Here is a 72089-nt window from a genome sequence, read left to right as displayed (position 1 = left end):
TCTTTTACATGTCTCAGTTTTAGCTTTTTGTAGACTGGTTGGCGGTTGGTGTTCAACCCTTCATCGGGGGACATGCCACCCTCATTGGAATCAGAGTTTGCTTGATCCCCCTCCTCATCACTCTCTGGTTCCCCCTGATCTTTTTTGGAGGAGCCAGTAAGGGGGGGTCCTCATGACCTGGAGCAGCCTGACGGGCTTGAGCTCGAGTGAGGACAGGAAAAGCCAATTTTTTATTCCCTTGTTTCTGAGAGGGACCTTTGCAGCCAGTTTGAGGATTTTTTGAGATGGGACCTTGAAGGTCTCCTATGAGGGCTCTTTGTAGAATCTGAGTCTCTAGACTGAGGTATTTTAGCTTCTTTTGAAGCCCTAAAACATCTTAAAGATTGGTGATCTGAGTCTGAAGTTCTTTTTTTAGTATGAAGTAATCGCTGGATGGACTAGGGGGCCAGCAATACAGGCTGAGGATTAGGCTGAGGATTAGGGAGAAAGGGGGACAAATAAGGAGGAGGGTGGAAATTGAAGGGCTCAATGGTAAGATAGGCACCGGGCCCGGGACTATAGAGGTCTTGTTCATATTTAAAGGTTTCCTCATCCAATTCTGCCTCCAAGGCAGGATCGAGGGGTTCATCTGGCAACTCCTTATACAAAATGGGGTAAATACCTTTTGGTCTAACAGGGGGTTGAGCAGTAGCTCCTTTTCTAGAATCTAATGTAATTTGGGGAGAAAGAGGGGAAGGCAGGGAGTCCTTAGGGACCAGGGCATTGATAATCGATGACGGCTGAGACTGACGATTCACCAGCAACTTAGTTTCACTCTTGCGAGCCTACTATGGGGAGTTTTCTAAAAAATCTTCAGTGAGGGCTAGGAGGCGAGCACCCTCTCCACCCTTTTCTTCCTGCTCAAGGAGGTCTCTGATGATTTCCAAATAACTAAAAAAGGACTCAGGAACACTTTCTCCTTGTTTTATCAAAGCATTGATATCTTTGCCTATGTTATTCAAAGTTAAAGGGAGTACTTCAGGACCACACAATACCAGCCATGGAAATCTCTAGTCCACAAAACAAAACAAAACAAAATTTATTAAATCCTTTTGCTTAACTCTTATCCCTCTCTCCTTAAGAGACCCCTTCATCTCTTGAATAAAAAATGTCTCTTTGGACAGAACCTTCCCCATGGTGAAAGGGACAACAACTTTATGCCCAGGCTTACCTATCAATGTCAGCGACACTCGAGAGAATTGGCGGGGAACCGTCTCACTGTCTATGCAGTACCTCTTGACTCTGTTGTCCAGAGGGTGGTCGTACCTCATGCCCCACGTTGGGTACCACTTCACCTGTCAAGCAGGTCCGGTTATTCGAGGGTCTCGAGGGGACCTTCTCCTAAGAAGAAAATGGGGGGAGAGAGGGAAGGAGACCAAGTGCAAGAACGACACAAAAGCAGTCTGAGTAGCATCAAGGTCTCTCTGTATTCAGCAAGGCTCAAGGCTGAAATGCACAAGCAAAAGGGGAAGTATGGGTACTTCTCAGCAGGAGGGGTGGGGCAGTGGAAATGCACAAACAAAAGGGGAAGAACAAGTACTTCTCAGGAGGAGGGGTGGGGCAGTGGAAATGCCCAAGCAAAAGGGGAAGTACATGTACTTCTCGGCAGGAGCTGTGAGGCAGTGGAAATGCACAAGCAAAAGGGGAAGTACAAGAACTTCTCAGCAGGAGCAGTGAGGAGGTGGAAATTTTTATTTTGACAGCTACACAGGGAAGCATGAACTTGCTGGTATCAGGGTACATCTTGAGGTCAGGACATCTGGCGATGACTTAGGGCTGGAACATTCTGTGGTTGTTCTCAGAACGGTGCATCTGTGGCCCACTTTTGACCCCCTTTTCTGCTCAGGGGCAGGGGGGGGGGGGAGGACCAGTTCAGAGATCAAGACAATAGCTCCCAACAGTATCAGCTTTTGTACATGGTGTGCATCCACCTTCTTGATTTTTTTCCAAGAGGCAGTGCAGTCTTCTCTACACTGTCAGTTTAAGAGTCTGTCTTTGGTAATCTGGTTCTCTCCTTGTACTTAACAAGCATCATTAACCCTGTGGGTTCAGGCAGCTGATTCATTTCCAACATGTGTAAGGGTCTCCTAAAGATCAGTAGGGAAAACAGAGAAAGCAACTGACAAGACACTTGACAAGACACTCCTCCACAAGTGCGTACAAATGGCCAACAGGGATGTTGCCAATATCACTAAACAGCAAGGAAATGCAGGCACAGAATACACTGAGATAATGTGGGGATATAAAATGGAGCAGTGGCTGTGGAAAACAGTGCAGAGATCCACAAACAAAAATAAGCAAACAAAGCAGGCTAGAATGTCCATGAGATCCAAAGGAACTCCAACCAGATTCGCACAAAGACATCTGAATTCCCATGTGCATTTCAACCCTTTCAAAACCGCTCAGGTAAGGAACGACTCACGTTTGAACAAACAGAGAGACAAAGAAAGCACAGTACACACGTGATTGGACATTTCTCTGCCTCAGAAATAAAAGAGGCGCCGGAATTTAGAACAACATACATGAGGGTGGAATACTTTCTCTAAGACAAATGATATAGTCACAGAGTAACCAACGTTACGCCATGCTTTCTCAGTGGAAGAATGCAGAGTTGTAACCCAATATGTTTAAAGCTTCAATTATGTCAGATAAATAAATTGTAGAAATCTACTGGGAACATGATACCGACCCTAACAATTTAATCCTGGACACATCTGAATTTGTTGAAGAGGTAGGTCCTATGCTGTGCTCTTAATACAAAAGTAAACTAAGGAAAACTTTTTTTAAAAGACATAACTATGGGAGATACTTAGATAGTTAATACAGTAAATTTGTTGATATCACATTAAATTACACACAATGAAATGTACAGTTCTTTGTATATCAGTCATTCCTCAAATAAGGTCTATCACCTGTTATCTATCTGTCTATCTATCTATCTATCTATCTATCTATCTATCTATCTATCTATCTATTTATCTATCTATCTATCCATGCATGTGTGCATTAGTTAGACATATGCACAGATTATTTAGCAGTACAAACATCAGTGTGTGCTACTTATACCTTCCATTCCTGTTTATTAAGTTCAGGGATGAAGTGACAAAGATGCCCTTAGGGCCTGAGTGCCAACAACCAGCTCAGTCTGAAGTTGGAGTCCTCTGCTCTATTCACCAAACCATTCTGCTACTGCACAATTACCTGAGCTACATTTCTGTCTGGAAATGGGCCCTTTCATCTCCAACTACCTCCCCTTCTGTGGTTACCACACAGGCAAACAGCTGTCCTGGTTCAAAAAGTACCTTCCTTTGCACAATCCTCCTTAAACTGCTGAGTCTGGTGTGGAGAAAACAGATTAAGTGCAGCTCACATAAAAAGAATGTGCAGCGCACTGGCCTATGGCCTCCAACGGAGAGATCTACACACATATCTGAAGTCTCCGTTTAGACATATGAATGGTGGCTTGTCTTAGAAGTAAAATTAACTCACTCACTTCATTTGGGCATTTATTGTCAAGTGTTTTTATCCATGCAAAATAATTTTTTTTCTTGGAGAAATGTGCCAAGTCCCACTACATTGTTCTTTATCAGGAATTCAGATGCATTTTTGTGTTTTGTGACACAAATTATTTTTTCCATGAGACATTCTAGACAGGCTGCAGTAAGAGTGCACCTGCATCCTGTCCTGTGAGCTGGTGTAGAGACAAAAATCCCAGAGTAGGCCCTTCCCATGTTGTGCAGCAGATTCCCTCAGAAGCCTTTGCCCTCCACTTCCTTTTTAGCCTGCAGGTCACATAAGAATAGATTCTCAGTATACACTCACAGAGTCATTTGTTAGAGCCAATTTATCCTCCCTTTACTATATCAACATAGAAACACTGTTTACATCTGAGACTTGCAGACAGGGCATGTTTTCAGGTTGACAAGAAAGTCACCTGATTTATAGGTGTTGCCTGAATTCCAGACACAAATGACAGGCAGTGTCAAGCTTCCAGGGGTAATTACTAGCATGTTGAGGCTGAGTGGGCTCACACTGAAATAATGCAGGACTCTTTTTTTTTTTCAAAACTGCTCCTCCAGTATTACTATCTTGCCATTAAAGAGTCTTACATCCGGTGAAACGGGCCTCGTCTTTTAGGTCTGGAACCTCCGTTTTCTTTATGCCTTCAGGCAATCTATATTCTTCCTCAAGCTGCAGGGCTAAACTACGGAGGTGGGAGATTCCCAACTTACTCTCGGCCCTTGTTGGGTAAATCTAATCTGGGCCTTTAATTTAGGCAGAAGATGTCTTCCTAGAAGAGGTGTGAGACACTCAGGAATGACCAAGAAAGAATGACTCACTTGGCCTTCCCCCAGATCTACAGTGCGTGCAGTGGTCCAGGGGTATTGTTTCTGACCAGTGGCTCCAATCACTGTGGTTCTTTTATTTTTTAATATTCCCAGTGGATGTTTCAACACAGAATGCTCTGCCCCTGTGTCAATTAAAAAGTCCATGGGATCCCCCCCACCATCAGGGTTACCCTAGGCTCAGAGAAGGGGTCCGAGCCCCATCTCCCCTATTCATCATCTTTCAGAGTCAGGACCTTAGGGTCCCTTCCCTAATTCTTTGGGCACTCCCGTGCCCAATGCCCTTTTTTCTTACAATAGGCACATTGGTCCTTCTCTAAAATCTTCTGGACAGATCTTCTTCCTTCAGGTCTGGGTTCCTTGTTGCCCAGGTACCCTATCTGTCTATTCTCTGGCCTGTTCCTTCCTTCACGTTCCCCTAGTACTGCGGCCAAAATCCTGCTTAAATTCCTCTCCTGTCTTCTTTTCCTCTTATTCTCCCTCTCTTGTGATACACCTTTTCTATCTCCCTGACTAAATCTTGTAAAGCCATGGCATGTAATCTTTAAAAGCCATAGCAACCGCTGCTTGTTGACCCTCAGAATTCGGGTTAAAAGGAGTATAGTATCTATAAGCTTCTCTCAATCTTTCTAGAAAAACAGACAGGGGCTCTGTAGGGCCCTGCATTACTTCTCTTACCTGAGGAAAATTGGTGTGGCGTCTCATAGCTCCCTTTAGACTAGAGCCCAGCCGGTAACCTGGCAACCTCTCCCTACCTTGAGCCATCTTGTAGTTCTAATCTGGCTGGTCCAGAGGGAACACAGCGTTCCAATTATACAGATCAGCTGATTACAAAAGACTAATATTGGAAGGTCTGTAGAGACTGAGGGTCTGTGGGCAGGTCACCTAGAGCTCTCAAAGGAAAAGGAAGAAGTGGTGTCAGGAGCTCTATCTGCTGGGGGACTCTGGGTTTGTTGGCTCTGGGTCCCAGCCATCAGTCCTTGATCCACCAACTGCCACCAGCAATCCCAGAGCCAGGAGCAAGGTCCTGTGGAGGCAGAAAATAGGGCAGAGTGTGAAGCGACTCTGGCCACTCAGGAGGCCCTTCAATTTCAGAATAGATCTTGGGGGGACCTGTGGCTTTAAGAGGACGCTCTGTTTCAGGCGGAGCCTATGGTTTCAGTTCTGTATTTCCTGGTTTTGTTCTTTCATCAGCTCCCTTATACATCTTCATTGTTTGTCTTGATAGTCACTGAGGAGTTTCAGTGGGCATGGCCACATACCTGGCAGACCATCTTGTAGGATGATAGCAGTGCCGTTAAGATCTCTTACTGTGGATGTAAGAAATATCCAATATTCACCTGTGAGATGTTTAGTTGGGCACCTCTTTCTCAACAGTAGGAGCATCTTCTCTTTCTGCAGAGTTTACCTTTTCATGGTTTCCAAAGTGCAGGAAGAATGGAGAGCTGAGATGGCCTACAAGTTAATATATAGATTTTTTTCATTTACCTTGCTTCATTTATAAAATCTCTGTCCCCATTATCCATAAGGACAAAACATCCAAACAGTCATATTTGTGTGGAGGAAGGCAGAGTATGGTGTTAGAAAGCATGATCAGCGACACTTTTTTATTCTTTACAGCACAGTCTGCATCTGCTGTCACCTGAGTTTTTTTTTTTTATTTTATCCATTCAGACTGGTGTGAAGTGGTTTTGAAAGATCCTGACAGAATGTAAAAGGTCCCAAAAGTCCTGAAATTGGCAAAACAGATTTCATTGTTAGCAAAAGTTGCTTCACTGATTTAGAAAAAGAGAGGTGCACAATGCTCTGGCCACTCCTTGAAACCATATGTCCACCAATGTTTTGACCATTCCTTGAACCGAGGTGTGTGCCCACTGCTGCACCTCACTGCCAGGTGTTTGTGATGTTGGTTTCTGGGAAAGAGTTGAAAAATCTCCCCAGCAACCACAGCAAGGCCAATCCTGAGTTGCTATACCTGCAACAGACTCTTTCCTTGTACCACTCCCATACCCATTTCTTGAGAATAGACCTTATTTAGATCTGGAAACCCCTACTCACCCCTTCTCCTTTCCACCCTGAGGGCCTATAAAAACTGGGAATCCTTTCCCCTAGTGGTCGACTCTACTACCCCTGCCTGGGATATGAGTCGTCCCCAGAGCTCTGGCTTTCCCTGAAAAAAGCCTCATGTGTTTTACATCAAGCGTGGTCTCTTGTGAATTATTGGGGTTCCGCTATTGTCCTAAGGCCTGAGCGAGGGGCTCTTCTTGGGGTGTTTCCGTTTGATTTACATTTCCCTGATGAGTAAGGATGTTGAACATTTCTTTAGGTGCTTCTTGGCCATTCAATATTCCTCAGTTGAGAATTCTTTGTTTAGCTCTGTTAATAGGGTTATTTGATTCTCGGGAGTCTTGAGGAGTACACATGGCTCGAGTTGCATATGTAGCAGAGGATGGCCATGTCGGCATCAATGGAAGGAGAGGTCCTTGGTCCTATGAAGGCTGGATAGATGCCCCAGTATAGAGAAATCCAGGGTGGGGAGATTGGAGTGGGTGGGAGGGTGGAGGAACACTCTCATAGAAATAGGGGGAGGGAGGATGGGATGGGGGAAACTAGGAAAGGGGGTAACATTTGAAATGTAAATAAAGAAAATATACAATTAAAAAAAAAAGAAAAATCATGGTCTGGCTCACTGATATGACCTAGTCTTTTTAGCCAGCTTATCCTAGGGACCACACCACTTGCCTCTGCTTTCTGAGGCTGGAATTCCAAGTGTAATTCCAAGAATGATGTCCCACCCTCCTGACCTTGCGTGACTTCTAGGATTGAACTCTGGTCCTCCTGTTTTACCCCCTGAGGTATTTCCCCAGCCTTCCCGCTACATTCACAGGACTCTCATTACTTCCATAATTTGTATCCTGTGTATTCAGAACCTTTTATGTTCTACTTCTCAAAGGATTGAATTCTGATCTTCTGCTGTTTGGAGCCACTGAGAATGTCTTGGTGACATGGGATGAGGGTTGTGATGAGGATAGACTTACTTCCTGTACAGACATTTAACTGAACCCTTCGCTGAAGCCCCACTCTTGCTTCCTGGGCCTTTCTGTGACCTTGTGGCCACTTGCTGCTTTGTCTTCCACTGTGTGAACTGAATGTAATCAGTTATAGGCCTCTAAGCTGATGACACCCTACTCCCAGCTTGTTCTTTCACTTCCAACATATGCGTTTGCCTCCTAGTCAGATCCTCTCTCTCTTGTTTAAAATGAAAAAAAAAATATGATGTGATTACATTAATTCTCCTCTTTCATTTCCTTCCTCCAAACCACCCCATGTCCTTTCCAGCCAGTCATTTCTCTCTTCCCCAACTTTCTCTCTAAATGGTTTCCCCATTTTTGACAAGTATACATATATAGCATATTAGTACAATGCAATGAGAGTATTTAGTGTTGCTTGTATGTGTATGATTTCAGGGCTGCCCACATGTCATTAGATAACAATTGGGAGGGTCATCTCTGGAGAGACTAATTCTCTCTTTCTCTGAATTAAGAAGGAATCAGATTTGTAAGAACTGAAGCCAGTGCCAAATAAGAGAAATCTGACCCAAGACAACAACCCTGGAGGCCATCACTAAGACATCAAAACCATGACTTTGACACAGACACATGCAACAATGAAGAACTGGGTTAAGGTTGCTTTCACAGGAAGAGTGTGCAGTGTCAACTGAGTTCAAGGGTCTCGAGTAGATAAGGGTAATTTTTACAATAATCATCACGTGGTAAAACACTTATGAGTCTGAGTATGTTAAAAGTGAGATATTTAGGGGCGGAAGAGATGGCTGAGCGGTTAAGAGTATTGACTGCTCTTCCAGAGGACCCTGGAATGCCATAACTGACATGGAAGCTCACAACTGTCTGTAACTCTAAGATCTAACAACCTCACACAGACATACATGCAGGCAAAAACATATCAACGAGCATAAAATAAAAATAAATAAGTTAGTATTTTTAAAGCGAGATACCTAATAACTCTTCCCATATGGCACTTTTGGGCATATATCTATTAATTTTTTAAACAGAAAAACAAAGCCATTTATTTTTTAAAATGAAAACTTAGAAAATTTGAGCCATGTTATTTTGGGAAACAAATTGATGAGTTGGAGAAAGGTAATAAACTGTCTGAACTAAGACGAGACATTAGAAGTTTCAAAGTATTGCCTAGAATATAAAAAAGAGCAATGACTTTCTTTGTGGGGTTTAATGGACATGCTGTAGGGATTTATAACACTCTGAGAAAATTAGAGGCATGCAAATCATTTCATTAGATTCAAAATGTTCTCAGGTCTGAGTGTTGATGGTTCTAATCAGGCAAAAGTACACAAGTTATCTGCTCACAGCCCAATTGCCCAAACTTGTATTGGCACCTGAATTACATCAATAAAACCCCAACCCTGGTAAATTGGGAGTTTGCAGTGGTCGTTGCGACTTCCTGCCCGTTATCACAGTGACCCTGTCTTTTAAAAAGAAAAATTGGTTATTTCATTTGTTAATATTTCAAATGTTGTCCCACTTTTCGGTCTCCCCTCCTCAAACCCCTATCCCATCATCCCCTTTGCCTCTAAGAGGTTGCTTCCCAACTTACCCTCTCCTGCCTCACCACCCTAGCATTCCCCTATGCTGGGGCATTGAACCTTCACAGAACAAGGGCCTCCCCTCCCATTGATGCCAGATAAGACCACCCTGCGGTACCTATGCAGCTGGAGCATTGGACCCATCCACGTGTAGTCTTTGGTTGGTGGTTTAGGCCTTGGGAACACCATGGGGTCGAGTTAGTTGATATTTTTCTTCCTATGGGGTTGCAATCCCCTTCAGCTCTTTCAGTCCCTCCCCCAACTCTTTCATTGGGGTCCCTGGGCTCAGCCCAGTGGTTGTCTGTGAGTATCTGTATAGTGCCCACTCATAATTGCCTGGGACCAAGAGGAAAGTTGGATAGCAGACAGGCTGTGACACGAATGGGTGAGGCATCCCATGAATTGTATATTGGCTTTGTAGACAACTTAATTTTGAAACATGAGGAGTGGGGAAGATCTATGGGATTACCTTTGTTTCTGATTTTCTTTCATTCCAAATAGTAAGTAACATCTTTTCCTCTACATGGTATATTTGTGGCTAAAATCTAACAGTGGGTCATTCAGGGAAGTAAATAGAGCCATCCTCCTGTCCTGGGAACTCCAGGAGGATTTGCTTGGTTTGTTGTCCACGAATATCTTGACATGCAACTTGTTTTTAGAAGCTATGCGAATAGAGCAAAGGTATTTTCCTAAAAATTTCCCTTTTGGGTCACTTAGGTGATCCTGGATTTTGTAAGTGGGCATCATTGTATTAGTCAGGCTTCTCTAGAGTCACAGGACTTATAGATTATCTCTCTCTATTGAGGGAATTTGTTATAATTGAAAGATCCTGACAGAATATACAAGGTCACAGAAGCCATGAAATTGGCAAGATAGATTTCACTGTTAGCAGAACTAACTTCACTGATTTAGAAAAATAGAAGTGCACAATGCTCTGGCCACTCCTTGAACCTTTGTGTCTGCCAATATTTTGACCGTTCCTTGAACCCATGGGTGTAGCCACTGATGAAGCCCATTGCCAGGTGTTTGTTATATTGGTTGCCAGGAAAGAGTTGAAAAATCTCCCCAGCAACCACAGCTGGGCCAGTCATGAGTTGCTACACCTGCACCAGACTCATTCCTTGTACCCCTCCCATACCCATTTCCTGAGAATAGACATTTTTTATATCTGGAAATCCCCTTCTTACCCCCTTCACCTTTCTCCCCTGAAGGCCTATAAAAACTGGGACTTCTTTCCCCTCGAGGTCAACTCCTCTACCCCTGCGTGGGATATGAGTCGTCCCCAGAGCTCTGGCTTTCCCCAAATAAAGCCTCATGTGGTTTGCATCAAGCTTGGTCTATTGTGAGTTCTTGGGTGTCTGCTATTGTACAGAGGCCTGAGCAAGGGGCTCCTCTTGGAGTCCTTCATTTGGGGGCTCGTCCCAGGATTGACGTGACCACCCATGTCTCTGAAGACCCACTTGGAGGTGAAATTTTTTGTCTAAAAATATTTCTGTGAGCCGGCGAGGTTCAGTTCTGAAATTTGCAGTGGCTACATTTCGTGAGAAATAGAGACCTTTGCCTTGGAATGAGGCACTGAGTGTGAACAGCAGACATGCTGGAATCACCTGCTGCTGTGAGGGATGCCCTGAGGGAGGGGAAGGGCACCAGGTGTCTGTCTGGCTCGGGGAGTGCACTTACCCCACCTTCTGCATTTCAGAGTTGGTTTTATCTGTCTGTTAGAAAACTGGCATCTGTCAGTGTGTGTATGTGTTTTTTGTGTTTGTTTCATTTTTTACGTGGTGTAAACGATGTGGCAAACTGTAACGTCCCCCCCCCCCGCAAGTATGACTTTAGACCACTGTACTGAAGTTAGATCAAGGGTCCATAATCTTTCAGTAGAAATTAAGAAGGGACCTTGACAGACTTTTTGCACCTCCTAGTGGCCGACTTTTAATGTAAAATGGTCACTGGAGGGGACTTTTGGTTTGACTCTTATCTTTGAAGTTAAAGCCATTTTTTTTTCAGAGTGGGCCTGGGTCCCACCAGGATCAACAGCCTTACCTCTTCCAGAATTCACTGCCATAAATCAAACCATAGATTCCCCATGCATCTCAGAGCCTTCTCCCCGCTGCTTCCATGTGTGCAGGTGGGTCAGAACATCACCCTTGCTTTCTGCCCTAAGAAGCAGTAACAGGCAGTGGCAGTGAGGACCCTGCCTAGACCAAGGTACTTTCTGGCCTGGTGATGAGAAGGTGCAGGGCTCCTCCTCCAGCTGCTCCCATTCCCCCAGGAAAGATCAGCCCTGAGCCTGAACAGAACTGAAAACATAGGCTCCGCCCGAAACAGAGCCTCCTCTTCAACCCACAGGTCCTCCCAAGATCTATCCTGAAATTGAAGGGCCTCCGGAGTGGCCAGAGAACCCTCCCGCTCCTCCCTGTCTTCTGCCTCCAAAGGTCCCTGCACCTGGCTCTGGGATTGCTGGTGGCAGTTGGTGTACCAAGGACTGATGGCTGGGACCTGGAGACAATGAGCCCAGAGTCCCCCAGCAGATGGAGCTCCTGACACCACTTCTGCCTTTTCCTTTGAGAGCTGTAGGTGACCCGCCCACAGACCCACAGTCTCTGCAGACCCTCCAATATTAGTCTTTTGTCATCAGCTAATCAGTATAATTGGATCGCTGGGTTCTCTCTGGACCAGCCAGATTAGAACTACAAGACGGCTCAAGGTAGGGAGAGGTTGTCAGGTTACCGGCTGGGCTCTAGTCTAAAGGGAGCGATGAGACACCACACCAATTTGCCTCAGGTAAGTGAAGTAATGCAGGACCCTACAGAGCCCCTGTCTGTTTTTCTAGAAAGATTGATAGAAGCTTATAGATACTATAATCCTTTTCACCCGACCTCTGAGGGTCAACAAGCCACGGTTGCTATGGCTTTTAAAGATTACATGCCATGGCTTTATAAGACTTAGTCAGGAAGGCAGAAAAGGTGTATCACAAGAGAGGGAGAATAAGAGGGAAAGAAGACAGAAGAGGAATTTAAGCAGGATTTTGGCCGCAGTACTAGGGGAATGTGAAGGAAGGAACAGGCCAGAGAATAGACAGATAGGGTACCTGGGCAACAAGGAACCCAGACCTGAAGGAAGAAGATCTGTCCAGAAGATTTTAGAGAAGGACCAAAGTGCCTATTGTAAGAAAAAAAGGGCATTGGGCACGGGAATGCCCAAAGAAGAAGGGAAGGGCTCCTAAGGTCCTGACTCTGAAAGATGATGAATAGGGGAGATGGGGCTCAGACCCCTTTCCCGAGCCTAGGGTAACCCTGATGGTGGAGGGGACCCCCATGGACTTTTTAATTGACACAGGGGCAGAGCATTCTGTGTTGAAACATCCACTGGGAAAATTAAAAAGTAAAAGAACCACAGTGATTGGAGCCACTGGTCAGAAACAATACCCCTGGACCACTGTGCACACTGTAGACCTGGGGAAAGACAAAGTGAGTCATTCTTTCTTGGTCATTCCTGAGTGTCCCACACCGCTTCTAGGAAGACATCTTCTGCCTAAATTAAAGGCCCAGATTAGATTTACCCAAAAAGGGATGAGAGTAAGTTGGGAATCTCCCACCTCCGTAGTCTTAGCCCTGCAGCTTGAGGAAGAATACAGATTGCATGAAGGTATAAAGCAAACGGAGGTGCCAGGCCTAAAAGATTGGTTTACTGCTTTCCCTAGAGCATGGGCAGGGACTGGAGGCATGGGAATGGCTGTCAGAGTTCCCCCTGTGGTTGTGGGACTGAAGACGGATGCAACCCCTATAGGAGTGCGACAATACCCAATGAGCCGTGAAGCAAGAGATGGAATCAGGCCACATATTCAGAGACTATTACAATTAGGTATTTTGGAATCTTGCCAGGCACCCTGGAATACTCCTTTACTGCCAGTAAAGAAACCTGGCACGAGTGACTACCGACCAGTCCAAGACCTGAGAGAGGTCAATAAGAGGGTCCAAGATATTCACCCAACTGTTCCTAATCCCTATAACCTCCTCACCTCACTCCCTCAGGAGCAAAAATGGTACACAGTACTTGATTTAAAGATGCTTTCTTTTGCCTGAAGTTACATCCCTCAAGCCAGCCCATATTTTCTTTTGAGTGGAGAGATCCTGACCCTGGACAAAAAGGACAATTGAACTGGATGCAGTTACCCCAGGGGTTCAAAAACTCCCCCACCCTTTTTGATGAGGCTCTACATTGAGATTTAGCCTCCTTTAGAGCTGAAAACTCCCAGATAACTCTGCTTCAATATGTTGATGACTTGCTCCTTGCTGCAACCACGGGGAGAGAAAGCTGGCAGGGGGCCAAGAAATTGCTAGCAGAACTGGAATTTTCCAGCAGCCACCAGACCGATGGATGACATATGCCCAGATGACTCACTACCAGAGTCTGCTGCTGACTTAACGAATCCTGTTTGCTCCTCCTGCTATTCTCAACCCTACTAACTTCCTACCTTAAACGGATGATTCCTCACCCATTCACTGCTGTGCAGAAATCCATGCGGAGGAAATTAGGATTCGAAGTTATCGATGTGACCAGCCATGGCCAGGTGTTCCAAACAAGAACATAGATGGAAGCAGTTTCCTAGTGGAATGTAAGAGGATGGCAGGGGTGGCGGTGGTAGATGGTAAGCAAGTCATGTGGGCTGGCAGCCTGCCAGAATGTATGTCACCTAAAAAAGCTGAATTAATTGCTCTGGCCAAGGCCCTTTGGATGGCTGGGGGCAATCCATCAACATTTACACCGATAGCTGGTATGCTTTTGCTACAGCCCATGTCCACAGTGCCATCTATAGACAAAGAAGGTTGCTGACATCAGCAAGCAAGGACATAAAAAATAAAGAGGAGATTCTGAGCCTCCTTGAGGCTATTCATCTGCCTGCCAAAGTGGCCATTATACATTGTCCTGGACATCAAAAAGGACACGATGCTGGGAGGAGGGGGAATAACATGGCTGGTGTTAAAGCTAAACAGGCTGCACTCAGCCCTAAGATACTGCCCTTCAGGACTCGACAGATAAAATCTCTCCAGAAAGTTGCTCTGCCAGAACTGGAACTGTGCAGCTAGAGTTTTGAGTACACCTACCCCTGAAGATATGAAACTAATGGACAATTTAGGGATTACTGCAGAAAATTCACAGAGCCAACGAGCAGCCAGTAGTGGTAAAATAATATTACCACAAAAAGAAGAGAAAAGATTTATTGAAAATATACTTCGGCTGTCCCACCTGGGAGTCAAACGCCTGCAAACCCTGGTCAAAGCATCTGCTTTTTATGTTTTAAGACTCTCTGATGTGGCAGAAGCAATAATTAAGAGCTGTGTACCATATGCCATGCATGACTAATGCAGGACATTCAAGATATCCTCTAGGGATAAGACTAAGAGATCACCCTGGAGCCTATTGGGAAGTAGATTTTACTGAAATAAAGCCAGCTAAGTATGGTAATAAATATCTTTTAGCTTTTATAGATACCTTTTCAGGATGGGTGGAGGCCTACCCAAGAAAAAAGAAACTGCCAATGTTGTGGTTGAGAAAATCCTAGAAGAAAATTTTCCACGGTTTGGACTACCTAAGGTAATAGGGTCTGACAACGGACCTGCCTTTGTGCCCAGGTAAGTCAGGGACTGGCCATCCAACTGGGGATTGATTGGAAATTACATTGTGCTTATAGACCCCAGAGTTCACGACAGGTAGAAAGGATGAATAGAACTCTAAAAGAGACCTTGACTAAATTGACCTTAGAGACCAGCGAAAATTACTGGACAGCCCTCCTTCCCTTTGCCTTGTTCCCCGTTAAGAACACACTGGGGAAATTTAAGCTCACTCCATATGAAATTCTGTATGGGTACCCCCACCCCCCGCTCACTGAAGTAGAGAGAGCTTTAGATCCTTTAAAATTAAACCCTGGTCCTTCATTTTTTACATTCATGAAAGCCCTAGAAGTGGTCAGAAACACCGCCTGAGAGCAGATCAAAGAGCCCTTCGAACCAGGAGACTTGATGATAGCACACCAGTTCCAAGTGGGAGATGTAGTTCTCGTCTGACTACATCGAACTGAGGATCTAAAACCTTGTTAGAAAGGCCCTTACATCGTGCTGCTAACCACCCCCACTGCGGTAAAAGTAGAAGGGAACTCAGCTTAGATTCATGCCACTCAGGTAAATCGAGCTCCTGAAGAATAAATCCCCTTGGCTGACCACCCTCATTTCTACTCTGATAGACACTCTAATAATTTTGCTCTTACTGCTGATGTGTGGCCCGATAGTTCTTAATAAATTGGTGACCTTTATTAGAGAGAAGATTGGTGCCGTCCAGCTTTTAGTACTAAGACAACAATACCAGTCTCTGCAGAACCTTAAAGAAGAGATTGCAGTTTAGTTCTAAGATTAGAACTAGTAACTAGAAGAAGTGGGGAATGACAGATCCTGACAGAATGTAAAAGGTCACAGAAGCCCTGAAATTGGCAAGATAGGTGTCACTGTTAGCAGAACTAACTTCAATGATTTAGAAAAATAGAGGTGAACAATGCTCTGGCCACTCCTTCAAACTGTGTCTGCCAATGTTTTGACCAATCCTTGAACCCATGCTGTGCCCACTGATGAAGCCCATTGTCAGGTGTTTGTGATATTGATGGTGGAGAAAGAGTCAGAAAATCTCCCCAGCAACCACAGCCCGTCCAATCCTGAGTTGCTACACCTGCACCAGACTCTTTCCTTGTACCCCTCCCATACCCATTTCTTGAGACATTGTTTAGATCTGGAAATCCCTTACTCCCCCCCCCTTATACTTTCTCCACTGAGGTACTATAAAAACTGGGACCTCTTTCTTCTCGAGGTGGACTCCTCTACTCCTGCGTGGGATATGAGTTGTTCCCAGAGCTCTGGCTTTCCCCAAATAAAGCCTCATGTGGTTTGCATCATGCTTGGTCTATTGTGAGTTCTTGGATGTCCGCCATTGTCCCGAGGCTTGTTCGAGGGGCTCCTCGAAGTCTTTCAGAATGACTTACAGTTTGTAGTCCAACTCACCATACAATGGGCAGCTGTGAATGGGTCCAAAAATCTAATAGGTGCTCAGTTCCATTCAACTAGTTTTTTCAGCTGGTGTTCTGTATAGGCTGGGATCCTGAAGAGGTAGGTTCCAACAGATGTTCTGGCAAGTAAATGCAAGCAGGCAAAGAAAACTGAGTCTTTTTTTTCTACCAATATTTTTCTGCAAGCCTCCAACATAAGGTGTAACTCAGATAAAAGGTGTATACTACCATGCCTGGGTCTGGAACATGATTTGTCCTAGGATGACCTTGAACTCAGAGTTCTACTTGCCTGAGTATCATGGGATAAAAGGCATGTACTACCTTGCCTGAGCCTAAGATTTTTATGGCCTTTAAGCCTAAAATCTCTTTGTCAAGATCTGGGTCAGAAGCCTGTGTATTACAGCCTCAAAATCTGGATCACAGGTGTGACCTCCATTTCTGGATTGTTGTTCATTCCTGAAGTGGTCACGTTGTCAATCAGGAATAGCTGTCACAATCAGTTTTACAGTCATGCTTTTACAGGACCTGCTCACAGTGCTTCATTTGGAAGAATTTTCTCAAAGGTTTAGTGGCTCAAGCATACCCATCTATCATATCCTAGTAATGGGCCACTGCTATGTGCTCAATGTTTTAACTGTTCTCCTTTCTTACACCATGGTAAGCATGCAGGCATTCTCTCTTGCATATCACAGGCACTTCACGAAGAAGAGGCGTGGTGACAAGCACAATGTGCCTTGTCTCAGACTGGAGGGGTCCTGACTGCATCCCACTGCACCAATGAACAAACCACACACTGTGTTGCTAGACAGCAACTTCCAACATATGACCACACACAGATGCCAAAGATTTTAGAAATTTGGGTAAAAACAAAACAAAACAAAACAAATATTCCCTTTGAGAATCTGTTCTAAGAGCCATTTATTATCTTTGATTGTGCTGCAGTATGCTTCCCTTTTGTTCTTTCAAACCTAAGCTTACAGGCCCTAGATTCTGTAAACTGTGGGATAACGATAAAAACTGTGGGACCCACAGACTTGCATTCCTCAGTTATGAGCAGCATCTTCATGTTTCCAATCATAGGAAATTTAAGGTAGTAGATGCAAACACCTGGTTTTAACTTTTAAAAAATACTTGTTAGATTGTATTTAGTATGCATGTATTTATCTGACTTAGTGTGTGTGTGTGTGTGTGTGTGTGTGTGTGTAAGTGAGTGTGTGTGTGTGTGTGTGTCTGTCTGTCTGTCTTTCGGTTTATCTGTCTGTCATCTGCACACATGAATAAATACCACAACCAGAGAACAACTTGTAGGAGTCAGTTTTCTCTCTGCAATGTGAGTCTTGGGGATCAAAGCAGGTGTCAGGCTTGGCATCAAATGTCTTTACTTGCTAGGTGACTTTGATTACCCTCATTTTAACATCTTCACTAGACAAAGACATCTTTTCCAAGTTAGGAATCACCAGTTGTGATGGTCTGAATAAAAATGGCTCCTATAGGCCAATACATTTGGATGCTTTTAAAAAGGATTGGAAGAAGGCTGGAGAGATGGCTCAGCAGTTAAGAGCACTGACTGTTCTTCCAGACGTCCTAAGTTCAATTCTCAGCAACCACAGGGTGGCTCACAGTCATCTGTAGTGGGATCTGATGCCCTCTTCTGGTGTTTCTGGAGGCAGTCACAGTGTACCCATATATATGAAATAAGTAAGTAATTAAAAAAAAGAGTAAAAGAGTGTCCTTATTGAAGGAGGTTTCAAGAGCTCACAGCAGGCGCAGTCTCTGTTGGTCTCTACCTCAAGATAAGATGTAGGCTCTCTGGGTATTGTTGTAGCAGGAGCCTGTCTGCCTGCTGAGGTGCTCCCCCTACTGTGATTGCCTTGTACTAACCCTCCAAAGGTGTAATCCAGCTGAAAATCAAATGCCTTCTGTAAGAGTCGCATTGGTCTTGGTATCTCTTCACAGAGGTAGGAAAGTATCTAAGTTGCCAATGCGTTCACTTGGCCCCGGCCTGGTCAATAAACTTAGTAGTAAACTCTGGTTGTCTTTGGAGCCCATTGAGTGGCCCCTCTCAGTCCATCCTTGGAAAGCTAGGGAAGGTGTAGCAAAGGCAAATGTCTACATTGCTGAAGGGCCAGGGCTTCGGGCCCTTTGGGAAGAGACCACATGAGCAGCTTTACTCACATTTGGAATATCTATGACTCTGATAATGAAGCTGTGACAATATTTTCCTAAATACGGGAGAGCCATAATATGTCTGCCTGTGTCTCCCAGGAGCACAGACAAGTAGTTTGTAAAGCCAGGCCTCCCCAAGAATTGCGGGGCTTTCTGGGGACCCAGTTTAGGTTCAGTAATAAAGACACAGGCACATCCGTATAGTAGAACTCTGTTGTCCTGTTTTCTGGGCCAGCCACTCAGCTAGATTTCAACTTAACCCTTCGTCTGCTGTTGTTTCTCTCCATGTGGCTCTGAATGCATGGAGTGGCTATTCCTGGTTGTCAAATTGACTATATCTGGAATGAACTACAATCCAGAATTGGATGGCTCACCAGTGACCCTAATCTGGAGGCTTGGGAGATAAAAGTTTCTGACCTGGATCTTGATATGGAGATCTTGACGCCTAGTGGCTATGGATTCCAGAAGATTAAGACAAGGTGATCTCTGAGTTCAAGGTCATCTGGGATTAAAGGTGTGGTGGCACACACCTTTAATCTGGGTTACACCTTTTGCTGGAGACTATATAAGGACATTGGAAGAAGGAAAGCTCACTCTCCTTTGGCTCCTTGCAGTGTGGGACTGAGCAACTGCTAGATCCTTGGACTTCCATTCTACAGCTGCTACTGACTGTTGTTGGGAGTTGGACTGCAGGCTGTAAGTAATAAGTTCCTTTACTATACTGAGACTATCCATAAGTTCTATGACACTAGAGAACCCTGATAGTACACTGCTCTTCCTCCCTGTGCCTTTCATGTCGGTGCTTCCATCCTGCTACATCCCTGCCTGTTAGTCCTTCTACCCAGCTCTAGCCACCAGGTCTTTATTATACAAAAAGCCATGCTCTTCACTCGTCCACTAGGCAGTGGGGGCTTACATGACCTTCCCCAGGGTGGCTTGTCTTTTTTTGGGGGGCAGGTGAGGAAAGGACCTCATTTCATTTGCATATCCTGCTAGCCTGGCACAGTCAACATGGCAATTAACAATTGAGAATACAGGGACATACGGTACTGCATGTGTGGTTATCCCACACTCAAGAATAATAGCTGTGCTCAGCCTGGAAGAAATTGTCCACATTTCTTCGCTCAGGGTTTAATTTTAAATTCTAAGTGAGTTAGCAAGTCATTCCGCAGTTCCACTTACCACATTCTGAGGTGAGACGTTGGGACTATGATGATGAGCCCATGAAGGACAGAGATATTTTTGTGTTCTTGGCCACCTGGCCTTTGTGAGTGAATCAGTGTACTTTGGAAAATGGTGGTAATGTAAATTGAGTGAGAAGCCAAAACTTACAGTTTTTCATTTTCCCAGTGATGAACCTTGGGACCTGAGGTCCTCCGGCCCACACTTTTATGTTCAAAGCAATTTCTCCCAGAATGTTTTACTTAACTCCTGAACCAAGGAGTCTGAAAGCCGGCCTGGGTTGTGCAAAGAGTTTCTTGATTATTTCTTGTGGACAGTTGGTATGCATTAATGCTGTTACTATAGTATCAAAGAAATAGAAGAGAGAGCACAAATAGCAAGATTTGAAGCTGTTGGAAAGTCAGGCCTCCCCAAATATTACAGGGCTTTCAGGGGACCCAATTGAGGTTCAATAATAAAGACACGGACACATCTGTATAGTAAGAGGCTGTTGTCCTGTCACAGAAGACACTAACTTGTACCCCAGGATCTCTCTTTCTTTTTCTATAGCTTTCTGCTTCTTCCAAGCGTGGTTACCCCTCAACACTATTAAATCTGATTCTTGGCTATCTTTGATATACCCAAGAACATTACCATTTTTTTTAAATTCTAATTTTAAACACCTACAAAATTGGAATCCGATGTTTAAGTCATTTGCATAGTTGGGTAATTCCATCCTACCATCTCTAATGTCTTCTTTGCAGTGACCGGAGGCCCATCACAGCAGAAGAGAACGGAGCACTTTAACCTATAAAGACAAAGAATTCTACAGGTAACAAACCTCAGAACCACAGCTAATTAGCATAGACACACCTGACAAGTTTTATTCTTTGTACCTATCTTTGTGACTTCCCAATTATACCATTTCTTTTTAATTACTTTACTTTTCTGATTTTTTTTAAAATATTTTTATTACGTATTTTCCTCAATTACATTTCCAATGCTATTCCAAAAGTCCCCCATACCCTCCCCCCAACTCCCCTACCCACCCATTCCCACTTTTTGGCCCTGGCATTCCCCTGTACTGAGGCATATAAAGTTTGCGTGTCCAGTGGGCCTCTCTTTCCAGTGATGGCCGACTAGGCCATCTTTTGGCACATATGCAGCTAGAGTCAAGAGCTCCGGGGTACTGGTTAGTTCATAATGTTGTTGCACCCACAGGGTTGCAGATCTCTTTAGCTCCTTGGATACTTTCTCTAGCTCCTCCATTGGGGGCCCTGTGATCCATCCAATAGCTGACTGTGAGCATCCACTTATGTGTTTGCAAGGCCCAATTATACCATTTCACTTTAATTACTTTACTTTTTTGAATTTTTTAATAAGTGCATCACCTTTTAAGTTACTTACATTAAATGTCTTTAAATTATTCTTAACTGAGCACTGTTTTGGCCAAACTTTTTAATTGCTCACCTTCTTTGTTTACTTAAAGTTTGCAGTTGCAGTTCCTGCCCAATGGTTTCTTTTGCTCAGTGGACCATTAGTAAAATGCGTGGGAAAAGTTGGACTGAAAATGGGGAGAGAAGGAGTCCCCTCCACAACCTCGTTCTCAAGAGATTCAGAGGGAGCACCCTCAAGGACCAAGTGCTCAAGAGACTCAGAGCGAGGACCCTCAAAAACTTCGTGCTCAAGAGATTCAGAGGGAGCACCCTCAAGGACCAAGTGCTCAAGAGACTCAGAGCGAGCACCCTCAAGAACTTCGTGGTCAAGAGACTCAGAGGGAGCACCTTCCACAACTTCATGCTCAAGAGATTCAGAGGGAGCACCCTCCAGGACGTGGTGCTCAAGAGACTAAGAGGGAGCACCCTTGAGAACCTCATGCTCAAGAGATTCAGAGGGAGCACCCTCCAGGATCTCGTACTCAGGAGATTCAGAGGGAGCACCCTCCAGAACCTCGTGCTCAAGTCACTAATAGGGAGCACTCTCCAGGATCTCGTGCTCAGGATATTCAGAAGGAGCACCCTCCACAGCCTCATACTCAGGAAACTCAGAAGGAGCTCCCTCTGTGACCTCGTGCTCAGGAGACTCAAAGGGAGCACCCTCCAAGACGTCATGATCAGGAGACTCAGATGGAACACTCTCAAAAACCTCATGCTCAGGATACTCAGAGGGAGCACTCTCCAAAACCTCATGTTTAAGAGGAAGACGGTGATTGAACCTTATATCAAGGTAGAACCGTGAGTCTGGTATTGTAGCAGCCAGCCAATACCTTTCCATCCACTCAGGAATTAGCCTGCTCTGTCACGTCACCCCAATGTCTCTACCAAACATTTCAGGAAGACAAAGAAAAATCTGTCTCTTCTGGCCAAGATTTGATTGACAAGCCCAGTTTCTCTATTTTTTTGTCAGTGCATCCCAACGTAGGATCAATCACAAAAGGCCAAATATGTTCCACAAACCAATCATGTAGGAGCTCTGCTGAAACCTACCGCCTTCATCTTTCCGGTGACAAAGGCTTCCAATCCTGACCTTCCCTATTTCCACTGTGCTGTTTTCCAGTTCCCAGCCTGCTCTCAACACTTTGCCATAGTGGAGATAATGGAGATATCGCTACCTGCCAAGGCATAGCGACCTGGGAACAAACAGCCAGCACCTACTCTATCTTGTGTGATCTTCATTTACTTAATAACTGCAAGAAAATTGTTGAATTGAGAATGAAACTGAGTAATGAGTTATCTCCAGGGAATCCAGACTAATGCTCATACAGCTCCGTTTCTGTCTTCAGTTTTTGTTTGAATGATTTTGATGGCCTCACTCATTGTTGATAGCTCCTACTGAAACTAGCTGTCCTTTTCTAGTCTCTGTGTTGTTCTTAGTAAAACCATGGACAAAAACGATGCCCAACTTCTGGCTCATTTATTGACTTAATTATTGCTTCAGTGCCTTGCAGTAAATCTGTGTATCCAAACATCCCAACACAAAGGAGATTTAGAAGTGGGGGTAACTTTCACAGCAGTGGGACTTCCCAAAGCCCCAGATCTTCCACAGATGCACACTGGAGGAAACTGTTCTGGGCTGTTAGTGTATCCCTCACAAAGCACTGTGGTTTTCTTTGATTGGTTCCCTTGGAAAGGGAGATAGATACAGACTGATGGTCTGTATACTTGTTTGGAATGTGTATTGATTGAACTTGTGCTGTGCAAGTCTAGATTTCTTTTTCTTGCATTTCTTCTTTCTCTCCTAGGGAAAAAATAATGCATAATTGCATACTCTGTCAGTTTCTGACATCACTAACCACCAGATGCAATGTCTCCTTATGGTCACAGTTCTCGGGACACACTGATTTATCTACAATAGGCTGTGCCTTGCTCATGTGTAGCTGAGACAGGAAATCACAAGCTCGAGATGATGATACTTTCTGTCCTGAGTGCTTTTCCCTCTTATCCTCCTGTTAGCTCAAACGTGTGCAGAGATGTTATGGCTAGACCTCTGGCTTGGCTGATAAGCAGGAATAATGCCTTTGAAAAGCCTAAGGAAAAGTAATAGAAGATGGAGCTTGTTACAGTTTGTAATTGTTTGGCCCAGGGAGTGGCACTCTTAGAAGAAGTAGCCTTGTTAAAGTAGGTATGTCCCTCTTGGAGTAGTTGTGTCACCATGGGTATGGGTTTTAAGACCCTCATCCTAGCTACCTGGAAGCCAGTATTCTGCTATCAGCCTTCAGATGAAAATGTATAACTCTCTACTAATCCTGCATCCTGCCTGCCTGGATGCTGCCATGCTTCCAGCCTTGATGATAATGGACTGAACCTCTGAACCTGTAATTCAGCACCAATTAAATGTTGTCCTTATAAGACTTGCCTTGGTCTCGGTACCTGTTCATAGCAGTAAAACCCTAAGACAGAGCTGTTGGAACCATTCAGAGCAGAGTGCTTGGTAAGGGACAGATGGGTGGAGTTTATCTTCCCACTTTCTACCAGATGATTAGCTAAGAACCAAACGACAGCAGAATTCTGAGTCTCCATTTCTGACCTCAGTTAGCTCAAAGACCTATATATTTTAGCCAGTTGAGGTGTTGCTGGTGAGGCTAAGAGAACCCCTATGGGATAGATAAGTATAAAATAATCTAGTAATCTTGGATTCTGTTTACTCAATCTTCTCCATCCCAAGCTAGCAGAAAAAAAATGAAAATAAAAGAGAGAAAAATATATCACAGAATGTGGCTCTAACAGTGTTGATAAGTAGTTATAATTTACAACAGTAATTTCATTAGGTCACTGTTCTTACCAGTGGGTGGTCTGGCACACAGCTGGTTGTGAGCCAAAAATACTGTAGCCTATAAATTTGCTATTCGAATCAGCTTGAAATGCTAGGCCCTAAGGAGGGGGAGAAATTTTATGTTCCAGCCACCAGGAAAGGCAGGGGCATATTTTAGTTGTGAAAGAAGGACTGACTTTTCATGTTTCCTCTTATATAATCCTGAATACAGGTGTTGGACAAGGAGCAACGAGGCCCGTTTCACCGGATGTAAGACTCTTTAATGGCAAGATAGTAATACTGGAGGAGCAGTTTTGAAAAAAAAAAAGAGTCCTGCATTATTTCGTTGTGAGCCCACTTAGCCTCAACATGCTACTAAATTACCCCTGGAAGCTTGACACTGCCTGTCATTTGTGTCTGGAATTCAGTCAACACATATAAATCAGGTGACTTTCTTGTCAACCTGAAAACATGCCCTGTCTGGAAGTCTCAGACGCAATCAGTGTTTCTAAGTTGATATAGTAAAGGGAGGATAAATTGGCTCTAACAAATGACTGTGTGAGGGGATACCAAGGAATCTATCCTCATGTGACCTGTAGGGTAGAAAGGAACGGGAAGGCTATGGCTTCCGAGGGAATCTGCTGCACACCATGGGAAGGGCCTACTCTGAGGTTTTGTCTCTACACCAGCTCACAGGACAGGATGGAGGTGCACTCTTACTGCAGCCTGTCTAGAATATCTCATGGAACAAATATTTTGTGTCAGGAAAGACGAAAACGCATCTGCTTTCCTGATGAAGAAGAGTGTGTGTGGGATTTGGGACATTTCTCCAAGAACAAAATTTATTTTGCAGGGATAAAAACACTTGGCAATAAATGCCCAAATGAAGTGAGTGAGTTAATTTCACTTCAAAGACAAGCCACCATTCATGCCTAAACGGAGACTTCAGATCTGTGTGCAGATCTCTTTTGCTGGAGGCCATAGGCCTGTGTGCTGCACATTCTTTATATGTGAGCTTCACTCAATCTGTTTTCTCCACACCAGACTCAGCAGTTTAAGGAGGACTGTGCAAAGGAAGGTACTTTTTGAACCAGGACAGCTGTTTGCCTGTGTGGTAACCAAAGTAGTAGAGGTGGATGGAGCTGAAGGGCCCTTTTCCAGACAGAAATGTAGCTCAGGTTAGTGTGCAGTAGCAGAATGGCTTGATGCATAGAGCAGAAGACTCCAACTTGAGACACAGATAAATGTTGGCGCTCAGACCCTGAAGGCATCTCTGTCTCCTCATCCCTGATCTTAATAAACAGGAATGAAAGGCATAATTAGAACACACATATGTTTGTACAGATCAATAATCTGTACATATGTCTATCTAATGCACATATGCGTAGATAGATGATAGATAGATACATGATAGATAGATAGATAGATAGATAGATAGATAATAATTGATTGAAGATATCTATTTAATGCATAGATAGATGGATAGATAGATAGATAACAGGAGATAGATCTTATTTTAGGAATAACTGATATACAAAGAACTGCACATTTCATTGTGTGTAATTTAATGTGGTATCAACAAAGTTACTGTATTAAGAATCTAATTATCTCCCATAGTTATTTCTTTTAAAAATAATATTCCTTAGTTTACTTTTGTATTAAGATTACAGCATAGGACCTACCTCTTCAGCAAATTCTGATGTGTCGAGGATTAAATTTTTAGGGTTTGTATCGTGTTCCAAGTACATTTCTACAATTTATTTATCTGACATAATTGAAGATTTATACATATTGGGTAACAACTCTGCATTCTTCCACTGAGAAAGCATGACCTAAGGTTGGTCACTCTGTGACTATATCATTTATCTTAGAGAAAGTATTCCACCCTCATGTCTGTTGTTTTAAATCCCAGCGCCTCTTTCATTTCTGAGGCAGAGAAATGTCCCATCCTGTGTGTACTGTCCTTTCTTTGTCTCTCTGCTTGTTCAAACGTGAGTCGTTCCTTACCTGAACTGGTTTTGAAAGGGTTGAAATGAACATGGGAATTCAGATGTCTTTGTGGGACTCTGGCTGGAGTTTCTTTGGATCTCATGGACATTCTAGCCTGCTTTGTTTGCTCATTTTTATTTGTGGATGTCTGCCCTGTTTTCTACAGCAACTGCTCCATTTTATATCCCCACATCTTCAGTGTATTCTGTGCCTGCATTTCCTTGCTGTTTAGTCATATTGGCAATATCCCTGTTGGCCATTCATACATCCTTGTGGAGGGGTGTCTTGTCAAGTTCCATTTATTTTCAATTGCATTATCTGTTGTCCCTACTGATCTCTAGGAGACCCTTACACATGATGGAAATGAATCAGCTGCCAGAACCCACAGGGGTTAATGATGCTTGCTAAGGGTAAGGACAGAACCAGATTACCAAAGGACAGACTCTTAAACTGACAGTGTAGAGAAGACTGCACTGCCACTTGAAAAAAAATCAAGACGGTGGATGCACACCATGTACAAAAGCTGACACAAGTAGGGTGGAAACTCACTGTTACAAACAAAAAAACAAACAAACAAAGGAAAAATGGAAACATACGGGCGAAATCCTTTTCTTGGTGGGTTAGGAGATGGCTCTGTGGATTTGACACCAAAATCAGAGTTAACAAAAGCTGCCAGATAAAAGCTCCTATGATGGCCAGAGTGCACAGTGGAGATATGGAGTCAGGTACAGGGTGGGGTGAGGGTTGGGAATTGGGGGGAGGGGGTTGGGAGAAACCGTACAATTTGACTGACTAGCAGTCAGAGTACTTCTTTATACAGAACTCAATAGGTGTCTCAGTTTGGGGTTTACTGCTGTGAACATACATTATGACCAAGGCAACTCTTATAAAGGACAATGTTTAATTGATCTGGCTTACAGGTTCAGAGTTTCAATCCATTATCATCATGGCAGAAGCTCGGCAACATCCAGACAGGCATGACACAGGAGGATTTGAAAGTTCTGATGGGAAACAGAAGGGCAGCTAGGAGGATGGTCTCCTTCTCCAACCTCTTCAATCACTAATTGAGAAAATGCCTGACAATTGGATTTCATGGAGGCATTTCCTCCAGGGAGGCACTTTTTCTGTGATACTCCCACCTTGAGTCAAGTTGACACACAAAACTAGCCACTACAGCAGGGATAGATTCATATTGTTCTAAAACATTAACAATAACACTTTTGTACCAGGACATGAGTGAAGTCATAAGTTTAGTCATCATTGATAAACCATGACATGACAGAATTATAATTTATAATCATTTACCCCCATCAACCCTATAACCACACTTTTAAGAATCTTGTGGTTTTAAGGGCACTAGACTGAGTCTAATTATGGTAGTTTCCCATTTTGATTTTTTTTTAATTCTGTTTTGTTTGTTTTCCAAAAATATATCTTTTGGTCCTAAGCTTTTCACTTTTGTTTTATGATGCCTTGTTTTTCCTTCTCTCTCTGAGGCAGTTTTTCTTCCGCAGGACTATATCTTTACTCCCTGAGCTGTCTCTGTATTTCCTGGTTTTGTTCTTTCATCAGCTCCCTTATACATCTTCATTGTACGTCTTGATCGTCACTGAGGAGGTTCAGTGGGAATGGGCACATAAGTGGCAGACCATCTCGTAGGATGATAGCAGTGCTGTCAAGATCTCTTACTGTGGATGTAATAAATATCCAATTTTCACCTGTGAGATGTTTAGCTGGGCACCTCTTCCTCGACAGTAGGGGCAACTTCTCCTTAGGCAGAGGTTACCTTTTCATGGTTTTCAAAGTGCAGGAAGAATGGAGAGCTGAGATGGCCTACAAGTTAATATATAATTTTTTTTCACTTACCTTGCTTCATTTATAAAATCTCTGTCCCCATTTTCCATAAATGGTGATACATCCAAACAGGCATATTTGTGTGGGGGAGGGCAGAGTGTGGTGTTAGGACCCATCCTCAGCAACATTTCTTTATTCTTTACAGCACAGTCTGCACCTGCTCTCACCTGAGCTTTTTTATTTTAGCCATTCAGACTCGTGTGAGGTGGTTTTGATAGATCCTGACAGAATGTAAAATGTCACAGAAGCCCTGAAATTGTCAAAATAGATTTCATTGTAGCTTCACTGATTTAGAAATATAGAGGTGCACAATGCTGTGGTCGCTCCTTGAACCCATGTGTCTGCCAATGTTTTGACCGTTCTTTGAACCCAGGTTGGTGCCCACTGCTTCACCTCACTGCCAGGTGTTTGTGATATTGGTTGCTGGGAAAGAGTCGAAAAATCTCCCAAGCAACCACAGCCGGGCTAATCCTGAGTTGCTACACCTGTACCAAACTCTTTCCTTATACCCCTCCCATACACATTTGTTGAGAATAAACATTGTTTAGATCTGGAAATGCCGTACTCCCCCTTCCTCTTTCCCCCCTGAGGGCCTATAAAATCTGGGACCCCCTTCCTCTCTTGGTCGTCTCCTCCTCCCCTGTGTGGAGAATGAGTCATCCCCAGAGTTCGGGATTGCCCTAAATAAAGCCTCATGTTGTTTACATCAAGCTTGGACTCTCCTGACTTCTTGGGGGACACTATTGTCCTGAGGCCTGAGTGAGGAGCTCCTCTCAGGTCTTTCAGTTTGATTTGCATTTCCCTGATGACTAAGGATACTGAACTTTTCTTTAGGTGCTTCTTGGCCATTCAATATTCCTCAGTTGAGGATTCTTTGTTTAGCTCTGTTAATAGGGTCATTTGAGTCTCGGGAGTCTTGAGGAGTACAATTGGCTCCAGCTGCATATGTAGCAGAGGATGGCCTTGTCAGGCATCAATGGAAGGAGAGGTCCTTGGTCCTATGAAGGCTGGATAGATGCCACAGTATAGGGAAAATCAAGGTGGAGAGGTTGGAGTTCGTGTTTGGGTGGAGGAACACCTTCATAGAATCAAGGGGAGGGAGAATGGGGTAGGGGGTTACTGGGAAAGCACGTAACATTTGAAATGTAAATGAAGAATGTATACAATTAAAAAATTCACGGTCTGGCTCACTGATATGATCTAGTCTTTTTATCCAGCTTATCCTAGGGCCCACACCACTTGACTCTGCTTTCTGAGGCTGGAATTCCAACTGTAATTCCAAGAATGATGTCCCACCCTCCTGACCTTGTGTGACTTCCCGGATTGAATTCTGGTCCTCCTGTTTTAGCCACTGTGCTATTTCCCCAGCCCTCCTCCTCCTTTCACAGGACTCTCATTCCTTCCATAATTTGTAGCCCCTATATCCAGAACCTTTTATGTTCTACTTCTCAAAGGATTGAATTCTGATATTCTGCTGTTTGGAACCTCTGAGACTGTCTTGGTGACATGGGATGAGGGGTGTGATGAGGGTAGACTTGGTTCCTGTACAGACATTCAACTAACCCCTTCCCTGAAGCCCCACTCTTGCTTCCTGATCCTTTCAGTGACCCTGTGGCCACTTGCTACTTTGTCTTCCACTTAGTGAATTGAATGTAAGCAGTTACAGGCCTCTAAGCTGATTATCACCCCGCTCCCAGTTTGTTCTTTCACTTCCAAGATATGTGGGTGCCCCGTAGTCAGATCCTCTCTTTCTTTTTTAAAATAAAAAAAATTATGATGTCATTGTATTACTTCTCATTCATTTCCTTCCTGCAATCCACCCCATGTCCTTTCTGGCCAGTCTTTTTCATCTTCCCCCACTTTCTCTCTACATGGTTTCCCCATTTTTTGACAATTACATACACACACACACACACACACACATATACATATATATATATATACATATATATACACATTAACATATTAGTACAACCCAGTGAGACTATTTAGTGTTGATTGTATGTGTATGATTTCAGAGCTGCCCACATGACATTAGATAACAATTAGGAAGGTCATCTCTGGAGAGACTAATTCTCTCTTTCTCTGACTTAAGGAGGAATCAGATTTATAAGAACTGAAGCCAGTGTCAAATAACAGAAATCTGACCCAAGACAACAAGCCTGGAGGCCATCACTGAGACATCAACACCATGACTCTGACAGGGACACACACAAAAGTGAAGAACTTGGTTAAGGTTGCTTTCACAGGAAGAGAGTGCAGTGTCAACTGAGTTCAAGGGTCTCGAGTAGATAAGGGTAATTTTTACAATCATCATCATGTGGTAAAACACTTAGGAGTCTGAGTATGTTAAAAGTGAGATATTTAGGGGCCAAAGAGATAGCTTAGTGGTTAAGAGTATTGATTGCTCTTCCAGAGGACCCTGGATTCCCAGCACCAACACGGCAGCTCAAAACTTTCTGTAACTCTAAGATATGACAACCTCATAGAGGCATACAAGTAGGCAAAACATACCAGTGTGCATAAAATAAAAATAAATAAGTTATTTTTGAAAGTGATATATTTACAAACTCTTCACATATGGAACGTTTGGGCGTACATCCATTAATTTTTTAATCAGAAAAACAAAGCCATTTCTTTTTAAAAATGAAAACTAAAAAATAAAAGCAATGGTATTTTGGGAAACAAATCGATGAGTTGGAGAAAGGTAATAAACCGTCTAAACTAAGACGTTGCCTAGAATATAAAAAAGAGCATTGACTTTCTTTGTGGGGTTTAATGGACAGGATGTAGGGATTTATAACACTCTGAGAAAATTAGAGGCATTCAAATCATTTCATTAGATTCAAAATGTTCTCAGGTCTGAGTGTTGATGGTTCTAATCAGGCAAAAGTACACAAGATATCTGCTAAAGGCCAGTTGCCCAAACTTGCATTGGCACCTGATTCACATCCATAAAACCACAACCCTTCTAACTTGGGAGTGTGCAGTGGCCATTGCAACTTCCTGCCCATGATAAGAGTGACCCTCTCTTTTAAAAAGAAAACTTAGTTATTTAATTTGTTTACATTTCAAATGTTGTTTCCCTTTCCGGTCTCCCCTCCTCAAAACCCCATCCCATCATCCCTTTTGCCTCTAAGAGGTTGCTTCCCAACTTACCCTCTCCTGCCTCACCACCCTAGCATTCCCCTATGCTGGGGAATTGAACCTTCACAGAACAAGGGCCTCCCCTCCCATTGATGCCAGATAAGGCCATCCTGTGCTACTGATGTAGCTGGAGCCATGGATCCATCCATGTGTAGTCTTTGCTTGGTGGTTAAGTGACTGGGAGCTCCAGGGTGTCCAGTTAGTTGATATTGTTCCTCCTACGGGGTTGCAATCCCCTTCAGCTCCTTCAGTCCCTCCCCCAACTCTTCCATTGGGGTCCTTGGGCTCATCCCAATGGCTGGCTGTGAGTATCTGTAGAGTGCCCCCTGGTAATTGTCGGGAACCAACAGGAACCTTGGAAAGCAGAGAGGCTGTGACATGAATGGGTGAGACATCCCATGAATCGTATGTTGGCTTCATAGAAAACTTAAGTTTGAAACATGAGGAATGGGGTAGATCTAAGGGATGATCTTTGTTTCTGATTTTCTTTCATTCCAAATAGTAAGTAACATCTTTTCCTCTACAAGGTGTATTTGTGGCTAAGATCTAACAGTAGGTCATTCAGGGAAGTAAACAGAGCCATCCTCCTGTCCTGGGAACTCCGGGAGGTCTTGCTTGGTATATTGTCCATGAATATCTTGACATTCAACTTGTTTTTAGAAGCTATGAGAATAGAGAAAAGCTATTTTCCTAAAAATTTCTGGTTTGGGTCATTTACGTGATTCTGGGTTTTGTAAGTGAGCATCATTGTATTAGTCAGGGTTCTCTAGATTCACAGGACTTATAGACTATCTCTCTATATTGAGGGAATTTGTTGTAATGTCTTACAGTTTGTAGTCCAACTCACCCAACCATGGGGAGCTGTGAATGTGTCCAAAAATCTAACAGTTGTTCAGTTCCATGTGGCTAGTTGTTCCAGCTGGTCTTCTGTATAAGCTGGGATCCTGAAGAACTAGGTTCCAACAGATGTGCTGGCAAGAAAATGCAAGCAGGCAAGAAAACTGAGTGTTTTTTCTTCCAATATTCTTATGAAAGTCTCCAGCAGAAGGTGTGACTCAGATTAAAGTTGTGCACTACCATGCCTTGGTCTGGAATATGATTGTCCTTGGATGACCTTGAACTCAGAGATCTACTTGCCTGAGTCTCCTGGGATTAAAGGCATGTACTACCTTGCCTGAGCCTAAGATTTTTATGGCCTTTAAGGCTTAAGATCTCTTTGTTAAGATCCCGGTCAGAAACCTGTGTCTCCCAGCCTCAAGATCTGGATCACAGGTGTGACCTCCATTTCTGGATTGTAGTTCATTCCTTTGATGTAGTCACGTTGACAACCAGGAATAGCTGTCACAGTCAGTTTTCCAATCACGCTTTCATAGGCCCTGCACGCAGTGCTTCATTTGGATGTCTTTTCTCAAAGGTTTAGTGGCTTAATCATACCCATCTATCATATCCTAGTAATGGGCCACTGCTATGTGCTCAGTGTTTTAACTGTTCTCCTTTCTCACACTGTGGGACCCATGCAGGCATTCTCTCTTGCATGTCACAGATACCTCACCAAGAAGAGCCATGGTGACAAGCATTCACAGTGTGCCTTGTCTCAGACTCGAGGGTCCAGACTGCATCCCACTGCATCAGTGAACAAACCACAGACTGTGTTGCTAGAGAGCTTCTTCCAACATCTAACCACACACAGACTTAGATGCCAAAGATTTTAGAAATTTGTGTATATCAAGGAAATTCAAGCCTATGTTTGGACATTACATCTTTGATGTCTGTCATCTTATGATTTTTTTTCCTGTGTAAGACAGTTGATATAAATTATTTAAGAGCTTTATCTCTACAGAGTAAACAGAGACAAAAATTATCTTCCAGCCAGAAGTGGTGGCACAGGCCTTTAATCCCAGCACTTAGGTGGCAGAGGCAGTCACATTTCTGAGTTCAATGCCAGCCTGGTCTACAGAGTGAGTTCCAGGACAGCAAGGGTTACACAGAGAAACCCTGTCTGGAAAAAACAAAAAACAAAAAACAAAAAACAAAACAAAACAACAACAACAAAAAAAAAACACTGCCTTTGAGGCTCCATTCCAACAGCCGTTTATCAGCTTGGATTGTGCTGTGGTATGCTTCCCTTTTGTTCTTTCAAACAGAAGCTTACAGGCCCTAGATTCTTCGAACTGTGGGATAAAGATAAGAACTGTGGGACCAACAGATTTACATTCCTCAGTCATGAGCAGCTTCTTCATGTTTTCCAATCATAGGAAATTTAAGGCAGTAGATGCAAACACCTGGTTTTAACATCAAAAAATGTTTATTAGATTATATTTAGTGTGCATGTATCTCTCTGACTCAGTGTGTGTGTGTGTCTGTCTGTCTATCTGTCTGTCATCTGCACACATGAATAAATACCACAACCAGAGAACAACTTGTAGAAGTCAGTTCTCTCTCTCTGCCATGTGAGTCTTGGGGATCAAAGCAGTTTGTCAGGCTTGGCATCAAATGTCTTTACTTGCCAGATGACTTTGATGACCTTCATTTTAACTTCTTCACTAGACAAAGACATCTTCTTTTCCAAGTTAGGAATCACCAGTTGTGATGATCTGAATGAAAATGGCTCCTATAGGCCAATACATTTGCCTTTTAATCCTTTTTAAAAGGATTGGAAGAAGGCTGGAGAGATGGCTCAGAAGTTAAGAGCAGTGACTGTTCTTCCAGACATCCTAAGTTCAATTCTCAGCAACCACAGGGTGGCTCACAGTCATCTGTAGTGGGATCTGAAGCCCTCTTTTGGTGTTTCTGGAGGCAGTCACAGTGTACCCATATATATGAAATCAGTAAGTGAAGAATGAAAAATTACTGGCCTCTTGTGAGAACATGAACTTTCACCTCGGAGCCCACCCCCTCCCATCTGGAAAACATACTTGAGAAAAACATTTTCTGGAACAACCACAGAATGTTTCAACAGGCCAGATGTATTGCCAATCATAGGATATGACTCTTTGGTTGAGTAAACTTGTGGTTGTTAAACTTCCCCTATTCCCTCCCATTCCCCCTCCCAGTTTGTGGTTTTTTCCTTTAAAAGCTTGTGAAAAATTTGAGTCGTCGTCGAGACTCCTCTACCCTGTGCTAAGGTGTATGAGTTTCGACCCCAGAGCTCTGTGTGCTTTCATGTTGCTGCTTTATTTCGACCCCAGAGCTCTGGTCTGTGTGCTTTCATGTTGCTACTTTTTTAAATCTTGCCTTCTACATTTTATGTATGGTCTCAGTGTCTTCTTGGGTACGCGGCTGTCCCGGGACTTGAGTGTCTGAGTGAGGGTCTCCCCTCGGGAATCTTTCATTTGGTGCATTGGCCGGGAATTCGAGAATCTTTCATTTGGTGCATTGGCCGGGAATTCAAAAATCTTTCATTTGGTGCATTGGCCGGGAATTTGAGAATCTTTCATTTGGTGCATTGGCCAGGAAACAGCGCGACCACCCAGAGGTCCTAGACCCACTTAGAGGTAGGATTCTTTGTTCTGTTTTGGTCTGATGTCTGTGTTCTGATGTCTGTGTTCTGTTTCTAAGTTTGGTGCGATCGCAGTTTCAGTTTTGCGGACGCTCAGTGAGACCGCACTCCGAGAGGGAGTGCGGGGTGGATAAGGATAGACGTGTCCAGGTGTCCACCGTCCGTTCGCCCTGGGAGACATCCCAGGAGGAACAGGGGAGGATCAGGGACGCCTGGTGGACCCCTTTGAAGGCCAAGAGACCATTTGGGGTTGCGAGATCGTGGGTTCGAGTCCCACCTCGTGCCCAGTTGCGAGATCGTGGGTTCGAGTCCCACCTCGTGTTTTGTTGCGAGATCGTGGGTTCGAGTCCCACCTCGCGTTTGGTCACGGGATCGTGGGTTCGAGTCCCACCTCGTGCAGAGGGTCTCAATCGGCCGGCCTTAGAGAGGCCATCTGATTCTTCTGGTTTCTTTTTTTGTCTTAGTCTCGTGTCCGCTCTTGTTGTGACTACTGTTTTTCTAGAAATGGGACAATCTGTGTCCACTCCCCTTTCTCTGACTCTAGAGCATTGGAAGGAGGTGCGGGTCAGAGCCCACAACCAGTCGGTGGAGGTCAGAAAGGGTCCGTGGCAGACCTTTTGCGCCTCCGAGTGGCCAACGTTTAGAGTGGGCTGGCCACCTGAGGGTGCTTTTGACTTGTCACTAATCGCCGCCGTTAGGCGAATTGTTTTTCAGGAGGAAGGGAGTCGATGTGAAATCCGACCCCGTCAGGCTTCTTTTTCTCTGTTGCTATCTTGTTTTTGCTTGTGGTTTTTGTCATGAGACACAGACACTGTACGTCGGAGATAAAGTGGGATCCCTCCCTGTCTGTATGTCTGTGTGTCTGTGTGTCTTGTTCACTTGTGTGCCCTCCATTGGACCACCTTCTGATTCTGTTTTGTTTTTGGTTTGTCTGGTTTCAGGTCTGGTCTTGGTCCCAAGGAGTTGACTGATTATCTTGGTTTGGTTTTAGGCCGGTCTCAGGTTCTGGGGCCTTCCCATGGAGACAGGTCCATTTGGGTTGGTCATAGTGACAGTAAGCTTCTCTGGAAATCGCATGTAAGATGCCCTGTATTGGTCTTGCTTGTGTTTGTCATTTCTGTGGTACTGTGATTCTATAGTGGTTGCCTGAAAAACGGTTTCTGTGTGTGTCTTTTGTGTCTCTTTGTGTTCGGACTTGGACTGATGACTGACGACTGTTTTTAAGTTATGCCTTCTGAAATAAGCCTAAGAATCCTGTCAGATCCCTATGCTGACCACTTCCTTTCAGATCCTCAGCTGCCCTGCCCCCTACTCCAACTCCAGAGAGCAGCCAGCGGGTCACAGTGGTCCCGCCCATGGACCTGGAGCCTAGGGAAAAATGAGCTCGGAAATCCGGAGCAAATGAGGAGTGGTCCCTGAAAAGTCAGTGGCCTGGATGTTGTGGCTGCTAAAAAAAATAAAAAGAAGAGGAGGCTGTTCGAGTAGCCGGCCAAGAGCGCTGCAGGTTCCCAGGCAGCTTCTCATTCCCCTGTCCCTCCCATCCCGTCTCTTGTTAACAGAAAAACTGCTTTCACTTTGAGATATGAGTGGCCCGATACAGCCAGCTGTGAGAGCTGCACTCCCTTCCCTGCCCCACGTGTTTTCTCTTCTCAGGCGACCCCTCCCTGAGCTGCTGGCAGTGAGTCTGTTCTAAGCTCCAGTGAGGGAGGCATCCGCCCACTTGGGGCTTCTGTCCAAGGTAAGGAGCACCTGTGAGTCTAACTGCCAGACTCTGATGGGGGTCTCGTCTCTGTGAGACTAGAAAGTGTCCCAACAATCTGACCAAGGTAACAAAAAGTTACAAAAGAAAAGAGAAGGACAGGGTAAGTTGGTAAGAAAGTTAGTGTAAGTAGATAAAAAAGTGCAGAGGAGGAGAAACAAAGGAAGGATAGAGGTCTGCAAAAAAGTGAGCTAAAAGCAAATCTTCAGCAGACTCAGGAGAGATAGATGACAGTGGCAAATAGAGAGGTTAACAGTGAAGAGAAGTGAAAATAAAGATGAAAGAGATTAGAGAGGTCTGAAATGAGAGAGATACTCTGAATGAGAAATATTTAGAAGAAGAACCAGTAAATAAGAGTCAGACAAGAAAAAGAGTTAAAAAAACATGAGGCTGACAAAGACAGAGACCAAAGTCAGAATCAGAGCTGTGCTGTGAGACAAAAAGATAAGAGAAATAAAATGCTGGTCACAAAAGTCAGAAAAATTAGAAAACTTAGATAGTACCTGGCAACAAACAAAAGCTTTTGGCTAAAGATCAATGTGTTTAAGAGATAACAAAAGGGGTGCTAATACAGAAGCTGAGTCCTTAAAAGAGTCCGGTGGCCTACCTGTTGAAGCAGCTAAAAAAAGAGACTGTGTTTCATACTCCTCCACCGACCAGTGCAAAACAAGCTAAAAAGTTCCTGGGCACTGCGGGCTTTTGCAGATTGTAGATTCCAGGTTTTGCTGAGTTAAAGAGATAAACAGCCCTTCGTATATAAAAAAAAAAAAGAAAACAATCTTAGATGGCCTTGGATGCTCTTGAGACTGCCCTAATGTTATCCCCAGCTATGGGACTCCTAGATGTGACTGAGAACAAAGGTATTGCCAAAAGAAGTTCTTACTCAGAGATTGGGACCCTGAAAAAGACCTGTGGCATACTTGTAAAAAATTAGACCTGGTGGCTGTAAAATGGCCTGCTTGTCTGCACATAGTGGCTTCTGGTCAAGGACGCAGATAAATTGACTCTGAGACAAAACTTGGCACATGTCCTAGAAAGTGTGGTTCAGCCCCCATGACCGATGGCTGACTAACGCTCTTGAAAACATTATCCAACCGTCCCCCTGACCGATGGACACATTATCAGAGCTTTTTGTTGACTGAACGAGTGACCTTCGCTCCCCCTGCTATCCTCAATCTCACTACTGCCTGAGACTTCACCTACTCATCATTGTGCTGACATTCTAGCAGAAGAAACTCAGACTCAAAATGATCTGAAGGATCAGATCAGCCTTGGCCTGAGAGTTTGAGCTGGTACACGGATGGCAGTAGCCTGGAGGTTAAAGGTAAGCGGAAGGTGGGGACAGCAGTGCAGTGGTGGACAGAAAGCAAGTGATCTAGGCCAGCAGCCTCCCTAAAGGAACTTCAGCCCAGAAAGCTAAACTTGTGGCTTTAATACAAGCTCTATAAATGGTAAAGAAAAGTCTACACGGACAGCAGGTATGCTCTTGCCACTGTACAGAGCAATATACAGACAAAGAGAGCTGTTGACATCTGCAGAGAAAGACCTAAGATGCTGTGGCTAAAAAGAAATCAGATGGCAAATCTAACCGCCCAGGCATCCTAAAGAGCAATGATCCTGACAGTCTGAAGACTATCAAGTTATAGACAAATTAAGACTGGTAAAAGAAACCCTGTATAAAATAGTAGAAACTGAAGAAAAAAAACCAGTCCTCTCATGAGAAGACAGACCTGACATCTACTGAAAAATAGACTTTATTGGAAAAAATATGTATATGAATACCTTCTGGTTTTTGTGAACGTTCTCAAGATGGATAAAAGCTTTTCCTTATAAAACTGAGACTACTCAGATAGTCATCAAGAAGATTATTAAAAATTTTCCAAGGTTCGGAGTGCCAAAAGCAATAGTGTCAGATAATGGTCCTGCCTTTGTTGCCCAGGTAAGTCAGGGTGTGGCCAAGTATTTAGAGGTCAAATAAAAATTGTATTATGTGTACAGACCTCAGAACTCAAGACAGATAAAAATAATAAATAAAACTCTAAACAGACCTTGACAAAATTAATCCTAGAGACTGGCACAGACTTACTTAGTACTCCTTCCCCTTGCCCTATTTAAAACTGAGAATACTCCTGATTCGGTTTTACTATTTTTGAGATCCTTTATGGGACTCCTATGCCCATCACTGTCTTAAATAATGTGTTTAAACCTATGTTGTTATAATAATGATCTGTATACTAAGTTAAAAGGCTTGCAGGTGGTGCAGAAAAAAGTCTGGTCACAACTGGCTACAGTGAACGAGCCAGGTACCCCAAGGACAACTCACCAGTTCCAGCCAGAGATCTGATCTGCGTACACCTGCGTCATGCTGAGACCCTCAAGCCTCACTAGAAGGGTCCCTGCCTAGTTCTGTTTACTAATCCGCCTTATTCTGTTTTTGTTCCCATGTTAAAGATAGAGTAAATGCAGTATTCTCCACATAGAGATATAGACTTCTGAAATTCTAAGATTAGAATTACTTACAAGAAGAAGTGGGGAATGAAGAATGAAAAATTACTGGCCTCTTGTGAGAACATGAACTTTCACCTCGGAGCCCACCCCCTCCCATCTGGAAAACATACTTGAGAAAAACATTTTCTGGAACAACCACAGAATGTTTCAACAGGCCAGATGTATTGCCAATCATAGGATATGACTCTTTGGTTGAGTAAACTTGTGGTTGTTAAACTTCCCCTATTCCCTCCCATTCCCCCTCCCAGTTTGTGGTTTTTTCCTTTAAAAGCTTGTGAAAAATTTGAGTCGTCGTCGAGACTCCTCTACCCTGTGCTAAGGTGTATGAGTTTCGACCCCAGAGCTCTGTGTGCTTTCATGTTGCTGCTTTATTTCGACCCCAGAGCTCTGGTCTGTGTGCTTTCATGTTGCTACTTTTTTAAATCTTGCCTTCTACATTTTATGTATGGTCTCAGTGTCTTCTTGGGTACGCGGCTGTCCCGGGACTTGAGTGTTTGAGTGAGGGTCTCCCCTCGGGAATCTTTCATTTGGTGCATTGGCCGGGAATTCGAGAATCTTTCATTTGGTGCATTGGCCGGGAATTCAAAAATCTTTCATAAGTAATAAAAAAAAAAGAGTAAAAGAGTGTCCTTATTGAAGGAGGTTTCAAGAGCTCACAGCAAGCCCAGTCTCTGTTGGTCTCTACCTCAAGATAAGATGTAGGCTCTCTGGGTATTGTTGTAGCACGAACCTGTCTGCCTACTGAGGTGCTCCCCCTACTGTGATTGCCTTGTACTAACCCTCCAAAGGTGTAATCCAGCTGAAAATCAAATGCCTTCTGTAAGAGTCGCATTGGTCTTGGTATCTCTTCACAGAGGTAGGAAAGTATCTAAGTTACCAATGTGTTCACTTGGCCCCGGCCTGGTCAATAAACTTAGTAGTAAACTCTGGTTGTCTTTGGAGCCCATTGAGTGGCCCCTCTCAGTCCATCCTTGGAAAGCTAGGGAAGATGTAGCAAAGGCAAATGTCTACATTGCTGAAGGGCCAGGGCTCTGGCCCTTAGGGAAGAGACCACATGAGCAGCTTTACTCACATTTGGAATATCTATGACTCTGATAATGAAGCTGTGACAATATTTTCCTAAATACGGGAGAGCCATAATATGTCTGCCTGTGTCTCCCAGGAGCACAGACAAGTAGTTTGTAAAGCCAGGCCTCCCCAAGCATTGCCGGGCTTTCTGGGGACCCAGTTTAGGTTCAGTAATAAAGACACAGACACATCTGTATAGTAGAAGTCTGTTGTCCTGTTTTCTGGGCCAGCCACTCAGCTAGATTTCAACTTAACACTTCGTCTGCTGTTGTTTCTCTCCATGTGGCTCTGAATGCATGGAGTGGCTATTCCTGGTTGTCAAATTGACTATATCTGGAATGAACTACAATCCAGAATTGGATGGCTCACCAGTGATCCTAATCTGGAAGCTTGGGAGATAAAAGTTTCTGACCTGGATCTTGATATGGAGATCTTGACGCCTAGTGGCTATGGATTCCAGAAGATTAAGACAAGGTGATCTCTGAGTTCAAGGTCATCTGGGATTAAAGGTGTGGTGGCACACACCTTTAATCTGGGTTACACCTTTTGCTGGAGACTATATAAGGACATTGGAAGAAGGAAAGCTCACTCTCCTTTGGCTCCTTGCCGTGTGGGACTGAGCAACTGCTAGATCCTTGGACTTCCATTCTACAGCTGCTACTGACTGTTGTTGGGTGTTGGACTGCAGGCTGTAAGTAATAAGTTCCTTTACTATATTGAGACTATCCATAAGTTTTATGACACTAGAGAACCCTGACTAGTACACTGCTCTTCCTCCCTGTGCCTTTCATGTCGGTGCTTCCATCCTGCTACATCCCTGCCTGTTAGTCCTTCTACCCAGCTCTAGCCACCAGGTCTTTATTATACAAAAAGCCATGCTCTTCACTCATCCACTAGGCAGTGGGGGCTTACATGACCTTCCCCAGGGTGGCTTGTCTTTTTTTGGGGGGCAGGTGAGGAAAGGACCTCATTTCATTTGCATATCCTGCTAGCCTGGCACAGTCAACATGGCAATTAACAATTGAGAATACAGGGACATACGGTACTGCATGTGTGGTTATCCCACACTCAAGAATAATAGCTGTGCTCAGCCTGGAAGAAATTGTCCACATTTCTTCGCTCAGGGTTTATTTTTAAATTCTTAGTGAGTTAGCAAGTCATTCCGCAGTTCCACTTACCACATTCTGAGGTGAGACGTTGGGACTATGATGATGAGCCCATGAAGGACAGAGATATTTTTGTGTTCTTGGCCACCTGGCCTTTGTGAGTGAATCAGTGTACTTTGGAAAATGGTGGTAATGTAAATTGAGTGAGAAGCCAAACTTTCAGTGTTTCATTTTCCCAGTGATGAACCTTGGGACCTGGGGTCCTCCGGCCCACACTTTTATGTTCAAGGCAATTTCTCCCAGAATGTCTTACTTAACTCCTGAACCAAGGAGTCTGAAAGCCGGCCTGGGTTGTGCAAAGAGTTTCTTGATTATTTCTTGTGGACAGTTGGTATGCATTAATGCTGTTACCATAGTATCAAAGAAATAGAAGAGAGAGCACAAATAGCAAGATTTGAAGCTGTTGGAAAGTCAGGCCTCCCCAAATATTACAGGGCTTTCAGGGGACCCAATTGAGGTTCAATAATAAAGACACAGACACATCTGTATAGTAAGAGGCTGTTGTCCTGTCACAGAAGACACTAACTTGTACCCCAGGATCTCTCTTTCTTTTTCTATAGCTTTCTGCTTCTGCCAAGCGTGGTTACCCCTCAACACTATTAAATCTGATTCTTGGCTATCTTTGATATACCCAAGAAAATTACCATTTTTTTTATTCTAATTTTAAACACCTACAAAATTGGAACCCGATGTTTAAGTCATTTGCATAGTTGGGTAATTCCATCCAACCATCTCTAATGTCTTCTTTGCAGTGACCGGAAGCCCATCACAGCAGAAAAGAACAGAGCACTTTAACCTATAAAGACAAAGAATTCTTCAGGTAACAAACCTCAGAACCACAGCTAATTAGCATAGACACACCTGACAAGTTTTATTCTTTGTACCTATCTTTGTGACTTCCCAATTATACCATTTCTTTTTAATTACTTTAATTTTTGATTTTTTAAAATATTTTTTATTACGTATTTTCCTCAATTACATTTCCAATGCTATTCCAAAAGTCCCCCATACCCTCCCCCCAACTCCCCTACCCACCCATTCCCACTTTTTGGCCCTGGCATTCCCCCGTACTGAGGCATATAAAGTTTGCGTGTCCAGTGGGCCTCTCTTTCCAGTGATGGCCGACTAGGCCATCTTTTGACACATATGCAGCTAGAGTCAAGAGCTCCGGGGTACTGGTTAGTTCATAATGTTGTTGCACCCACAGGGTTGCAGATCTCTTTAGCTCCTTGGATACTTTCTCTAGCTCCTCCATTGGGGGCCCTGTGATCCATCCAATAGCTGACTGTGAGCATCCACTTATGTGTTTGCAAGGCCCAATTATACCATTTCACTTTAATTACTTTACTTTTTTGAATTTTTTAATAAGTGCATCACCTTTTAAGTTACTTACATTAAATGTCTTTAAATTATTCTTAACTGAGCACTGTTTTGGCCAAACTTTTTAATTGCTCACCTTCTTTGTTTACTTAAAGTTTGCAGTTGCAGTTCCTGCCCAATGGTTTCTTTTGCTCAGTGGACCGTTAGTAAAATGCGTGGGAAAAGTTGGACTGAAAATGGGGAGAGAAGGAGTCCCCTCCACAACCTCATGCTCAAGAGATTCAGAGGGAGCACCCTCAAAAACCAAGTGCTAAAGAGGCTCAGAACGAGGACCCTCAAGAACTTCGTGCTCAAGAGATTCAGAGGGAGCACCCTCAAGGACCAAGTGCTCAAGAGACTCAGAGCGAGCAACCTCAAGAACTTCGTGGTCAAGAGACTCAGAGGGAGCACCTTCCACAACTTCATGCTCAAGAGACTCAGAGGGAGCACCCTCCAGGACCTCGTGTTCAAGAGACTAAGAGGGAGCACCCTCAAGAACCTCATGCTCAAGAGATTCAGAGGGAGCACCCTCCAGGATCTCGTACTCAGGAGATTCAGAGGGAGCACCCTCCAGAACCTCATGCTCAAGTCACTAATAGGGAGCACTCTCCAGGATCTCGTGCTCAGGATATTCAGAGGGAGCACCCTCCACAGCCTCATGCTCAGGAAACTCAGAAGGAGCTCCCTCTGTGACCTCATGCTCAGGATACTCAGAGGGAGCACTCTCCAAAACCTCATGTTTAAGAGGATGACGGTGATTGAACCTTATATCAAGGTAGAACCGTGAGTCTGGTACTGTAGCAGCCAGCCAATACCTTTCCATCCACTCAGGAATTAGCCTGTTCTGTCACGTCACCCCAATGTCTCTACCAAACATTTCAGGAAGACAAAGAAAAATCTGTCTCTTCTGGCCAAGATTTGATTGACAAGCCCAGTTTCTCTATTTTTTTGTCAGTGCATCCCAACGTAGGATCAATCACAAAAGGCCAAATATGTTCCACAAACCAATCATGTAGGAGCTCTGCTGAAACTTACAGCCTTCATCTTTCCGGTGACAAAGGCTTCCAATCCTGACCTTCCCTATTTCCACTGTGCTGTGTTCCAGTTCCCAGCCTGCTCTCAACACTTTGCCATAGTGGAGATAATGGAGATATCGCGACCTGCCAAGGCATAGCGACCTGGGAACAAACAGCCAGCACCTACTCTATCTTGTGTGATCTTCATTTACTTAATAACTGCAAGAAAATTGTTGAATTGAGAATGAAACTGAGTAATGAGTTATCTCCAGGGAATCCAGACTAATACTCATACAGCTCCGTTTCTGTCTTCAGTTTTCGTATGAATGATTTTGATGGCCTCACTCATTGTTGATAGCTCCTACTGAAATTACTTGTCCTTTTCTAGTCTCTGTGTTGTTCTTAGTAAAACCATGGACAAAAACGATGCCCAACTTCTGGCTCATTTATTGACTTAATTATTGCTTCAGTGCCTTGCAGTAGATCTGTGTATCCAAACATCCCAACACAAAGGAGATTTAGAAGTGGTGGTAACTTTGATAGCAGTGGGAATTCCCAAAGCCCCAGATCTTCCACAGATGCACACTGGAGGAAAATGTTCTGGGCTGTTAGTGTATCCCTCACAAAGCACTGTGGTTTTCTTTGATTCATTCCCTTGGCAAGGGAGATGGATACAGACTGATGGTCTGTATACTTGTTTGAAATGTGTATTGATTGAACTTGTCCTGTGGAAGTCTAGATTTCTTTTTCTTGCATTTCTTCTTTCTCTCCTAGGGAAAAATAATGCATAATTGCATACTCTGTCATTTCCTGACATCACTAACCACCAGATGCAATGTCTCCTTATGCTCACAGTTCTCAGGACACACTGATTCCTCTAGAGTAGGCTGTGCCTTGCTCATGTGTAGCTGAGACAGGAAATCACAAGCTCGAGATGATGATACTTTCTGTCCTGAGTGATTTTCCCTATTATCCTCCTGTTAGCTCAAACGTGTGCAGAGATGTTATGGCTAGACCTCTGGCTTAGCTGATCAGCAGGAATAATGCCTTTGAAAAGCCTAGGGAAAAGAAATAGAAGATGGAGCTTGTTACAGTTTGAATATGTTTGGCCCAGGGAGTGGCAGTATTAGAAGAAGTAGCCTTGTTGGAGTAGGTATGTCCCTCTTGGAGTAGGTGTGTCACCATGGGTATGGGTTTTAAGACCCTCATTCTAGCTACCTGGAAGCAAGTATTCTGCTAGCAGCCTTCAGATGAAGATGTAGAACTCTCTACTCCTCCTGCATCCTGCCTGCCTGGATGCTGCCATGCTTCCAGCCTTGATGATAATGGACTGAACCTCTGAACCTGTAAGCCAGCACCAATTAAATGTTGTCCTTATAAGACTTGCCTTGGTCTCGGTACCTGTTCATAGCAGTAAAACCCTTATACAGAGCTGTTGGAAACACTCAGAGCAGAGTCCTTGGTAAGGGACAGATGGGTGGAGTTCATCTTCCCACTTTCTACCAGATGATTAGCTAACAACCAAACGACAGCAGAATTCTGAGTCTCCATTTCTGACGTCAGTTAGCTCAAAGACCTATATATTTTAGCCAGTTGAGGTGTTGCTGGTGAGGCTAAGAGAACCCCTATGGGATAGATAAGTATAAAATAATCAGTTATCTTGGATTCTGTTTACTCAATCTTCTCCATCCCAAGCTAGCAGAAAAAAATAAAAATAAAGAGAGAAAATGTATCACAGAATGTGGCTCTAACAGTGTTGATAAGTAGTTATAATTTATAACAGTAATTTCATTAGGTCAGTGTTCTTGACAGTGGGTGGTCTGGCACACAGGTGGTTGTGAGCCAAAAATATTGTAGCCTATAAATTTGCAATTCATTTCAGCTTGAAATGCTAGGCCCTAAACAGAGGGAGAAATTTTATGTTCCAGCCACCAGGAAAGGCAGGGGCATATTTCAGTTGTGAAAGAAGGACTGACTTTTCATGTTTCCTCTTATATAATCCTGAATACAGGTGTAGGAGGAGGAGCAATGAGGCCCGTTTCACCAGATGTAAGACTCTTAAATGGCAAGATAGTAATACTGGAGGAGCAGTTTTGAAAAAAAAAAAAGCCCAGCATGATTTCCACTTAGCCTCAACGTGCTACTAAATTACCCCTGGAAGCTTGACACTGCCTGTCATGTGTGTCTGGAATTCAGTCAACACATTTTAATCAGGTGACTTTCTTGTGAACCTGAAAACATGCCCTGTCTGGAAGTCTCAGACGTAATCAGTGTTTCTAAGTTGATATAGTAAAGGGAGGATAAATTGGCTCTAACAAATGACTGTGTGAGGGGATACCAAGGAAGCTATCCTCATGTGACCTCTAGGGTAGAAAGGAACGGGAGGGCTATGGCTTCCACGGGAATCTGCTGCACACCATGGGAAGGGCCTACTCTGGGGTTTTGTCTCTACACCAGCTCAGAGGACAGGATGGAGGTGCACTCTTACTGCAGCCTGTCTAGAATATCTCACGGAACAAATATGTTGTGTCAGGCAAGACAAAAACGCATCTGCTTTCCTGATAAAGAAGAATGTAGTGGGACTTGGAACATTTCTCCAAGAACAAAATTTATTTTGCAGTGATAAAAACACTTGGCAATAAATGCCCAAATGAAGTGAGTGAGTTAATTTCACTTCAAAGACAAGCCACCATTCATGTCTAAACGGAGACTTCAGATCTGTGTGCAGATCTCTTCTGCTGGAGGCCATAGGTCAGTGTGCTGCACATTCTTTTTATGTGAGCTGCACTCAATCTGTTTTCTCCACACCAGACTCAGCAGTTTAAGGAGCACTGTGCAAAGGAAGGTACTTTTTGAACCAGGACAGCTGTTTGCCTGTGTGGTAACCAAAAAAGAAGAGGTGGATGGAGCTGAAGGGTCCTTTTCCAGACAGAAATGTAGCTCAGGTTAGTTTGCAGTAGCAGAATGGCTTGATGCATAGAGCAGAAGACTCCAACTTGAGACACAGATAAATGTTGGCGCTCAGACCCTGAAGGCACCTCTGCCTCCTCATCCCTGATCTTAATAAACAGGAATGAAAGGCATAATTAGAACACACTTATGTTTGTACAGATCAATAATCTGTACATATGTCTATCTAATGCACATATGCATAGATAGATGATAGGTAGATAGATAGATAGATAGATAGATAGATAGATAGATGATAATAGATTGAAGATATCTATTAAATGCATAGATAGATAGATAGATAGATAGATAGATAGATAGATAGATAGATAGATAACAGGTGATAGATCTTATTTGAAGAATGACTGATATACAAAGAACTGCACATTTCCACATTTTATTGTGTGTAATTTAATGTGGTATCAACTAAGTTACTGTATTAAGAATCTAAGTATCTCCCATAGTTATTTCTTTTAAAAATAATATTCCTTAGTTTAATTTTGTATTAGATCACAGCATAGGACCTACCTTTTCATCAAATTCTGATGTGTCCAGGATTAAATTGTTAGGGTCGGTATCATGTTCCCAGTAGATTTCTACAATTTATTTATCTGACATAATTGAAGATTTACACATATTGGGTAACAACTCTGCATTCTTCCACTGAGAAAGCATGACCTAAGGTTGGTCACTCTGTGACTATATCATTTATCTTAGAAAAAGTATTCCACCCTCATGTCTGTTGTTCTAAATCCCAGCGCCTCTTTTATTTCTGAGGCAGAGAAATGTCCCATCCGGTGTGTACTGTGCTTTCTTTGTCTCTGCTTGTTCAAACGTGAGTCCTTCCTTACCTGAGCTGGTTTTGAAAGGGTTAAAATGCACATGGGAATTCAGATGTCTTTCTGGGACTCTGGTTGGAGTTCCTTTGGATCTCATGGACATTCTAGCCTGCTTTGTTTGCTTATTTTTGTTTGTGGATCTCTGCACTGTTTTCCACAGCCACTGCTCCATTTTATATCCCCACATTTTCAGTGTATTCTGTGCCTGCATTTCCTTGCTGTTTAGTGATATTGGCAATATCCCTGTTGGCCATTCATACACCTTTGTGGAGGGGTGTCTTGACGAGTTCCATTTATTTTCAATTGCGTTATCTGTTGCCCCGATTGATATCTAGGAGACCCTTATTCATGTTGGAAATGAATCAGCTGCCTGGACACACAGGGGTTAATGATGCTTGCTAAGTGTAAGGACAGAACCAGATTACCAAAGGACAGACTCTTAAACTGACAGTGTAGAGAAGACTGCACTGCCACTTGAAAAAAAAAATCAAGACGGTGGATGCAAACCATGTACAAAAGCTGACACAAGTAGGGTGGAAACTCACTGTTACAAACAAACAAACAAACAAACAAAGAAAAAATGGAAACATACGGGGGAAATCCTTTTCACGGTGGGTTAGCAGGTGGCTCCGTGGATTTGACACCAAAATCAGAGTTAACAAAAGCTGCCAGATAAAAGCTCCTATGATGGCCAGAGTGCACAGTGGAGATATGGAGTCAGGAACAGGGTGGGGTGAGGGTTGGGAATTGGGGGGAGGGGGTTGGGAGAAACCATACAATTTGCCTGACTAGCAGTCAGAGTACTTCTTTATTTATACAGAACTCAATAGGTGTCTCAGTTAGGGGTTTACTGCTGTGAACATACATCATGACCAAGGCAACTCTTATAAAGGACAATGTTTAATTAAGTCTGGCTTAGAGGTTCAGAAGTTCAATCCATTATCTTCATGACAGAAGATCAGCAGCATCCAGATAGGCATGCTGCAGGAGGAGCTGAAAGTTCTGAAGGGAAACAGAAGGGCAGCTAGGAGGATGGTCTCCTTGTCCACCCTCCTCAATCACTAATTGAGAAAATGCCTGACAGTTGGATTTCATGGAGGCGTTTCCTCAAGGGAGGCTCTTTTTCTGTGATAGTACCACCTTGTGTCAAGTAGACACACAAAAATAGCCACTACAGCAGGGATAGATTCATATTGTCCTAAAACATTAAGCATATCACTTTTGTCCCAGGACATGAGTTAAGTCATAAATTTAGTCATCATTGATAAACCATGACATGACAGAATTATAATTTATAATCATTTACTCCCATCAACCCTATAACCACACTTTTAAGAATCTTGTGGTTTTAAGGGCACTAGACTGAGTCTAATTATGGTAGTTTCCCATTTTGATTTTTTTTTAATTCTGTTTTGTTTGTTTTACAAAAATATGTCTTTGGCCCTAAGCGATTCACTTTTGTTTTAGGATGCCATGTTTTTCCTTCTCTCTCTCTGAGGCAGTTTTTCTTCTGCAGGACCATATCTTTACTCCCTGAGCTGTGTCTGTATTTCCTGGTTTTGTTCTTTCATCAGCTCCATTATAATCTTCATTATATATCTTGATAGTTACTGAGGAGATTCAGTGGGCATGGGCACATAAGTGGCAGACCATCTCATAGGATGATAGCAGTGCTGTCAAGATCTCTTACTGTGGATGTAAGAAATATCCAATATTCACCTGTGAGATGTTTAGCTGGGCACCTCTTCCTCGACAGGAGGGTCAACTTCTCCTTAGACAGAGGTTACCTTTTCATGGTTTTCACAGTGCAGGAAGAATGGAGAGCTGAGATGGCCTACAAGTTAATATATAAATTTTTTTTCACTTACCTTGCTTCATTTATAAAATCTCTGTCCCCATTTTCCATAAGGGTGATACATCCAAACAGGCATATTTGTGTTGGGGAGGGCAGAGTGTGTTGTTAGGACCCATCTTCAGCAACACTTCTTCATTCTTTACAGCACAGTCTGCACCTGCTGTCACCTGAGTTTTTTTTATTTTAGCCATTCTGACTGGTGTGAGGTGGTTTTGAAAGATCCTGACAGAATGCAAAAGGTCACAGAAGCCCTGAAATTGGCAAAATAGATTTCATTGTTAGCAGAAGTAGCTTCACTGATTTAGAAATATAGAGGTGCACAATGCTGTGGCCACTCCTTGAACCCTTGTGTCTGCCAAAGTTTTGACCATTCCGTGAACCCAGGTGGGTGCCCACTGCTTCACCTCACTGCCAGGTGTTTGTGATATTCGAAAAATCTCCCCAGCAACCACAGCTGGGCTAATCCTGAGTTACTACACCTGCAACAGACTCTTTCCTTATACCCCTCCCATACCCATTTGTTGAGAATAAACATTGTTTAGATCTGGAAATCCCGTACCCCCCCCTTCTCCTTCCCCCCCTGAGGGCCTATAAAAACTGGGACCCCTTTCCTCTCTTGGTCGTCTCCTCTATCCCTGTGTGGGATATGAGTCATCCTCAGAGCTCGGGATTTCCCTGAATAGAGCCTCATGTTGTTTACATCAAGCTTGGTCTCTCATGAGTTCTTGGGGGTCCAGAATTGTCCTGAGGCCTGAGTGAGGAGCTCCTCTCGGGTCTTTCAGTTTGATTTGTATTTCCCTGATGACTAAGGATGCTGAACTTTTCTTAGGTGCTTCTTCGCCATTCAATATTCCTCAGTTGAGAATTCTTTGTTTAGCTCTGTTAATAGGGTTATTTGATTCTCGGGAGTCTTGCGGAGTACACTTGGCTCCAGCTGCATATGTAGCAGAGGATGGCCTTGTCAGGCATCAATGGAAGGAGAGGTCCTTGGTCCTATGAAGGCTGGATAGATGCCGCAGTATAGGGAAATCTAAGGCGGAGAGGTTCGAGTTGGTGGTTGGGTGGAGGAACACACTCATAGAATCAGGGGAAGGGAGGATGGGTTAGGCGGAAACTGGGAAAGTGGGTAACATTTGAAATGTAAATAAAGAAAGTATACAATTAAAAAAAAATCACGGTCTGGCTCACTGATATGACCTAGTCTTTTTAGCCAGCTTATCCTAGGGACCACACCACTTGCCTCTGCTTTCTGAGGCTGGGATTCCAACTGTAATTCCAAGAATGATGTCCAGTCCTCCTGACCTTGTGTGACTTCCGGGATTGAACTCTGGTCCTCCTGTTTTAGCCACTGTGCCACTGTGCTATTTCCCCAGCCCCTCCCCCCCGCTTTCACAGGACTCTCATTCCTTCCATAATTTGTAGCCCCTATATCCAGAACCTTTTATGTTCTACTTTTCAAAAGATTGAATTCTGATCTTCTGCTGTTTGGAGCCTCTGAGACTGTCTTGGTGACATGGGATGAGGGATGTGATGAGGATAGACTTGCTTCCTGTACAGACATTCAACTAACCCCTTCCCTGAAGTGCCACTCTTCCTTCCTGGACATTTCTGTGACTCTGTGGCCACTTGCTGCTTTGTCTTCCACTGAGTGAATTGAATGTAAGCAGTTACAGGCCTCTAAGCTGATTATCACCTGCTCCCTGTTTGTTCCTTCACTTCCAACATATGTGGGTGCCCCCTAGTCAGATCCTCTCTTACTTTTTTAAAATAAAAAAATTTATGATGTCATTATTTTACTTCTCCTCTTTCATTTCCTTCCTGCAATCCACCCTATGTCCTTTCTGGCCAGTCATTTCCCTCTTCCCCCACTTTCTCTCTACATGGTTTCCCCATTTTTTGACAATTACATACACACACACACACACACACACACACACACACACACACATATATATATATATATATATATATATATATACTCATTAACGTATTAGTACAACCCAATGAGACTATTTAGTGTTTCTTCTATGTGTATGATTTCAGGGCTGCCCACATGCCATTAGATAACAATTAGGAAGGTCATCTCTGGAGAGACTAATTCTCTCTTTCTCAGACTTAAGAAGGAATCAGATTTGTAAGAACTGAAGCCAGTGTCAAATAACAGAAATCTGACCCAAGACAACAAGCCTGGAGGCCATCACTGAGACATCAACACCATGACTCTGACAGGGACACACACAAAAGTGAAGAACTGGGTTAAGGTTGCTTTCACAGGAAGAGAGTGCAGTGTCAACTGAGAGGGTCTCGAGTAGATAAGGGTAATTTTTACAATCATCATCATGTGGTAAAACACTTAGGAGTCTGAGTATGTTAAAAGTGAGATATTTAGGGGCCAAAGAGATGGCTCAGTGGTTAAGAATATTGACTGCTCTTCCAGAGGACCCTGGATTCCCAGCACCAACACGGCAGCTCAAAACTGTCTGTAACTCTAAGATCTGACAACCTCATAAAGGCATACAAACAGGTGAAAACATACCAATGTGCATAAAATAAATATAAATAAGTTATTTTTTTAAAGTGAGATATGTAGTAAGTCTTCACATATGGAACGTTTGGGCGTACATCCATTAATTTTTTAATCAGAAAAACAAAGCCATTTCTTTTTAAAAATGAAAACTAAAAAATAAAAGCAATGGTATTTTGGGAAACAAATCGATGAGTTGGAGAAAGGTAATAAACCGTCTAAACTAAGACGTTGCCTAGAATATAAAAAAGAGCATTGACTTTCTTTGTGGGGTTTAATGGACAGGATGTAGGGATTTATAACACTCTGAGAAAATTAGAGGCATTCAAATCATTTCATAAGATTCAAAATGTTCTCAGGTCTGAGTGTTGATGGTTCTAATCAGGCAAAAGTACACAAGTTATCTGCTCAAGGCCAGTTGCCCAAACTTGCATTGGCACCTGATTTACATCCATAAAACTACAACCCTTCTAACTTGGGAGTGTGCAGTGGCCATTGCAACTTCCTGCCCATGATAAGAGTGACCCTCTCTTTTAAAAAGAAAACTTAGTTATTTAATTTGTTTACATTTCAAATGTTGTTTCCCTTTCCGGTCCCCCTCCTCAAAACCCCATCCCATCATCCCTTTTGCCTCTAAGAGGTTGCTTCCCAACTTACCCTCTCCTGCCTCACCACCCTAGCATTCCCCTATGCTGGGGCATTGAACCTTCACAGAACAAGGGCCTCCCCTCCCATTGATGCCAGATAAGGCCATCCTGTGCTACTGATGTAGCTGGAGCCATGGATCCATCCATGTGTAGTCTTTGCTTGGTGGTTAAGTGACTGGGAGCTCCAGGGTGTCCAGTTAGTTGATATTGTTCCTCCTACGGGGTTGCAATCCCCTTCAGCTCCTTCAGTCCCTCCCCCAACTCTTCCATTGGGGTCCTTGGGCTCATCCCAATGGCTGGCTGTGAGTATCTGTAGAGTGCCCCCCGGTAATTGTAGGGAACCAGCAGGAACCTTGGAGAGCAGAGAGGCTGTGACATGAATGGGTGAGACATCCCAGGAATCATTTATTGGCTTCATAGAAAACTTAAGTTTGAAACATGAGGAATGGGGTAGATCTAAGGGATGATCTTTGTTTCTGATTTTCTTTCATTCCAAATAGTAAGTAACATCTTTTCCTCTACAAGGTGTATTTGTGGCTAAGATCTAACAGTAGGTCATTCAGGGAAGTAAACAGAGCCATCCTCCTGTCCTGGGAACTCCGGGAGGTCTTGCTTGGTATATTGTCCATGAATATCTTGACATTCAACTTGTTTTTAGAAGCTATGAGAATAGAGAAAAGCTATTTTCCTAAAAATTTCTGGTTTGGGTCATTTACGTGATTCTGGGTTTTGTAAGTGAGCATCATTGTATTAGTCAGGGTTCTCTAGATTCACAGGACTTATAGACTATCTCTCTATATTGAGGGAATTTGTTGTAATGTCTTACAGTTTGTAGTCCAACTCACCCAACCAAGGGGAGCTGTGAATGTGTCCAAAAATCTAACAGTTGTTCAGTTCCATGTGGCTAGTTGTTCCAGCTGGTCTTCTGTATAAGCTGGGATCCTGAAGAACTAGGTTCCAACAGATGTGCTGGCAAGAAAATGCAAGCAGGCAAGAAAACTGAGTGTTTTTTCTTCAAATATTCTTATGAAAGTCTCCATCAGAAGGTGTGACTCAGATTAAAGTTGTGCACTACCATGCCTTGGTCTGGAACATGATTGTCCTTGGATGACCTTGAACTCAGAGATCTACTTGCCTGAGTCTCCTGGGATTAAAGGCATGTACTACCTTGCCTGAGCCTAAGATTTTTATGGCCTTTAAGGCTTAAGATCTCTTTGTTAAGATCCCGGTCAGAAACCTGTGTCTCCCAGCCTCAAGATCTGGATCACAGGTGTGACCTCCATTTCTGGATTGTAGTTCATTCCTTTGATCTAGTCACGTTGACAACCAGGAATAGCTGTCACAGTCAGTTTTCCAATCACGCTTTCATAGGCCCTGCACGCAGTGCTTCATTTGGATGTCTTTTCTCAAAGGTTTAGTGGCTTAATCATACCCATCTATCATATCCTAGTAATGAGCCACTGCTACGTGCTCAGTGTTTTAACTGTTCTCCTTTCTCACACTGTGGGACCCATGCAGGCATTCTCTCTTGCATGTCACAGATACCTCACCAAGAAGAGCCATGGTGACAAGCATTCACAGTGTGCCTTGTCTCAGACTGGAGGGGGCCAGACTGCATTCCACTGCATCAGTGAACAAACCACAGACTGTGTTGCTAGAGAGCTACTTCCAACATCTAACCACACACAGACTTAGATGCCAAATATTTTAGAAATTTGTGTATATCAAGGAAATTCAAGCCTATGTTTGGACATTGCATCTTTGATGTCTGTCATTTTATGATTTTTTTTCCTGTGTAAGACAGTTGATATAAATTATTTAAGAGCTTTATCTGTACAGAGTAAACAGAGACAAAAATTACCTTCCAGCTGAAGAATAAAAATTTTTACTGAACTCTTCTTCACCCCAAAACTCCTCACCCTACATTTTTGAGATAAAGGCCTCCTAGAACAACCTCAAAATGAACCGGGTACATTGCCAAATGATAGGACATGACTCCTTAGTTATGTAGGTTCCTTGATAGGACATGACTCCTTAGTTACGTAGATTCCTTGATAGGACATGACTCCTTAGTTACGTAGAATCCTTTGGCAGAACCCCTTGTCCCTTGGCAGAACTCCCTAGTGATGTAAACTTGTACTTTCCCTGCCCAGTTCTCCCCCCTTTTGAGTTTTACTATATAAGCCTGTGAAAAATTTTGGCTGGTCGTCGAGACTCCTCTACCCTGTGCAAAGGTGTATGAGTTTCGACCCCAGAGCTCTGTGTGCTTTCATGTTGCTGCTTTATTTCGACCCCGGAGCTCTGGTCTGTGTGCTTTCATGTTGCTACTTTATTAAATCTTACCTTCTACATTTTATGTATGGTCTCAGTGTCTTCTTGGGTACGCGGCTGTCCCGGGACTTGAGTGGTCTGAGTGAGGGTCTCCCTTCGGGGGTCTTTCATTTGGTGCATTGGCCGGGAATCAGCGCGACCACCCAGAGGTCCTAGACCCACTTAGAGGTAAGATTCTTTGTTCTGCTTTGGTCTGATGTCTGTGTTCTGTTTCTAAGTTTGGTGCGATCGCAGTTTCAGTTTTGCGGACGCTCAGTGAGACCGCGCTCTGAGAGGGAGTGCGGGGTGGATAAGGATAGACGTGTCCAGGTGTCCACCGTCCGTTCACCCTGGGAGACGTCCCAGGAGGAACAGGGGAGGATCAGGGACGCCTGGTGGACCCCTTTGAAGGCCAAGAGACCATTTGGTGTTGCGAGATCGTGGGTTCGAGTCCCACCTCGTGCCCAGTTGCGAGATCGTGGGTTCGAGTCCCACCTCGTGTTTTGTTGCGAGATCGTGGGTTCGAGTCCCACCTCGCGTTTGTTGCGAGACCGTGGGTTCGAGTCCCACCTCGCGTTTGGTCACGGGATCGTGGGTTCGAGTCCCACCTCGTGCAGAGGGTCTCAATTGGCCGGCCTTAGAGAGGCCATCTGATTCTTCTGGTTTCTTTTTTTGTCTTAGTCTCGTGTCCGCTCTTGTTGTGACTACTGTTTTTCTAGAAATGGGACAATCTGTGTCCACTCCCCTTTCTCTGACTCTGGTTCTGTCGCTTGGTAATTTTGTTTGTTTACGTTTGTTTTTGTGAGTCGTCTATGTTGTCTGTTATCTAAGTGTCTAAGTGTGGCACTGCTGAATTTAAAGGAGAGAGGGTGTTCTCTCTGCCAGAGTGGGAGTGGACGTGGAATCCCACCCCATCAGGAAGGGAGTCGATGTGGAGTCAGGCTTCTTTTTCTCTGTTACTATCTTGTTTTTGTTTGTGGTTAACGGTTTCTGTGTGTGTCTTTTGTGTCTCTTTGTGTTCGGACTTGGACTGATGACTGACGACTGTTTTTAAGTTATGCCTTCTGAAATAAGCCTGAGAATCCTGTCAGATCCCTATGCTGACCACTTCCTTTCAGATCCTCAGCTGCCCTGCCTCCCACTCCTACTCCAGAGAGCAGCCAGCGGGTAACAGTGGTCCCGCCCATGGACCTGGAGCCTAGGGAAAAATGAGCTCCGAAATCCGGAGCAAAAGAGGAGTGGTCCCTGAGAAGTCAGTGGCCTGGATGTTGTGGCTGCTGAAATAAAAAGAAGAGGAGGCTGTTCGAGTAGCCGGCCAAGAGCGCTGCAGGTTCCGCTGCAGGTTCCCAGGCAGCTTCTCATTCCCCTGTCCCTCCCATCCCGTCTCTTGTTAACAGAAAAACTGCTTTCACTTTAAGATAAGTGCCGGTTGCAGCCAGCTGTGAGAGCTGCACTCCTCTAAAGTTCTAAATCTGCTCTAAAGTTCCCTCTTCTCAGAAGGTGGCACCACCCTGAGTTGCTGGCAGTGAGTCTGTTCCAAGTTCCAGTGAAGGAGGCATCCGCCCACTTGGGGCTTCTGTCCAAGGTAAGGAGCACCTGTGAGTCTAACTGCCAGGCTCTAATGGGGGTCTCGTCTCTGTGGGACTAGAAAGTCCCAACAATCTGACCAAGGTAACAAAAAGTTAAAAGGATAGGGTATAAGAGTCAGACAAGAAAAAGAGTTAAAGAAACATGAGGCTGACAAAGACAGAGACCAGAGTCAGAATCAGAGCTGTGCTGTGAGACAAAAAGATAAGAGAAATAAAATGCTGGTCACAAAAGTCAGGGAAATTAGAAAACTTAGATAGTACCTGGCAACAAACGAAAGCTTTTGGCTAAAGATCAATGTGTTTACTGTAAAGAAAAAAAGCACTTGGTGAGAGACTGCCCCAATAAAAAGAAGAGGAGCCCCCCTCATGATCAAACCCTTCACCTGTTCGTAACTAAAAATAAAAAGATAACAAAAGGGGTGCTAATACAGAAGCTGAGTCCTTAGAAGAGTCCGGTGGCCTACCTGTTGAAGCAGCTAGAAAAAGAGACTGTGTTTCATACTCCTCCACTGACCAGTGCAAAACAAGCTAAAAAGTTCCTGGGCACTACAGGCTTTTGCAGATTGTGAATTCCAGGTTTTGCTTAATTAAAGAGATAAACAGCCCTTCGTATAGAGAAAAAAAGAACAATCTTACATGGCCTTGGATGCTCTTGAGACTGCCCTAATGTTGTCCCCAACTTTGGGACTCCTAGATGTGACTGAGAACAAAGGTATTGCCAAAAAAGTTCTTACTCAGAGATTGGGACCCTGGAAAAAGACCTGTGGCATACTTATAAAAAATTAGACCTGGTGGCTGTAGGATGGCCTGCTTGTCTGCACATAGTGGCTTCTGGTCAAGGACACAGATAAATTGACTCTGAGACAAAACTTGGCACATGTCCTAGAAAGTGTGGTTCAGCCCCCATGACCGATGGCTGACTAACGCTCTTGAAAGCATTATCCAACTGTTCCCCTGACGGATGGACACATTGTCAGAGCTTTTTGTTGACTGAACGAGTGACCTTCGCTCCCCCTGCTGTCCTCAATCTCACTACTGCCTGAGACTTCACCTACTCATCATTGTGCTGACATTCTGGCAGAAGGAACTCATACTCGAAATGATCTGAAGGATCAGATCAGCCTTGGCCTGAGAGTTTGAGCTGGTACACGGATGGCAGTAGCCTGGAAGTTAAGGGTAAGCGGAAGGCGGGGACAGCAGTGCAGTGATGGACAGAAAGCAAGTGATCTAGGCCAGCAGCCTCCCTAAAGGGACTTCAGCCCAGAAAGCTAAACTTGTGGCTTTAATACAAGCTCTATAAATGGTAAAAGAAAAGTCTACACGGACAGCAGGTATGCTCTTGCCACTATACAGAGCAATATACAGACAAAGAGAGCTGTTGACATCTGCAGAAAAAGACCTAAGATGCTGTGGCTAAAAAAAATCAGATGACAAATCTAACCGCCCAGGCATCCTAAAGAGCAATGATGCTGACAGTCTGAAGACTATCAAGTTATAGACAAATTAAGACTGGTAAAAAAAAAAACCCTGTATAAAATAGTAGAAACTGAAGAAAAAAACTAGTCCTCTCATGAGAAGACAGACCTGACATCTACTGAAAAATAGACTTCACTAAAATATGTGTATGAATACCTTCTGGTTTTTGTGAACGTTCTCAAGATGGATAAAAGCTTTTTCTTATAAAACTGAGACTGCTCAGATAGTCATCAAGAAGATTATTAAAAATTTTCCAAGGTTCGGAGTGCCAAAAGCAATAGTGTCAGATAATGGTCCTGCCTTTGTTGCCCAGGTAAGCCAGGGTGTGGCCAAGTATTTAGAGGTCAAATAAAAATTGTATTATGTGTACAGACCTCAGAACTCAAGACAGATAGAAATAATAAATAAAACACTAAACAGACCTTGACAAAATTAATCCTGGAGACTGGCACAGACTTACTTGGTGCCCCTTCCCCTTGCCCTATTTAGAACTGAGAATACTCCCTCTTGATTCGGTTTTACTATTTTTGAGATCCTTTATGGGGCTCCTATGCCCATCACTGTCTTAAATAATGTGTTTAAACCTATGTTGTTATAATAATGATCTGTATACTAAGTTATAAGGCTTACAGGTGGTGCAGAAAGAAGTCTGGTCACAACTGGCTACAGTGAACAAGCTGGGTACCCCAAGGACATCTTACCGGTTCCAGCCAGAGATCTGATCTGCGTACACCTGCGTCATGCTGAGACCCTCAAGCCTCACTAGAAGGGTCCCTGCCTAGTTCTGTTTACTAATCTGCCTTATTCTGTTTTTGTTCCCATGTTAAAGATAGAGTAAATGCAGTATTCTCCACATAGAGATATAGACTTCTGAAATTCTAAGATTAGAATTACTTACAAGAAGAAGTGGGGAATGAAGAATAAAAATTTTTACTGAACTCTTCTTCACCCCAAAACTCCTCACCCTACATTTTTGAGATAAAGGCCTCCTAGAACAACCTCAAAATGAACCGGGTACATTGCCAAATGATAGGACATGACTCCTTAGTTATGTAGGTTCCTTGATAGGACATGACTCCTTAGTTACGTAGATTCCTTGATAGGACATGACTCCTTAGTTACGTAGAATCCTTTGGCAGAACCCCTTGTCCCTTGGCAGAACTCCCTAGTGATGTAAACTTGTACTTTCCCTGCCCAGTTCTCCCCCCTTTTGAGTTTTACTATATAAGCCTGTGAAAAATTTTGGCTGGTCGTCGAGACTCCTCTACCCTGTGCAAAGGTGTATGAGTTTCGACCCCAGAGCTCTGTGTGCTTTCATGTTGCTGCTTTATTTCGACCCCGGAGCTCTGGTCTGTGTGCTTTCATGTTTCTACTTTATTAAATCTTACCTTCTACATTTTATGTATGGTCTCAGTGTCTTCTTGGGTACGCGGCTGTCCCGGGACTTGAGTGGTCTGAGTGAGGGTCTCCCTTCGGGGGTCTTTCACAGCCAGGAGTGGTGGCACAGGCCTTTAATCCCAGCACTTGGGTGGCAGAGGCAGTCACATTTCTGAGTTCAATGCCAGCCTGGTCTACAGAGTGAGTTCCAGGACAGCGAGGGTTACACAGAGAAACCCTGTCTGAAAAAAAAAAAAAACAAAAAACAAAACAAAACAACAACAACAACAAAAACCACTGCCTTTGAGGCTCCATTCCAACAGCCGTTTATCAGCTTGGATTGTGCTGTGGTATTCTTCCCTTTTGTTCTTTCAAACAGAAGCTTACAGGCCCTAGATTCTTTGAACTGTGGGATAAAGATAAGAACTGTGGGACCCACAGATTTGCATTCCTCAGTCATGAGCAGCATCTTCATGTTTTCCAATCATAGGAAATTTAAGGCAGTAGATGCAAACACCTGGTTTTAACATCAAAAAATGTTTATTAGATTATATTTAGTGTGCATGTATCTCTCTGACTCAGTGTGTGTGTGTGTCTGTCTGTCTGTCTATCTGTCTGTCATCTGCACACATGAATAAATACCACAACCAGAGAACAACTTGTAGAAGTCAGTTCTCTCTCTCTGCCATGTGAGTCTTGGGGATCAAAGCAGTTTGTCAGGCTTGGCATCAAATGTCTTTACTTGCCAGGTGACTTTGATGACCTTCATTTTAACTTCTTCACTAGACAAAGACATCTTCTTTTCCAAGTTAGGAATCACCAGTTGTGATGGTCTGAATGAAAATGGCTCCTATAGGCCAATACATTTGCCTTTTAATCCTTTTTAAAAGGATTGGAAGAAGGCTGGAGAGATGGCTCAGCAGTTAAGAGCACTGACTGTTCTTCCAGACATCCTAAGTTCAATTCTCAGCAACCACAGGGTGGCTCACAGTCATCTGTAGTGGGATCTGATGCCCTCTTCTGGTGTTTCTGGAGGCAGTCACAGTGTACCCATATATATGAAATCAGTAAGTAATAAAAAAAAAAGAGTAAAAGAGTGTCCTTATTGAAGGAGGATACAAGAGCTCACAGCAAGCCCAGTCTCTGTTGGTCTCTACCTCCAGATAAGATGTAGGCTCTCTGGGTATTGTTGTAGCATGAGCCTGTCTGCCTACTGAGGTGCTCCCCCTACTGTGATTGCCTTGTACTAACCCTCCAAAGGTGTAATCCAGCTGAAAATCAAATGCCTTCTGTAAGAGTCGCATTGGTCTTGGTATCTCTTCACAGAGGTAGGAAAGTATCTAAGTTGCCAATGCGTTCACTTGGCCCCGGCCTGGTCAATAAACTTAGTAGTAAACTCTGGTTGTCTTTGGAGCCCATTGAGTGGCCCCTCTCAGTCCATCCTTGGAAAGCTAGGGAAGGTGTAGCAAAGGCAAATGTCTACATTGCTGAAGGGCCAGCAGGACTGAACCTCTGAACCTGCAAGCCAGCACCAATTAAATGTTGTCCTTATAAGACTTGCCTTGGTATCGGTACCTGTTCATAATAGTAAAACCCTAAAACAGAGCTGTTGGAACCATTCAGAGCAGAGTTTTTGGTAAGGGACAGATGGGTGGGACATCTTATCTGGAGGCATAGACCCAGAGAGACCGGGCCTGCTGTGAGCTCTTGAAACCTCCTTCAATAAGGACACTCTTTTACTCTTTTTTTTATTACTTATTTCATAAGTTGTTCTCTGGTTGGGGCATTTATTCATGTGTCCACAGATGAAAAACAAAAGACAGACAGACACAGACACACACACTGAGTCAGAGAGATATATGCACACTAAATACAATCTAATAAGCATTTTTTTAAAAGTTAAAACCAGTTTTTTGCATCTCCTACCTTAAATTTCCTATGATTGGAAAACATGAAAATGTTGCTCACGACTGAGGAATGCAAGTCTGTGGGTCCCACAGTTCTTATCTTTATCCCACAGTTTGCAGAATCTAGGGCTTGAAAGCTTAGGTTTGAAAGAGCAAAAGGGAAGCATACCACAGCACATTCAAAGCTGATAAATGGCTGTTAGAATGGAGCCTCAAAGGCAATATTTGATTTGTTTTGTTTAGTTTTGTTTTGTTTTTCCAGACAGGGTTTATCTTTTCAGCCATGGCTGTTCTGGAACTCACTCTGTAGACCAGGCTGGCCTTGAATTCAGAAATGTGAATGCCTCTGCCTCCCATGTGCTGTGATTAAAGGAGTGCACCACCACTCCTGGCTCGAAGGCAATTTTTGTCTCTGTTTATTCTGTACAGATAAAGCTCTTAAATAATTTATATCAACAGTCTTACACAGGAAAGAAATCATAAGACGATAGATATCAAAAATGTAATGTCCAAATATAGGTTTGAATTTCCTTGAGATACACAAATTTCTAAAATCTTTGGCATCTAAGTCTGTGTGTGGTTAGATGTTGGAAGTAGCTGTCTAGTAATACAGTCTATGGTTTGTTCAATGATGCAGTGGGTTGCAGTCTGGCCCCCTCGAGTCTGAGACAAGGCACACTGTGAATGCTTTTCACCACGGCTCTTCTTCATGAGGTACCTGTGAGATGTAAGAGAGAATGCCTGCATGGGTCCCACAGTGTGAGAAAGGAGCACAGTTAAATCACTGAGCACATAGCAGTGGCCTGTTACTAGGATATGATAGATGGGTATGATTGAGCCACTAAAACTTTGAGAAAAAACTTCCAAATGAAGCACTTTGTGCAGATCCTGTGAAAGCGTGAGTGGAAAACTGACTGTGACAGCTATTCCTGGTTGTCAACGTGACTACATCAGGAATGAACTACTGTCCAGAAATGGAGGTCACACCTGTGATCCAGATCTTGAGGCTGGAAGACACATATCTGACCGGGATGTTGACAAAAAGATCTTAAGGCCATAAAAATCTTAGGCTCAGGCAAGGTAGTACTTGCCCTAAATCCGGGGAGACTCAGGCAAGTAGATCTCTGAGTTCAAGGTCATCCTAGGACACAAATCATGTTCCAGACCCAGGCAAGGTAGAATACACCTTTAATCTGAGTCACACCTTCTGCTGGAGGCTTGCATAAGAATATTGGAAGAAAAAGACTCAGTTTTCTTTGCCTGCTTGCATTTACTTGCCAGCACATCTGTTGGAACCTACTACTTCAGGATCCCAGCTTATACAGAAGACCAGCTGAAACAACTAGCCACATGGAACTGAACAACTGTTAGATTTTTGGACACATTCACAGAGCCCCATGGTTGTTGAGTTGGACTACAAGCTGTAAGACATTACAACAAATTCCTTCAATATAGAGAGATAGTCTATACGTCCTGTGAATCTAGAGAACCCTGTCTAATACAATGATGCTCACTTACAAAACCCAGAATCACGTAAATGACCCAAAACAGAATTTTTAGGAAAATACCTTTGCTCTATTCTCGTAGCTTCTAAAATCAAGTTGAATGTCAAGATGTTCATGTACAACATACCAAGAAAGACTTCCCGGAGTTCCCAGGAGAGGAGGATGGCTCTGCCCTGAATGATCCACAGTTAGGACTTAGCCAAAAATACAACATGTAGAGGAAAAAGATATTACTTACTATTTGGAATGAAAGAACATCAGAAACAATGTTCATCCCATAGATCTTCCCCACTCCTCATGTTTCAAAATTAAGTAGTCTACGAAACCAATATATGATTCATGGGATGCCTCACCCATTCGTGTCACAGCCTGTCTGCTATCCAACTTGCCTGTTGGTCCCAGGCAATTTTGGAAGGCCCTAAACAAATACTCACAGCCAACCATTGGGCTAGGCCCAGGAACCCCAATGGAAGAGTTGGGGGAAGGACTGAAGGAGCTGAAAGTGATTGCAACCCAATAGGAAGAACAATATCAACTAACTGTATCCCCTGGAGCTCCACAGAGTGGCCTTATCTGGCATCAATGGGAGGGGAGGCCCTTATTTTGTGAAGATTCAGTGCCCCAGCATACGGGAATGCTAGGATGGTGAGGCAGGAGAGGGTAAGTTGGGAAGCAACCTCTTAGAGGCAAAGGGGATGATAGGATGGGGGTTTGAGGAGGTGACACAGGAAAAGGGGACAACATATGAAATATTAACAAATGAAATAACCAATTTTTCTTTTTAAAAGACAAGGTCACTGTGATACCGGGCAGGAAGTTGCAATGGCCACTGCAAACTCCCAATTTACCACGGTTGGGGTTTAATGGATGTAAAGCAGGTGCCAATGCAAGTTTGGGCAACTGGGCTGTGAGCAGATAACTTGTGAACTTTTGCCTGATTAGAACCATCAACACTCAGACCTGAGAACATTTTGAATCTAATGAAATGATTTGAATGCCTCCAATTTTCTCAGAGTGTTATAAATCCCTACAGCATGTCCATTAAACCCCACAAAGAAAGTCATTGCTCTTTTTTATATTCTAGGCAACGCTTTGAAATTTCTAATGTCTCCTCTTAGTTTAGATGGTTTATTACATTTCTCCAACTCATCGATTTGTTTCCCAAAATAACATTGCTCTTATTTTCTAAGTTTTCATTTTTAAAAAAAATGTCTTTTTTTCTGTTTAAAACATTCATAGATATATGCCCACACATGCCATATGTGCAGTTACTAAATATCTCACAGTAAAAATAATAACTTATTTTTTATGCACATTGTAATGTTTTTGCCTGCATTTATGTCTGTATGAGGTTGTCAGATCTTAGAGTTACAGACATTTGTGAGCTGCCGTGTCGGTGCTGGGAATCCAGGGTCCTCTGGAAGAGCAATCAATACTCTTAACCAATGAGCCATCTCTTCCCCGCATAAATATCTCACTTTTAATATACTCAGGCTCATAAGTGTTTTACCACATGATGATGATTGTAAAAATTACCCTTATCTACTCGAGACCCTTGAACTCAGTTGACACTGCACTCTCTAACTGTGAAAGCAACCTTAACCCAGTCATCACTGTTGCGTGTGTCCCTGTCAGAATCATGGTGTTGATGTCTCAATGATGGCATCCAGGGTTGGTGTCTTGAGTCAGAATTCTGTTATTTAGCACTGGCTTCAGTTCTTACAAATCTCATTCCTTCTTAAGTCAGAAAAAGAGAGAATTAGTCTCTCCAGAGATGACCTTCCTAATTGTTACCTAATGACATGTGGGCAGCCTGAAAATCATACACATACAATCAACACTAAATAGTCTCATTGGATTGTATTAAAAGTTAATGAGTATGTATGTATGTATATATATATATATATATATGTATATATGTATGTATATATACATATATATATATCTAATTGTGAAAAATGGGGCAACGATTTAGAGAGAAAGTGGAAGAAGAGGGAAAGGACCGGCCTGAAAGGACATGGGGTGGTTTGGAGGAAGGAAATGAAAGAGAAGAAGTAATGTAATAATAATAACATCATAATTTTTATTTTAAAAGAGTGAGAGAGGATCTGACCAGGAGGTACCCACATATGTTAGAAGTGAAAGAACAAACTGGGAGCAGTTTATAATTAGCTTAGAGTCCTGTAACTGCTTACATTCAGTTTACTCAGTGGAAGACAAAGCAGCAAGTGGCCACAGGGTCACAGAAAGGCCCAGGAAGCAAGAGTGGGGCTTCAGCGAAGGGGTCATTTGAATGTCTGTACAGGAAGCAAGTCTATCCTCATCACACCCCTCATCCCACGTAACCAAGACAGTCTCAGAGGCTCTATACAGCAGAAGATCAGAATTCAGTCCTTTGAGAAGTAGAACTTAAAAGGATCTGGATACATGGGCTACACATTGTGGAAGGAATGAGACCCCTTTGAAAGCATTGGGAGGGCTAGGGATATAGCTCAATGGCTAAAACAGGACGACCAGAGTTCAATCCCAGAAGTCACTCAAGGTCAGGAGGGTAGGAAATCAATCCTGGAATTACACTCAGAATTCCAGCCTCAGAAGGCAGAGGCAAGTGGTGTGGTCCCTAGGATAAGCTGGCTAAAAAGGCTAGTCACTTCAGTGAGCCAGACCATGATTTTTTTTTAATTGTATATTTTCTTTACTTACATTTCAAATGTTACCCACTTTCCCAGCTTCCCCCTATCCCATCCTCCCTCCCCCTGATTCTATGAGGGTGTTCCTCCACCCAACCACCAACTCCAACCTCTCTGCCTTGGATTTACCCATACGGGGGCATCTATCTAGCCTTCACAGGACCAAGGACCTTTCCTTCCATTGATGCCTGACAAGGCCATCCTCTGCTACATATGCAGCTCTAGCCAAGTGTACTCCTCAAGACTCCCGAGAATCAAATAACCCTATTAACAGAGCTAAACAAAGAATTCTCAAGTGAGGAATATTGAATGGCCAAGAAGCACCTAAAGAAAGGTTCAACATCCTTAGTCATCAGGGAAATGAAAATCAACCTGAAAGATCCCGAGAGGAGCCCCTTGCTCAGGCCTCCGGATATTAGCAGACCCCCAAGAACTCACGAGAGACCAAGCTTGATATACACCACATGAGGCTTTATTCGGGGAAAGCCAGACCTCTGGAGATGACTCATATCCCACGAAGGGATAGAGGAGTCGACCATGAGGGGGAAGGGGTCCGAATTTTTATAGGCCCTCAGGGGGAAAGGAGAAGGGGGAATCGGGGATTTCCAGATGTAAACAATGTCTATTCTCAAGAAAAGGGTATGGGAGGGGTACAAGGAAAGAGTCTGGTGCAGGTGTAGCAACTCAGGATTGGCCCAGCTGTGGTTGCTGTGGAGATTATTCGACTCTTTCCCAGCAACCAATATCACAAACACCTGACAGTGAGGTGCAGCAGTGGGCACTCACATGGGTTCAAGGAATGGTCAAAACATTGGAAGACACACTGGTTAAAGGAGTGGCCAGAGCATCGTGCAACTCTATTTTTCTAAATCACTGAAATTACTTCTGCTAGCAATGAAATCTATTTTGCCAATTTCAGGACTTCTGTGATCTTTTACATTCTTTCAGGATCTTTCAAATCCACCTCACACCAGGCTGAATGGCTAAAATAACAAACCTCAGGTGACAGCAGATGCAGACCATGCTGTAAACAATAATGAACTGTCCCTGAGGATGTGTCCAAATACCACACTCTGCCCTACCGCACACAAATATGCCTGTTTGGATGTATCACCCTTATGCAAAATTGGAACATAGATTTTATAAATGAAAAAAAATCTATATATTAACTTGTAGGCCATCTCTGCTCTACATTCTTCCTGCACTTTGAAAACCATGAAAAGTTAACCTCTGCTGAAGGAGAAGATGTTCCACTGTCCAGGAAGAGGTGTCCACCTAAACATCTCACAGGTGAATAATGGATATTTCTTACATCCACAGTAAGAGATCTTGACGGCAGTGCTATCATCCTATGAGATTGTCGGCCCCTTATATGCCCATGCACACTGAACCTCCTCGGTGACTATCAAGACAAACAATGAAGATGTATAAGGGAGCTAATCAAAGAAGAAAAACAGGAAATGCAGCGACAGCTCAGGGAGCAAAGATATGAACCTTTGGAAGAATAACCACCACAGAGTTAAGGAAAAACATGGCATCATAAAACAAAAATGAAATGCATAGTGCCAAAAGAAATAAATTTGGAAAGCAAACAAACCAGAATTTCAAAAAAAAAATAATCAAAAAGGGAACTACCATAATTAGACTCAGTCTAGTGCCTTTAAAACCACAATATTCTTAAAAATGTGGCTATAGGGTTGATGGGGGTAAATTATTATAAAAGATAACTCTGTTATGTCATGGTTTATCAATGATGACTAAACTTATGACTTAAGGGGAAATTAAAACTCATGCCCTGGGACAAAAGCGATATGGTTTATGTTTCAAAATAACATGAATCTATCCCTGCTGTAGTGACTAGTTTTGTGTGTCAACTTGACACAAGCTGGGAGTATCACAGAAAAAGAGCCTCCCTTGATGAAATGCCTCTATAAAATCCAACTGTAAGGCATTTTCTCAATTAGTGATCGAGGAGGGTGGGCAAGGAGACCCTCCTCCTAGCTGCCCTTCTATTTGCCTTCAGAACTTTCAGCTCCTCCTGCGTCATGCCTGCCTGTATGCTTCTGAGCTTCTGCCATGATTACAATGGACTGAACCTGTGAACCTGTAAGCCAGACTCAATGAAACATTATCCTTTATAAGAGTTGCCTTGGTCATGATGTATGTTCACAGCAGTAAACCCTAACTGAGACACCTATTGAGGTCTGTATAAATAAAGAAGAACTCTGACTGCTACTCAGTCAAGTTGTATGGTTTCTCCCAACCCCCTTTCCCCAAATCCCAACCCTCACCTCACCCTGTACCTGACTCCATATATTCTCTGTGCATTCTGGCCATCGTAGGAGCTTCTACCTGGCAGCTTTTATTAACTCTGATTTTGGTGTCAAATCCACGGAGCCAACTCCTAACCCACCATGAAAAGGATTTCCCCCCTATGTTTCCATTTTTTGTCTGTTTGCTTGTTTGTTTGCAACAGTGAAGTTCTAGTCCACTTGTGTTGTGACCCATCCAGCAGGTCCAGTTAATCGAGGGTTTCGAGGGAACTTTCTCATAAGAACCAAATTTGGGGGAGAGAGGGAAGAAGACCATGTGCAAGTAAGACACCGAAGCCGTCTGAGTAGCATCAAGGCCTCTCTGCATTTAGCAAGGCTCAAGGCTTAAATGCTCACTTAAAAGGGAAGTATGGGTACTTCTCAGAAGGAGGGGTGAGGCAGTGGAATTGCACAAGTAAAAGGGGAAGTATAAGTACTTCTCAGCAGGAGTGGTGGGGCAGTGGAATATTTTCTTTTGGCAGTTATAGGAGGAAGCAAGTTCTTGCTACTATTAGGGTACATCTTGAGGTCAGGACATCTGGCGCTGACTTATATTCTGTGTAACATTCTGGAACATTGTGTGGTTGTTTTCGGGATTGTGCGTCGGTGGCCCACTTTTGACCCCCTTTTCTTCTCGGGGGAGCACAATTCAGAGATCAAGACAATAGAGTCGTCTTAATAGCTCCCAACATCTCCCCCATTTTAATATTTTATATAGGCATATTGGATAATAAATTTGTAGCCACGTTTTTATCAACCGCCTAAACGTCTGTTTGCTCACCGGGTGATTCTCTAAAATCACGAAGGACACAAGGAAAAGTCATCTATGAGGCTTGAATTAAAGGTTCCAGTGTGTTGGATATAACCTGGGCTAGCCAAGGGATTGAGGAACAAAGCAAGCTCTGTGGGTAAAGGTTGAGGTCTGATTCCCAGTGTGCAATGTTAGGGGCCATGTACAGGATTGACTCTTAGTCCCACAGATTTTTACCCAGAGTAACCCCGACCTGCTCCCGTGCCGTTTTTCCTGGGGGAGGACCCTAGGGCACTCAACCTTCATGCAATCAGACATGCCTCTCAGAGACTGTCTAACAGCTTCCAGACTAATCTCTGTGCAGTGCTTAGCCTTACAACTCTCAAAGGCGAAGGCTTCTAGTTCCAATTTTTCAATGTGTCTAGCCTGGGATGACTTGTTTAGTTTCCAATGTGGCGAGAATGTATATTACCATGTCGGAAGCACAGACTATGGCAATCTATAAATGATTTGTGGCATGAGACTGATGGCCGAATTTAGGGGGAAGGGAATGATCTTACTTAAGCATTTTACGGAAATTGAGTCTCCCCGAGACAAGGGTGATGAAGCAGTATCCACGTCTTACTCTTCTCCAGTAACCTGCTTGTTATCGCCAACATCCAGACGATGGTAATGAACTGAATCAGATGCACTTGAAAGAGATTAATCAATTTGAGATTTAAAAAATCGGGTCAATTTCTGAAATGCCCAAGGACCGAAGGAAATCAATAATAGAAGTCCAAATAGGGGCCCCATAAGAAAGGGCAACAAGGTCGAAAGCCAGGGGGAGGTTGAAAACCAATTTTGACCAATTTTGATACCATGACTCTTGATGTTCTCTGTCTCATTTTCTTTTTTTCTAAACTAGCAGTAACCTTGCAATGCTATCTTTAACTAATCCAGTTTTATCAACATATACACACATTTTTCCTTAAGTGCAGCACATAAGTCTCCTTGTTGTAGAAAGAGCAAATCTAATCCCCTTCTATTTTGAAGGGCAACTTCTGAAAGGGAAACGAAGGAATCAGTAAGATTATCTAGGCCCCTTTTTATATTTTCTATATCTTGGATGATAGCCTCATTGAGCAGGTGTTAATTGTGTGCATTCTGTTGAGACGCCATAAGGGCTGCAATTATGGTCCCAGTCCCGGCAGCACCCAGGCCAAGAAGGACTGCAAGAGTCACCTCTGAGATAGGCTCCCTTTTATCGTGGGATGGCAAGGAGGCACCTCGGTCCAAAACTTTAATAAGTCATCTAACTCATGAATATTAAAATTTGGAAAAAGCTGAACCAAGACACAATAATCTCTATTATTTATAAATTCTTGCCTAATAATGTACTATGTAAAGCCCATGGAACATGCCAAAAAGGAATCATTTAGGGCAAGAAGATAAGAATACCTATTTTTATTTACTCTAAACATATTTGCAAATCTCTAACAAGGGCCGCAGTGGAAGCATCCTTGGGCCCAACACACAACTTTCTACCCCAGAGTGTTTTGTCAAGGTAAGCTGAACTGACTTGAAGGGGAGCTGCCTAGCATCTGAAAGCAGGGTAAAATTTCCAAATAAGGCTATGCCCTCATAAAAGGGCGGGGAAACAGAAAAGCACATCCAACAATCTTCAGATTCTGATGCATTATTTTTTTGTGTCTTATCCAACAAGGCTAAAGCAGAAGCATTCAAATATAGACCACAGTAAATCAGTGGAAATGGGGCGGGGGCGGGCCTCGGGGAGAGTGGGCTGAAACAGGGTCATAGCACGTCCTGGGGCAGGAACAGGGGGGTGGGCACCTGGAAATCGGGGACTGTTTGGGGAATTAGGGTGATGTAATTGGAAGTTAGGTCCTATAGATGCTTTATATTTGTTGGTGATTTCCTTTTGTAGTTTAATCTTGAATGTCAATCCCCAATCTGTGCCCTCTTTATATATGCACAACCCCCAAGAGAATCCTCTCTTGGTCCAATCAGCAGTGCTTGAGGGTGTTGTAATCCAATTTGTAATGGGTTGCACCACCCTTGTCTAGAAGAATTGGGGGAACAATAGGTATTAAGGGGTTGTTTTCCAGGGGAGGTGACTTTGGAATTGGGGTAAAATCATATAACTGTGATATAATCTCAAGAGGAGGATGGGGTGCAATAGGTATCCCCAGTGGTTTCACAACCCCAAGAGGCACAATAAAAATCATTTTCATAGCCACATTTATAATCCAGAGATCTATCTCGATGAGTTCCTGGACAGACATATATACCTCCAGTTTGTAAGGCCAGGGCAGTACGACAAATATCACTGCTGCAACCTGGATCACTCTTTTTATCACCTGTGTTAACTGCTATTAATTGAGGCATATAATAATCAGGGGTGCCCCAGGCAGCGTCTGCACCCAATGCGAGGACACAGATGTCTACTTCTAAATCAGGCTAATGGGGCTCGGCACCAATCTTGGAGCTGGAGTTAACTATGTCTCCAGCTTGATTTTGAATAATCCAGGTATAGTTGAAAACCTGATAGGTCTAGGCTTGCCTGGCTGTCACCGTCATGACCAGTATCATCAATATTGTGAGAGATCTATCCAAGGCGATCCTATAAAAAAAAAATAAAACATCTTCTCATGTGCCACCGTGGGTGGTATTAAGTGGCTTAATTAGTCTTTCAGGCAGCCATCTGGCTTCCCTTCCTTGGAATTATAGATGCAGGCTGAGCCTTATGCCCGAATGGTGATAGGATTTGTAAGGGGATCTTTCCACAGTGCTTGAGCATACTCTAGACTGGTCTTAGGATGCCAAAGTCGGTCAGCTGCTGAGCGACCATTTATGTCTACAGTTAAAAAGTTAAGCACAAAAAGCACCTGAGACAGTAGCTGTTTTGAATTTCCTTTGAGGGTGTAAATAGTCTCTTGGGCCCCGAGCTTAGTCAGGGTATTCTTCAAGGTCTGATGGGCCCTTTCAACAATTCCTTGCCCTTGAGGGTTATAGGGAATTCCAGTAATGTGCTTGATCTCTAATTGTGCACAAAACTGTTTAAACTTAAGACTGCAATATCCAGGACCGTTGTCTGTTTTGATAATTTGGGGCTGTGCCATGACAGAAAAGGCATACAATGAATGATTTAAAACATCTTTGGTAGCTTCTCCAGTGTGGGCGGAGGCACACAAAAACCCACTGAAGGTATCGATGGACACATGCACAACTTAAGCTTCCCAAAAGATGAGATGTTACATCCATTTGCCAGAGTTCTCCGGGGACAAGGCCCCATGGGTTAACTCCTAATTGTGGTTCTGGCAACAGGATAAGACAATTTTTACACTTTTTAACGATTTGTCTGGCTTGTTCCCTGGTTATGTTGAATCGTAGTCTGAGTGTCTGTGCATTGAGATGATGTAAAGTATGGGCTGTCTAAGCCTGTGACAGTGTGTCAGGCTCGATAGTAAGGCATGTAAGCCGAGTGGCCTGATCAGCAAGATCATTTCCCTGGGACAAGGGTCCAGGAAGTCCTGTGTGGGCTCGAATATGCCCCACAAAAAAATGGGTAGGCTCGACTTCTTATGAGCATTTGCATTTTAAGAAACATCTGAAAAGTGGCAGTGCTGGGTTGAATACTAGGGACCACCTCTAAAGCTCTCAAAGGCCTTACCACATAATGGCTATCTGAATACAAGTTAAAGGGAGATGAGACCGATTCAAACACTTGTAAAGCTCCTCAGAGCTCCACCAGCTGGGCCGAGGTATAGGTGTTCTCAATGATTTGGCATTGTCCTTTGACAACGATAGCAGCCCTTCCATTACTGGAACCACCAATGAACACAGTTAAGGCTTTGAATATAGGCTGCAGCTGGGTAACCTTGGGGAAGACAAAAGGGTAGTTTGCAAAAAATGAACCAACCTATTGGCTGGTAAATGTGTATCAAAGGTTCCTTGAAAGGAGGATTATAATATAGTCCACTCATCAAATTGTGACTGTAACCAAAAAAGCTGCTCAGAAGAATAAGGTAAAATAACAGTATCAGGGGCTTTTCCAAAATGACAGGTCCTAGGATAATCACCTGACATATAAGAGAAGGATAAACAGGGAGAACCTTTGAAGGTGTGGCTGGCAAATGGATCCAGAAAAGGGGATAATCTTCTTGCCATAATAAGCAAGTGGGTGCAAAGGGTGTGGAAAAAACTATCAAAGACAGGGGTTGGAGGGGGTTATAATAGCCCATGGTTTGTTAATTAATGGCAGACTCTACCCTATGGAGAGCCTCTAAGGCAGCTGGAGATAATTTTCACGGGGAAGTTGGGTCAGAATCTCCCCGAAGTATATCAAAAAG

At 43.5% G+C, this 72089-nt stretch overlaps 1 long non-coding RNA gene across 2 annotated transcripts; it reads left to right on the top strand.

Moving 5' to 3' along the window:
- Positions 1 to 37133: 37133 nt before the first annotated feature.
- Urml (up-regulated in Myc liver) lies at positions 37134 to 43430 on the top strand. 2 transcript variants are annotated; one of them, NR_155295.1, is made up of 3 exons: positions 37134 to 37213; positions 41384 to 41451; positions 42107 to 43430. It is a non-coding gene; the product is annotated as an up-regulated in Myc liver (long non-coding RNA). The 2 variants fall into 2 exon arrangements; NR_155296.1 differs by lacking the exon at positions 37134 to 37213 and adding an exon at positions 40045 to 40156.
- Positions 43431 to 72089: the final 28659 nt, after the last annotated feature.

The sequence above is a fragment of the Mus musculus genome, chromosome 13 (genome assembly GCF_000001635.26).
Source record: "Mus musculus strain C57BL/6J chromosome 13, GRCm38.p6 C57BL/6J".
Lineage (NCBI taxonomy): Eukaryota > Metazoa > Chordata > Mammalia > Rodentia > Muridae > Mus > Mus musculus.
Note: the sequence above shows the minus strand (reverse complement) of the source record. Positions and strands in the feature narration are given on the sequence as shown.